Source organism: Thermobia domestica, chromosome 17 (genome assembly GCF_964235325.1).
Source record: "Thermobia domestica chromosome 17, izTheDome1.hap1.1, whole genome shotgun sequence".
NCBI classification, from domain to species: Eukaryota; Metazoa; Arthropoda; class Insecta; order Zygentoma; family Lepismatidae; genus Thermobia; species Thermobia domestica.
In genome coordinates this window covers 54,289,907-54,361,995 of record NC_137470.1, presented here as the reverse complement: position 1 = coordinate 54,361,995, position 72,089 = coordinate 54,289,907, and the positions used below count along the sequence as shown (strand labels likewise).

The window sequence follows — 72,089 nt, the reverse complement described above, 5'->3', positions numbered from 1 at the left end:
ATATGTATAACAGAAACATTCTGTAAAACCTTCAAAGAAGTATTCAAATGCCCTTTCAAAAAAGGTTCGGTGTAAGGTTTTCCACCAAAAATGGGTTCTAGGAGCCAAAGTAGGCTATGTTTGTCATTATTAAATTTGATCAGTTGCTAGATTCGCTTATGAAATGTTGGTGTTACTTGTTCTTCCTGAAATAGATGCAAAGAAAAATGATTTTAGATCTTTTGACCTAAACTCCTGCATGTGGAAGTAAAATAATTAGCTATAAGCAAATCGTGAAACAGAAGCTGGTTCTTCAAACCACTCCCTGGTCTTGATGTTAGTTTAGTCAGTTTGTAATGACAATCTTATAACAACAGTACGTCAAACTTGTGTTGAATTCTTCAACATTTAAAATTCTTAACATATTTGAGATAATATCAAGAAATACATTCAAGATGTATATTTCAAGGTGAAGTATCCCTATCTATTCAAGAAACTTGTTTAAACTTACAAGGGCTAATATTTTTGCTAACTTTCAATATTTTGCACTTGATTACAGTTTATTTTATCGTTAATCATTGCTTAATTTATTACATAATTTCTTATAATGTTTGTAACATTATCTATGACATTTTCAGGCATAAATGTATTCATTTTTTTTTTTCATTTATTTATGTAACGGCATAAGACATTTCGGTCTATGTTCTCTCTTTTGTTTAGAACTAAAGGTGAGTATTTTATATCTAAAGATAAACAAAATATTTTAGTTATATTAAGCTCAAGAAATAAAAATGATGGAAAGAAATGAAGGAAATGTACTGACAACACACGAAATAACTCAAATCCATCTCTTTGATTTTAGTTGTTTATTGACTGCAATTGAAGAGGGTTCAATTTAGTTTTCAGACGTAAACTACTTATGGTTATTAATAGTAAAATCTAGAACGGTTTTATGCTTGTAATATTCTACTGAGTCTTCTTCGCTTGACAATAATAGATAAATAGGAGCATCGTAGAATGTCGAATCGCAGCTACTTCGTTTGTCCTACTTGATGAATGAAAAAAAATCACACACTAAACAAGGGGCGACGAAGATTCGACTTATAGTGTGGGTAAGAGTACTGTATGGGTACAATAATCTACGTAATAACATAGTAGAAGTAATGTACTATGTAAATATGTGGATAGTAGTCGTGCGTGTGCATAAACGTAGTTTCTCTTCATTTTATTAAGTTTTACGAGATTGCTATACTGTGTTGTGTGAACTGCAAACAGAAAGATAATACATTTATCGATTTAGTTAGAGATGTGGCCTATAAAACATTTAATTAAATCTCGAGGTGGTAGAAAGGTACGCATACCAATTTCATTCTCATAGTAAGAGACAAAATACAGTATCTCGCGAAAAACATGAATTTTCTTTTGTGATTGATAATGCTGCTTACAATAGAATAATAAAATCAAAGATAGAATCTGTTCCATGAACTCTAATCCATATCACAAAGCCATTACTGTCTCTTATTGTTTTTGCACCATACCGATAAAAGGTTGAAACCGAAAATATCTTATATTAACCAATTCTGGTTTGAACAGAGGCTACAGAATTAAATAACGGTATGAAGACGTGTATAACACCTATTTTAGAGACACTGAGACGATAACAAGAAACTGCTTCTTGATATTTTTACCGTGTTTGTGCTATAGCGATGAACCTTGACACCAGAAATAGTTAATTTTTGCCACTTCCGGTTTGACTAGAGAGTCAGTGGATGAGAAAATATATTCTTGGAAGGCGGAACCGTTTAAAAGATATTTCTATCTGTTAAGGTTTTTGTTCTATGGCAATAAAAGTTGATACCTGAAGTGACTAATTTGAACCACTTACACTTTGAATAGAAGGTTAACGAAGTAGATGGAATCTATACTTCGGACGCTGAATCGATTGCATCATGCAGCATGCTAATCACATTGCTCGTTTATCCTCTACGGAAATCAGTATTGAAATCAGAAGTAATCGTAAAATTGAATCACCTACATACTTCGTAGTTTTGTGGATGATCAAATATATTGTCTTGATACCCTGAAAAGTTTGCAAGAAATTGTTTGTCGCTATGTGTTACAGTTTTTGTCCTTTGCCGATAAACGTTGAAAGTGGAAATGATTAATTTGAACTACTTCCAGTTTGAATAGAGAATTAACACAGGGAATGAAACATGTCCTTGTGACTCTGTATCGAACGCACCAAACTCATCTGGATAGCACTTACCATTTTTGCTCTGATAGTTTGCTAGTGTAATGATTTCCAGTTAAACTGCTTATTGCCTTATGCAAGTACACATTAACCTTTAGATGCATTTTTGGGATCAACTTGAGCCCCAGGTATTCCTTTTTTTTATTTTGAGTGCATGCCTTTTTTTTTGAAAATCTTACTTGTTCTTTCTGACATCTTTCAGTAGAGTATTCTGTATTATTATTTTATATTTACTTAGTTATTTTGTTTATAATAACGATGTAGGAATGTAATTATTACTTGTATTACGTATTTTCATATAGGGTGTTAATTTTACCATGTCTTCAATTTTGTTCTTCTTTGGTGGAATTTTGTACAAGATGTCATATTTAAGTTGCGATAGTTACTACACCGTATTTTATAAGCACACGAAGAAGAAAAAGTGAAAGAAAAAGAGGAGGAAGAAGAAGAAGTCTAAGAAGAAGGCCTGATGATCATCTAATTGCTGGGAGATTCTTATTATGTCAGATAACTGATGTCTAGGGAATGCGTCTAATCTGATACGTTATTGTTAAGTATTCGAAATTGTCTGGTGAAAGATGATTGGCCTCGGAAGTGTAGAAATTTTGCACGAACTTATTTTAGAGGAAAACAGAAATAATATTGTACGCGAATATGGGTGACAACTTTGAAACCCTTGTACACAAAAGATAAAGTGTTCACCTATTGCATAAGTTTTGCAATGTATATCAAAGTTCGCCAAAATAGGAATTTATTATGAAAACTTGATAATCCTAACTATATATAAAACTACATGAGCTGACATAAATTATTGAGCACTTCCTGTAGGGCTACAATGATTAAATTTGGCATGACTATAGCTTTCCGGAACTAACCCACAGGAAAATTGTCAAAAGTGAATATGTTTAATTTTTAGAGGGTTTAAAGAGGGGATGAAGAATTTCCCCATGTTATTTAAATGAGACTTTTTCTGGACCTAATCTCATGTTTTAGGTACTTAGAAATGGAATAAAAACTTCAAATTCGGTATGCTTGTACGTTTTCGTTAGCTTTACCTAATTGAATCATCAGAAATGAAAATTTCTAAACGTGAAGTGGTTTTAGGGGGAACTGAAAAATCTTTCCAATGTTATTTATATGGGACGTCTTCTATACCCCAAAATGTTTAGGCACTTCCGGCAAGATTTGAATGATGAAATTTGGCATGATTGTAGCCTTCCAGGACTAACCGACAGAAAAATTGCCAAAAGTAAAAAATTCCAACTTTAGAGTGGTTTTATAGGGAACTGAAAAATCTTTCCCATGTTATTTGTATGGGACACCTTTTACACCCTCAAATTATTGAGCACTTCCTGCAGGGCTACAATGATTAAATTTGACATGATTATAGCATTTCGGGACAAACCCACAGTAAAATTGCCAAAAGTGAATATTTTTAATTTTTAGGGGGTAATAAAGAGGGGATGAAGAATTTCCCCATGTTATTTAAATGAGACTTTTTCCGGACCTATAATCTCATGTTTTAGGTACTTAGAAATGGAATAAAAACTTCAAATTCGGTATACTTGTACGTGTTTGTTAGCTTTACCTAAGTGAATCATCAGAAATGAAAATTTCTAACCGTAAAGTGGTTTCATGGGGAACTGAAAAATCTTTCAAATGTTATTTATATGGGACGTCTTCTATACCCCAAAACTTGATAATCTATATTATAAAATTGAAAGTGACTATGTTTGTGACTTTTACTCTCTTGAACCACCCGACAGATCTCGATCAAATTTTCAACGTAGATGCGGTTCTGGCCTGGAAGTGTTTCTAGCTACTTACTTTGACGGTACAGCTTAGGGGAGGGCGAGGAGGGGGGCTTAGAAAAAGTAAATTAACTTAATAGCTCTTGAACCATTCGACCGATCTTGATCAAATTTCCAATGTAAATGAGGTTCGGGACTGGGATGATTTTTTGTCATTTCACTTTGCCGGATCAACGTCGGGGAAGGGTTGGAGGGGGAGATATACAAAAATCAATAAATATAAAAATAAAAGTGACTATGTTCGAGAATTAATTATTTTTGAACCATCCGATCGATCTCAACCAAATTTTCAACGTACAAGAAGTTCAAATTGGGAAGATTTTTTATCATTTCATTTTGAGAGTATATCTTAGGGGAGGGAGAGGGTAGGAGGGGAAGTGTATGAAAATGAATAAAACTTAATAACTCTTTAACCACCCGACCGATCTCGATCAAACTTTCAACATAGGTAAGGTTCGGGCTGGCATGTTTCCTTTATTTCACTTTTACAGTACAACGAAGGGGAGGGGGAGGGGTATATGTCAACAAGTAAAAATAAAGGTGACTGTCTTTGTGACTTCATCTCGTTTAAACTACCCGACCGGTCTTAACCAAATTTTCAACATGGATGGGGTTCAGATATAAGATGGGTTTTATCATATCAATTTAACTGTAGAACTTAGGGGAAGGGGAGAGGAGGGGAGAAATCTATAAAAAAATAAATAAAACTTAATAACTCTTGAACCACTCAACCGATCTCGATCAAACTTTCAACATAGGTAAGGTTTGTGCTTGGAATGTTTCCTTCATTTCACTTTTACAGTGCAACGAAGAACAGAGGGAGGGGGAGATATATGTCAAAAAAGTAAAACATAGAAGTTACTGTCCTTGTGACTTCATCACGCTTAAACCACCCGACCGATCTTAACCAAATTTTCAACATAAATGAAGTTCGGATATGAGGTGGTTTTTATCATACCACTTTAACCGTTGAACTTAGGCTGGGAGAGGGAGGGGAGAAATCTATAAAAATTACTCTTTAACCACGCGACCGATCTCGATCAAACTTTCAACATAGATAATGTTTGGGCTTGGGATGTTTTCTTCGTTTCACTTTTACAGTGCAACGAAGGGGAGGGGGAAATATGTATAAAAGTAAAAATAAAAGTGACTGTCTTTGTGACTTCATCACGTTTAAACCACCCGACCGATCTTTGAAAAAAAATCAACATAGATGAGGTTCGGACCTGAGATGTTTTTTATCGTATCATTTTGACGGTAGAACTAAGGGGAGGGTAGAAATCTATAAAAATAGATAAAAGTTTCAACATAGATAAGGTTCGAGCTTGGGATGTTTTCGTTATTTCACTTACTGTGTAACCTAGGGAAAGGGGAGGGGGAGATATATGTAAAAAGAATAAAAATAAAAGTCTGTGATTTCATCACGCTTTAACCACAGGACCGATTTTAAGCATATTTTCAATAAGGATGAAGCTCGGACCTGGGTTGGTTATTTTTATATCACTTTGACGGTACACCTTATGGAAGGGTAAGGGAGGGGACAGATATATAAAAATAAATAAAACTAAATAACTCTTGAACCACCCAACCGAACTCGATCAAATTGTCAACGTAAATGACATTCGGTCTTGGGATAATGTTTATTATTTAACTTTGACGGTGCAATGTAGGGGAGGGGGACGAGGAAATATATGTAAAAAATAAAAATAAAAGTGGCTGTCTACGTGACTTCATTCTTGAATAACTTGACCGACCTCGATCAAATTTTCAACATAGCTGAGGTTCGGGCCTGGGATGCTACTAATCTATGCACTTTTACGATAGAACTTAGATGAGGAAGTAGGAGGGGGAGATATATATAAAAATTAATAAAACTTAATAACTCTTGAACCACCGAACCGATCTCGATCTAATTTTCAATGCAGATGAAGTTCGAACATAAGATGATTTCTGTCATGTCACTTTGACGATGTAACTTAAAGGAGGGGAAAGACATTTACAAATGATCGAAAATGGCCGATATTAGTGTCGATTCTATCATTTTTGAGGTCGCTGAGAGGAACATTCAATCGTTTTTGAGGTCGCTGAGAGGAACAGTGATGCTTCTGATGCCGTGGCTCGCAACATGGTGGAGAGAGGATATATAAAATAATCGAAATGACCAATATGAAGGAGCGCTTTAGTAATAGTAAAAAGTGACTGACTAACGAAACATATCACTATTTTTGTTCTTAATTTAACAAAGCGATGCGGGTAATTGATGCTAGTAAAGTTATATTTCTTGAAAGCGTAAGTGAGATTTAATGTTTATGAAATTTATGTACAGCACTCACTTGTTGTTAATACAAAGATGGAGCCCTTGTCCGGGTGTACCTAAATGGAAATAATTTAGAAAATATAACTTGAAAATATTAATTACTGTCCTAGCAGTACGTTTCAAGAAAGAATTGCAGAACAACTTTCGAAGAAACCAGAAAAAAGTCAAGGGGTTAAAATGACCCCTAAATGTAATAATGTAGAAAAAGTCCGAAATGAATCTAATGGATAAGGGTACAGGAATAACAAAATCTTTGTCCCATTTCTTAAAAGGTAGACCAAACCAAATTTATAGAATTTGAAATTTGATAATATAGTGCGTAAGCTAAAATCAAAATACTCAAACATATGGCGATATAACTAATGAAATATCTAATACCTTCATTTTATCCGTAATATATTAATAGATTGTGTGAAGTAAATCAATTTGAGTTGGAAATATTAGAAAAGTAATTAATAGTGGACATTCTTAAGAAAATTGAGCATGGCAACAAAATGTTTTATACAATATTTATTGGCAATTTTCTATTTTTAGACTTAGTTACTTTTGTATCAATAATAATAATAATAATAATAATAATAATAATAATAATAATAATAATAATAATAATAAAGTAGTACCGATGTTACGATCAACAGAGAACATAGGGACGTTGCGAAAAAAAAGAAAAAACTACATTGGTGAATCCCAGAACAAATCAACCAGGAACATGCAGGTAGGGAAACGACATTTTAGTGAAAGAAATTACTATATTTGAACTCAGAAAAAGGAATGCAAGGCCACATAGTAAATACAAAACGCTACAAAAAAACAACTCATCCTAAAACATTGCAATTCAAGATGGCAAGTGCAGAATATGTCATACATACCAAGAAACAATATAGTGAATGCTCAATAATAACACAAAGCGGAAACAAGGAAAGGCACCATAAAGTGCCAAAAATAATACATCAATAGATAGCAATAATATACGAAGTGATGTCAGAAGAACTACCGCATTATAAACGCTAACGGAAGCCATATTAGAAACAGAAAATCGAAAACTTTACAGGAACAGAACAATACCAACTGATAAAGAAGCACATCGCACTGAGAAAAATCCGTTCTCTGGACAGCGGTATATTGTACAAATATACGATATCTTCCTGCTTACTACAGAAATCAGTACGAAGCATCCTTTATCCGTATGCTACATAGTCACTACCCTTAGGTGTTACATCATGCCGTTGCAGGATGTCTGACACCTAACAGTTTTCCGTATATCACATGCGTATACTTATGTTACATACCTCACCTATATGTTATGTACGTCCATTTGTATGTGATATCCTGACCGCCTATATTGTTTCATACGGAAAGTATGTATAGATGGAACACTTATACGGAAAGTATTATAAAACATGCGTTTTCAGTTATACGTCAGTGATCAACTCATTGCCTTTTAAATTATTTCTTATTGTTATCCATCAGGCAGACTTAGTTTCTTTATTATTTGTTCTTAATGTGTTTTTACTTACATCTTAAGCTCGAAAGGGCAGAAGCAAATAAACCCACAAACTAGAATTTTATACTTGATCGTTGCAGGGGTGTATACCTACTTTTCGGCCACTTTGTATAAAAGAACATTGAAATACTAAAAATGGGAAAATAATGCCAGTAAGAATATACCTGAATTGTTCAGAAGACGTTGAAAATTGCACTTGAAGCAATTGAAATTGAAGAAAGATTCATTAAAAAATTCAGAGGTACATGATATGTGGGCGCATGCTGAATTATAATAAATTCCTTAAAAACCTCAGAGTTAAGGAAAAACAGAGAAAAAAAGTAATATACTTGGGTGACCCGTTTACAATATATGTACTGTATTATACAGACTGTCCCATAATTCGTGTGTAAACTTTAATTTCATAGTACTCAGAACTGGTAAAAGCTAGAACTGTGAAATTTGCAGGCAATTTAGAGGAAGGTCAGAAGATTTGTTTGATAGCAAAACGAGATCGCGGGTGTTATTGTTTGCGGAGTTACAGGGTCAAAGGTCAAAATGCGATTTTTTCCTTATGGGATTTCAATGTTAAATAGTAGTCTCACATGTCATTTTTTTGAATATCCATCTCCGGTAGCAAAAATTGGTATATCGACATAAATTCTGATCCAAAACAATGTGATAACGAGAAATGTGGGCAATCATAACCCGGTGACCTCTAACAGGTCATCTGTGACCCTTGAAGAAAAAGCTCCCTTTTCAACAGCTTATTGTACACAACTAATTCAGTTGAAGATAATGTTAAAAAAGCATATGCACAAAGGATCTACCGAACATCCTTTTTAGCAAAACGAAGAGGTCAGCAATATCATCAGAGGTCAAAGGTCACGTAGTTCAAATGTCATATTTGATGTGTTAACAAACAAGAAACTGTAACATTGGAAATAATGCTTTGAAGTGCCATAGAACACATGCATAAAGATTCTTCCAACGAGTGTGTATGGGCATAGGGAAAAGGTCAACAATGTCATAAAAGGTCAAAGGTCACGCAGTTAAAATGTCATGTTTTTAAGTGTTAAAAAGTATGAAACTGCGATGTTGGAAATAAGGATTTGAGCTGCCACTGGACATGCAGAAAGGATCTTCCAATTGGTGTGTGTGTGTGGTCAACAATATCGTAAGGGGTCAAAGGTCACCCAGGTAAAATTTCATGTTTGATGTGTTAGTAAGTATGAAACTGAGACTTTTTAAAATGATTTGAGCTACTACAGAACACATGCATAAATTTCTTTCCAATTGGTGTGTATCTGAATAGGAAAAATGTCAACAAGGTCATAAAAGGTCAAAGGTCACGCAGCTAAAACTTCATGTTTGATATGTTAGCAAGTATAAAACTGTGACGTTTTAATTACGGATTTGAGCTTGCATAGAGCACATGCAGAAAGGTCCTTCCAAGGGGTGCACATGACCACAATGAAAAGGTCAATATTGCCATAAGGTGAAAAAGCCTAATTTTGTAATTCAGATCCTGCAGGCAACGGTAGGTATCTTTCTGTGATGTTTAAAACAATGAATTGAACATAGTATGAGTCGCACCTTTTGTTAATTATTCAGCTTTGCAAAACTACATTCAAAATGTTTTTTTTCTTCTTCTATCTTATTGAAACATATTAATAGTACTTCGCAATTTACTGCACGTGATCTCCGTGATGTGCTAAACTTAAGTCCACTCTATGTATAAGAGTCTTTGTGAAGATTTTTTCAAGAGTGTCTGGAGTTATCTGTTCAACGGCACGCTGTATCGATCGTCGAAGTTTAAGTGTTATTGAAGGAGTTTCATAAACTTGTTGCTTAAGAAAGCCCCATAGAAAGAAGTCGCATGGGGTTAGATCAGGACTTCTAGCTGGCCACTCAACATCAGAAACTATACTTATTAAACGGTTTCCAAACCTTCCTCTTAAAATTTGTAATGTTGCCCTAGTACGATGTGCTGGAGCACCATCCTGTTCAAACCACATATCATTGTGTGGATCAAGATTTAAGCGACCAAGTTCAGGGAAAAGAAATTGTCGCAAAATATTTTGGTATATAAGTTGATTAACGTTTCCTTCCAAGAAAAACGGCCCTATTACACCAGTTGCTGTTAGTTCCATCCACACCATAATACCCCTTTGATCTGCACAGCGTTCAATTCATTCCGCCGGTGGACTGGGTCCCAAGAATCGTTCACGTGACGAAAACATCGTTCCATTAAAAAAAGCTTCATCTGACATTATAAGTTGAAATAAAAACATGGGATTTTCATTTAATCTGTCTATCAACCAGTTACAGAATAAAATTCTGGCACCGAAATCATCATCATATTATTTATATACAATCTTCATACTGTACGTCTTACGCGTTAACCTCAAGCACACGCAATATCCTACTCAGTGAACTTTTTTTAACGCTGAGTGCAACGCTTCGGCGACGGGTTGATTTACTTGTTGAACTAAGCACAGAACGAACCACTTTACGTTTAGTATTCTCGGTAGAGATCCTTACAGGTGGTCCTGCATTTCGTTGTCGCTGAGAAGGATGTTCCTTGCTAAAACAGTTGTTCCGGAACTGTTTGTAAAGATGAAGAATTTGGGTATTGCTTATTTTCACACCCCGCCGTGCAAACGCCTTTCTCCGCCTTTTTGTAACCTACTTCCTACTAAGAACTGTAGGCAAATCGGCACGTTGTTCCTTTGTTAGAGTATAAAGTGTGACTTACACAATTACACACGCACACACCCACATACTTCCAAACGCGTAGGTCTATGAGTATAGGGAAAATAAGAAATGCAACAGTTTTTATTTTCTTACACACTCAGAAGACACACAAGATTCACAACACACTCACAAAACACACATTCATTTAATTCACATTTCACAAACTCATTTAATTCTAAGCTCAACTCCACACTCCACTGCCTCACTGTCTCTGTCCGACCAGATTATCATTCGACTAAGACCAAACCATCTTTGTGAACGTAACAGACTAATAATTTGACGTGAGTCCAAAACATAAACAGATCGCGTTTATGCTTCATTCACGAAAGGGTATAAATAAACGATAAGAGTGCGTCTCTTCCTATATATGGGGAAGCAATTTATTTCCAGTGGAATTATTTTTATTTTTTCTTCTCAATTTCCTAGGTAAGCATCTAGGCAATATTAAAGCTTCCATATTTATTTTCATGAGAATACGGGACATCTTTTTCTCCCCTCAAATTTCACAACACAATGCATTGCTTGGAAACAGTTTATTTTCAATGCATTATCCTATTTGATATGGATTCAAAGAAATAACGAACAATCTGTAGTACAGTCTGTTCTCAGGATTTTTTTTTTTTTTTTTGGAGAACTCCTGAGTGATTTGCATTTAAATGTGATATTTTCATTGGAAAATGCTACTCAAATAATATGTTTTTTAGAATCTATTAGACGAAATAATATCGTGCACCCACTATGATCTAGAATGTCCTGCACACAATAGTGCGCATTCTATAATGACTCTAAAATTAAGTATTTTGTTATTTAAAAGAAAAGATTTCCGAGAGCCCAAATAAACATTCTTAATTTTATATACCATACCAACCAAATTAGTTCTAAAACATTGCCGTCTCATACTTGCCAATATACGAACTATAAACTTCTTATTTCCTGACCTTTGACCTTTTATGACATTGTTGACCATTAATTTTGTATGTATTCCATGACCACCGTTTTGCATGTATTCTATGGCAGGTCAAATCACTTTTCAAACATCACACTTTCATATCTGCTAACACTTAAAAACATGACATTTTAACTGCGTGACCTTTGACCTTTTATGACATTGTTGACCTTTTTCCTATGCCCATACACACCAATTGGAAAGACCTTTATGCATATTTTCGATGGCAGCTCAAATCCTTATTTAAAACATTACAGTTTCATACTTGCTAATACATCAAACATGAAATTTTAACTGCGTGACCTTTGATCTTGAAGGACATTCTTGATCTTTTTCCTGTGCCCATACAAATCCGTTGGAAGGACCTTTCTGTATGTATTCTATGGCACGTCAAATCATTTTTCAAACGTCGCCGTTCCATATTTTATAACACATCAAATGTGATATTTTAACTACGTGACCTTTGAACTTTTATGACATTGTTGACCTTTTTGCTATGCCCATACACACCAATTCGAAGCACCTTTATGCATGTGTTCCATGGTAGCTCAAATCATTTTTCAAACGTCACAGTTTAATAGTTGCTAACACATCAAACATGAAATTTTAAAAGCGTGACCTTTGACCTTTTATGACATTGTTGACCTTTTCCCTATGCCCATACACACTCGTTGGAAGGATCTTAATGTATGTGTTCTATGGTACTTCAAAGCATTATTTCCAATGTTACAGTTTCTTGTTTGTTAACACATCAAATATGACATTTGAACTACGTGACCTTTGACCTCTGATGATATTGCTGACCTCTTCGTTTTGCTAAAAAGGATGTTCGGTAGATCCTTTGTGCATATGCTTTTTTAACATTATCTTCAACTGAATTAGTTGTGTACAATAAGCTGTTGAAAAGGGAGCTTTTTCTTCAAGGGTCACAGATGACCTGTTAGAGGTCACCGGGTTATGATTGCCCACATTTCTCGTTATCACATTGTTTTGGATCAGAATTTATGTCGATATACCAATTTTTGCTACCGGAGATGGATATTCAAAAAAATGACATGTGAGACTACTATTTAGCATTGAAATCCCATAAGGAAAAAATCGCATTTTGACCTTTGACCCTGTAACTCCGCAAACAATAACACCTGCGATCTCGTTTTGCAATAAAACAAATCTTCTGACCTTCCTCTAAATTGCCTGCAAATTTCACAGTTCTAGCTTTTACCAGTTCTGAGTACTATGAAATTAAAGTTTACACACGAATTATGGGACAGTATGTATATCTGCTTAGATAAGAAGTCGAGAAAATACATAATAATAATAATAATAATAATAATAATAATATTATGCTGGAGGTGAAAACTCCGAGAAAGGTCAGGTACACTATGTTATACAACAAAAACCGTAACAGCCTAGGATGAATCATCGGCTATTTCGTGTTTAGCTATTAAGGAAGAATTAGCTGTCTCGAGGTTATATGGTTAACGTATGCGCCTTTTGTGCAGGAGGCCCGGGTTCGATTCCTGAATATAACCCATGTTATTTGGCTGTAGGTTCAGTTCTCATATAGCCTCGGTGCTGAAGTTGACACTGAAATTCAACGAACAAAGACCTTACCGGAGAACTTGATTTCGATTCTTACTTTATAAACGTATTTGGTGGAGATCTCAACCAGGTCTATGTTTTATAAATACATTAGTTTTCATAGCAGGTATGTGCTTGTTCTTACTATGCAATCCAGTATTCCTTTTATGGACTTTGTAAGTCCCGCCATGCGAATACGGGAAGAGTACCTGCAATACCTATTCCACTTCTCTTACCCTTTAAAATGATTGTTTATTATTCCAGCGTAAATAGAATCGTACTCTGTGTCTGAAGTTCATTCAATAAAGTAAAAAAATACCACTCTTATGAATAAGTGAATACGAACAAAGAAATACACTTACTGAGAAGCCTGAATCACCACAAATTCTACGCTTCTTAAAGGCGGGAGGAAAATCTTTGATCAGATCCGAATTCAAGTAAAGAGACAGTAAAATGAAATGAAAACGTGAAGAAATGTGAATACGTGTGTATAGTCACGAACATTAATAAATGGAGGTTGGATCCATAAAAAATAATGGCTTCAGCCTCCATATATTAATGTTCGTGACTGTACATTTTCTGATGGGATTGATATAATCGTTGGAAAAGCCTCACTTAGAGTAACAGGTAGAGAGATTCGAACCAAAGGTATGGAGATTCCTCAGAAATATTACAAAACCTTTATTATCACAGGTGACCGTCGTCCCTTGTATGCTAGAAAAGCTTCCAAACTTTATGGAAGCAATCGTATTTGGTTGATACGAGTATGGCTTTCGTTTCCATAGCCGAGGTTATAAGAAACGTTGAGCTGTATCTTTTAAAATAACATCCGAACCACCCTAATGCATTCAAATTTCAAGCCCAGGAATCGAATCCGAAATTTTGTCCATCAAAATGTATCCAAGGGTGAAACTAAATTATAGATATTTTTTAACCTTCACTACTGTAAAGAAAATAGACAAAAGTTTATCTCCAAGAACGTGACCAAGTAGCGACTTTAGAGAATTTCAAGCTCAAACTTATTATTTAAAATGTGGCCCTCATTAAATAATTTCTAATAATTTATATCATGCATTGTTTTTTCAAAATATTGTTCCTTACACAAATGAACCTACATTACCAAAAATATGAATAAATAAATACATACATACACAAATTAATAAATTGAACATTGAAAATTGATTTATAATTGAATGACAAAACACCAAATGAAATTTTAAAAAATAGTAACACGCTTTCCATTTTTGGGGAATTTCGTGTTATCATCACATGCATTTAAGTTTGCCCTAAGAGTAAGTGCATCCATGCATTTACAAACTAATATAACCCATCTTAGTGGATTTTCTAAAATTGAAACCATGCTATTCATAAGAATGGGAAAACTTTCTGCTCTCGTCTGTCTGTAGAAATGCAGTTGATGGAAAACACTGGAAACAAACAAGTGGTCTTCTGAAATTGATTTAGCATCCCACGAATAGGATCATTTTCTCCCTTATATGTATCTCTATGAATATTATTACTACTTCCGAATTCGATAACAAGAAACTTTCAAAAATAGCAAGAAATGTTTATGTATATACCTATTAGTCTATTTATCTATCTATGGGGTGGATCGTTTATCTTCATATGCAAATGTAGCCTTTAAACTAATGAACAAAAAACAATCAAATGTTGTACTATGCAAATATCTAAAGAATGACAGTTTTGTTGCCATACTCCGTAACGCAACAAAGTTAACAGTGATGCCAACCTAACATAATGTTATATATTTTTTAAAAGCGCTGAGTCTGTTTATTACATATTTTAAATCTACATTTAAAGAAAAACACATAATACCACACTTCTTATGCAGTGTTGCAATCTAAGGAGGCTACACTATCAGTCTTAGGAAGTAACGTAACGCAAGTAACGTGTTACTTTTTGAGTAACGTTTCCTAGTAACGCGTTACATTTTTTCCAAAGTAACTGTAAAGGTAACGCGTTACAAATTTTTAAGTAACGTACCTAGTTTGCGCTACTTTTTCTTGTTAGATTTTCGCGTTATTTTTTCTCGTTTCCTCCTTATGACCTCTAGCAATGAAATTAGCATGTAAAACCTGTTATCACTTTTCATCTTAATGCAAGGCGGAACGGGAAATCTCGATGTGCATTTTCCCGTTTCGCCTTACGAACTTTATGTTGGTAGGGTTGCAAATACATTCATAGATACAATTTGATTTGTTTATTTACATAACAAAATATAGTGCCACTTGCTACTTTTGGAAGATGAGGACAGCCTCAGGGAAATCACGGGTACTGATTGCAAGCATCTCGAAGATTTTGTTTTAGATTTTGACAGCTCCAAATCAACACATTCAGTGAGTGAACTACGAGTGCAATGGTACTGGCAGTCTATTTTACTTTGAATGGTGTTGTTTTTATAAAGATGGAGAACGAAAATATTTTATCGTTCGAACATTTGAAAGAATACTTTTTCTTAAAAGCAGAAGATGATGGTGAACAGCAGTGGCGTATTTAGGGGTCGGGCTTCCCGGATTAAGCCCCCCGAAACCTTACTTACTATAGTAAAGTATATAAAATATCTTGCATAATTTTCACATCTTCAGGCAAAGCCCCACCGAAACAAAATCGTAAGTACGCCACTGCTGAACAGAATTTAAAAGTAAAGTGGTGCCCCGGCGGGAAATATTTATCAACAATTAGGGTGCCATAATAAACGACATTCAGTAAGGGTTTAATATGAATAAACGGTGTTCACACACACACACACACACACACACACACACACAAACTAACTAACTAACTAACTCTATGGCCTATGGAATGCGGAGGTTCAATGCCGCCTTCACAAAAGCTCTCCACTGACTTCTATCCTTAGCTAACTGCATCCAGTTTCTACTTTGTATTCCAATCTCTGCAAGATCCATCTTAATATTGTCATCCCATCTGCGCCTAGGTCTCCCTAATGGTCGTTTTCCGATTGGTCTTCCTGTCAAGACTTTGAAAGCGTTTCTACTTTCTTCCATTCTAGCTACATGACCCGCCCACCTAAGCCTCCTAGACTTGACGACCCTAACAATGTTGGGTAAACCATATAAATTATGTAGTTCCTCGTTATGAAGTTTCCGCCATTCCCCATTCTCATTCCTCTTGGGTCCGAATATTCGTCTCAGGATCTTGTTCTCAAATACTTTCAGTCTATGTTCTTCCCTTAGAGTAAGCGACCATGTTTCGCAGCCATACAGAACGACAGGCATGATTATCGTTTTGTATATTTTAAGCTTCAAATTCCTCGACAGAATTCGCGACGACAAGAGATTTTGAACCGAATAGTAACACGAATTCCCTGCTTTTAGTCGACATTTAATTTCTTCGCGAATATGATTTTCCTCTGTTAATATTGATCCTAGATATTTGAAATTATCCACTTTATCAAAACTATTATTTAATATTTTAACGCATCTGTAATTTGATGTATTCCGGTCCCGACGCACTTCCGTGTGTTTAGTTTTCTCTGCATTTACTTCTAAGCCCATGTCCCTGCAAGCGTTTAATAAGATCTCTGCATTTCTTGCTATTGTTCTCCTATCATCCCCTATTAAATTTACATCATCAGCATATGACATAACGTGGTGAATACCGTTCAACTCTTGGCCCTGGTTGCTATCTTCGATTTTCCTTATAGCGTATGCCAAAACGAATTTAAATAATAATGGCGATTCAGCCCATTTTTGACGTGAAAGCTCGTGGACAAAAATTTTCCTACCCGGACTTTACTTTGGGATTCATTTAAACATACCTTAATTAATATAATTAGCTTTCTCGGTATTCCAAGTTCTGTAAGAACGTTGTATAATGTTCCTCTCCTAACCGAGTCGTACGCCTTTCTAAAATCAATAAATAGTTGATGTACCGGGATATTCTATTCCCACTTTTTTTTCGAGTATTTGGCGAATGGTAAATATTTGGTCGATAGTTGATCTATTTCGTCTAAATCCGCACTGATAATCTCCATTAATTTCATCTGCGTATGGGGTCAGTCTTGCTAATAGAATATTTGAAAGGATTTATTAGGATGGTGACCGAAGAGAAATGCCTCGATAATTATTGCAGTCAGTGTTGTCGCCTTTCTTGTGAATTGGAACAATGATTGATTCTTTCCACTCTTGTGACAATTTTTCCTTGTTCCAGATAAGGAGAATGAGTTTGTGTATCTTGTTCCACAATTTGTCGCCTCTAGCTAAAATTAACTCAGCCGGAATTTCATCTACACCCGGAGATTTGTGTTTCTTTAATTTATTTATAGCGGTTTCTACTTATATTCGGTTGGGTTCTGGAATATACAGTTCTGCGGTGTGTATCTCCTTTTCTCCACGCACACTAGTTTTTGTTTGCGTGTTAAGCAAATCGTCAAAGAAATCTTTCTATCTATTTAAGATGCTATCCGTGTCAGTGAAAACTGTACCGTCAGATTTCTTTAATATATAAGCACGAAGTAGATAGCCCTTTTAAAATTCATTGATTCCCTTATATATGTCGTGGATGTTTTTATTTTTACTATTATCTTCAAGTTCCTTAATTTTAGCTTTCAGAAAATCGCGTTTCTTTGTTCTAAAAGTTTTGGAAGTTTCCCGCCTGATATCTGCGAAATTTTGTGTAGTTATTTCATTCGGATTTTGTAGCCAGCGTAATTTTACCTGTTAACTCTTCTCTGCTAGTTTTATGCATTCCTGGTCGAACCGTGGTTTGTTCCTACGTATTTCCGCGTGTCTCAATTTTTCTTTTGCTGAAATTTTAATGCTATCTCTAATTTCAATCCAGGTATCCTCAACACTACTGCACTCCGAATCTTCTAGGCCGAAAATCTATTCGAAACTTCAATCTGGTATTTCTCTCTTACCTGGCTCTCTTCTAATTTCTTTAAATTGAATGTCTCCGTTTTCGGACAATGAATATTACCTTTATTCAAGGATAATGTCTCTCATATTATCGCTGTTACCAGGTAGTGGTCAGTGTCACAATCAGCCCCTCTAAACGACCGGACATCAATTATGCTAGATTGCCGTCTTCTATCTACTAAAACGTGATCAATTTGATTGTGTGTTTTCCCGTCTGGTGATGTCCAAGTGTATTTATGAACGTCGCGATGTGGGAATTTTGTACTCTTCACGATTAGGTTTTTGGATGTTGCAAAGTTCACGAGTCTAACACCGTTGTCATTACTTTCCTTTTGTAGACTTTCGTTCCCTATAATCGGTTTGAAAATATCCTCTCGTCGTATCTTCGCATTGAAATCCCCTAATAGAATTTTCATATGGTATCGCGGGAGTTGGTCAAATATCCGTTCCACTTCTTCGTAAAAACTGTCTTTTATATCGTCATCCTTATCTTCAGTTGAGGCATGTACATTTAAAACAATATTACCATACCACCGTCCCTTAAGAGTAATAAAAGAAAGTCTGTCAGTAACAAATTCAACCCGTTTGATTGCTGGTAATATACGTTTATAAACGAAAAACCCTGTTCCTAACTGGTGATATATATAGGCTGAGTCAAAATAAGTGTTACAACCCAAAATCTCGCGAACTATACATCAAATAGGAAAAGTATTAAGAGCCAATGTACAATACAAAGGGGCCTAAAAATGAGTCAAACACGAGGTTTACATGTCCTACATTTTGGGGGGAAGGGGTTATATGTAAAATTCTCAAATTGAAACATAGGTCGAGTGACACCTCGTTCGAAAGTGCTTGGAAAAGTGAACAATTTTTGTAGGAAACAATTTTTGATATGGGGCACCGTTTTCTAGATGGACCCTAAAAAATGGTCCTGTATCAGATAAAATGTCCAGTACTTATAAATCAGAAACGGCTGAGTACAAAACGGTGAAATAAAAAATGAAAAAGGAAAAAGCCATAGTCAACGTGGAATGATGTAGTCGCGGTGTCCCCAGGGCCCCCATCATGGGGCCCCGGGAAAAAACTTGAAAATGTCAAATGGGAATATAGGTCGATTGATACCGTGTTTGATACATCGTCGAAAACCAGAGAGCTTAGTACAAAATTTGTTTTGATTTTGGGGAAGAATGTTTCAAAATGTCCCCTGAAAATGGTTCCCCATTCAGACACAAAGCGCAGTGTTTAAACTGTTAGAAGCCAATATCCATCGAACTATCCATCAAATAAGAAATATGTTAAGTGTCAATTTACAATGCAGACAGGCCTGAAAATCGGTCAAACACGATATCCTAATTCTGTACTAAAGTGTTATTTCATGATCTATCAAAGAAGGTATAACTCGCCCTATGTTGTTGTTTGAAAATTCCATGTACACCCCTCCCTCTAAAATGGGGTGCGGGGGAACCTCGTGTTTAACCGATATTTTAGGCTGTCTGTATTGTACATTGACTCTTAACACTTTTCTTATTTGATGCATAGTTCGCGGGATATTGGCGTGTAACACTCAATTTGAACACTGCGCTTTGTCTCTGAATGTGGAACCATTTTCGGTGGCCATTTTGAAACAGGCTTGCCGGAAATCAAAACAAATTTTGTACTAAGCTGTTTGGCTTTTCACGATCTATCAAATAAAGTATCACTCGACCTATATTCCCATTTGAAATTTTCAGGTTGGTCCCGGGGCCCCATGATAGTGGCCGTGAGGACACCGCAACAATACCATTCCAAGTTGCCTATGACGTTTTCCTTTTTAATTACTGTATCACCGTTTTGTACTCAGCCGTTTCTGATTTATAAGTACTGGAAACTTTATCTGATACAGGACTATTTCGGGGGGTATCTTGAAAACGGTGTCCCATATCAAAAATTGTTTGCTACGAAAATTATTAAATTTTCCAAGCTCTTTCGAACGAGATATCATTCGACCTATGTTCCTATTTAAAAATTTCATGAAAACCCTCTACTCCCAAAATAGAGGGCGCGGGGAACCTCTTGTTTGACTCATTTTTAGGTCCCTTTGTATTGTACATTATTGTACATTGGCTCTTAACATTTTTCTTTTTAATGTATAGTTCGCGAGATATTTGCTTGCAACACTTATTTTGACTCAGCCTGTATATATATATATATATATATAGATAGATATAGATATAGATATAGATAGATAGATAGATAGATAGATAGATAGATAGATAGATAGATAGATAGATAGATAGATAGATAACACTAGGATTTCGAATCAACATACAACCAAAATGCCAACGGCAACAATTTAAACGGAAACAAATCACGTGTAAAAGGCAGTATAGAGTGGCGTATTTACGATTTTGTTTCCGGTGGGCTTTGCTAACTTTAGTCTTGGAAATGTGAAAATTCTGCAAGATATTTCATTTTCTTTAATATAGTAAATGAAATTTTGAGGGGGCTTAAGCCAGAGAGCCCCTTTAAATACGCCACTGGCAGTATATATTAAAAACTCTCAGTCTTACTTCCCACGGTTTTGTCCGCTAGGTTAAAGGAGACGGGAAGTATATATTATTGGAGAAAATAATGAAACTCAAAATTCAGATTGTTAAATTTCTGATTTTAAAAGAAAGTGTACTAGAGACTAGTAGGTTACTTCTTAGGTATAAGCTGTTTTATTTTAAGGTTACAAAAACGAAAACAGTGTTGTGATAAGTGACATATTCTAGAAAGTGGTAGAATCAATGAAGAGGAGATAACTACATAAATCTAGAATAATCAAATTAAAGAAGAAAATAACGAAATGTGAAGAGTACGTAAGGCAGCGATATTACGTATACAAGAGCAAATTATTTTAAAATAATTACGAAATACTCCGTAAAATTCTTTCATAGAACGTTATAAACTTAAATGTGATAAAATAATCAATACTTACGTTTAAGAAAGCCTTTCACTTTGAAGAACGATGGTATATGCCACTCCTATAAACAGAAAGAAACACTATTGTATAGATATATTTTGCCAACACATACTTCCTGGCATGATTAAATGATATAGAGCCACATTCCTCAATACCATCTATTGGAGTTATGCAGCCATATACCTCTAGACATGACTAAACGATACACTGCCACATTCACTGACGCATTCCATTCAACGTTGCTGCTTGCGTTGCCTTTGAACCACGTTACTTACTGCATGCATTCTGTCTTTTCCTACCTCAGTAGCTCTTGGGGATGTGACACAAATAGGCCCTAAAAGTTCGAATTTTATCACTACAATATAATGGAAGAGAGTTTACCTAATTACTAATTTTTGTCTACAGATTTTTTAAGTTTTCTAAAGCTTTCTTCCCTTACATTGTAGCGATAACATTTAAACTTTTAGCTGTGATTTTACTGAAGAGACGTGTCTGACGTACCTCTTAGCATTCATTAAAACATAATGCTATAGAACAGAATACAAACTGATAAACCTTATCTAAATTATAATAGAAACAATATACTGGTTATTATACCAGAAGAAATAAGATAATTTTAAGAAGCACCCGTAATGTTGATAAAGAAAGGCGATTATAGCCGTGAAATTTAGAAACAATTTAAATATTGATTAAAAGTTTATAATATTGCACTTTTAATTGGCAATTGTATGCTTTAGTTTCTTCAAGCAATGCTATCTTTATTTGCAGTGGCAATGTCTTTCTAGTTGAAGGAGATATGCATTTTTCAAGGATCGAATCAGGAAATTAATGCACATAAGTGCTAATAATAATCAATTGTCGATTTTGAACAAATAAAATTGTCAATTGCTGACACCGACTAGAAACCATAAAATAATTGTCCTAAATGTGAATGTGCTGGTCACGCAACAACCGTGTTAAACGTGCACTGTGCTCTGGTATGCCATAGCCTCTCGTAAGCTGTGGTGGTTGGGATTGCAGATTAATGAGGCATTTTACTCTTTTTCTTGAAAGGCACTTCCTTAATTCAATTTATGAGCGTTTGTATTATTTACACTTCCTACACAAATTTTAAATAAAGATGAAACATTAAAAATAAAATTTTTCTTCACCTACGTCGTCAGAAAAAAAAATGTAACATTTTTTTAACATAGTGGAGTTACATTTTTTTGAGGAATACAGATATAGTACAAAAGAGCTAAACATCATTAGAAACGCTGTGATTTCAAATTATGAAGCAGCTGCAGTTTTGTTCGTTCAGTAAAGTTTCACAAATGGAATCAAAGAACCTTTCAAATAATTTTGATGTGTACAATAAAAATATTTTCAGGAACAACATAATAGTGGAACTGTCTGGAAATGACACGAACTTGTGCAAAAAGCAAACGAATGTAAGTTCTCAATTCAACCTGATTGGAATGCTTTGTCTACCTCGGTACGAAAGTCAAACTCTCTAGCGTCTTCCAAAAGAGAAGTTTACAATTTATTGTTATCAAAGCAGGGTTGAATGAACACAGAGACAGAAGAGCCAATAGAGAAGCTCTTCCTAAGGATATAAAACTTAACATTTATTATACACTGTAACAGGTATGTATTCTTGTGTAGTAGTATAATATTTGTGTTGTGTGTATGTGTGTAACTGAGCGTCTGTTTCTAGTATTTTTTTTTTTTACTTTCTAGCGTTTTTGGTATTGTAAACTATAGTCTTTAAATTTTGTATCATGTTTAGGTGGTAGATAGGACTGCATATAGCCTTAACCTCAACATGTAAAACAGGTCGAGATAAATAAAGAAAATAAGGTTTCTTACAACCTGGGTACATATGGATCAGAGAGATCGAGATTAATGAATGTCATAGTTCAAATGATTGATTTGGTGTAGTTTCACGTCGCTTTTCGACTATGAAGAAGTGAAAATGAAATTAAATATTTCAGTTTAACTTCCCAAGGTTATGCCCTTTACGCTAAGTGAAACGGATTATTAAGGCAAGTGAATGACGATGGAAAAATTGGTGGAATGAAAATGTGAGAGAAACCGGCAGTACCATGAGAAAATCCACGGACACAATGTTATTAACCACAAACTTATTTTGCTGAAAACTGAGCTAGAACCACATGCACCAGAAGTAATCGTTCTAGCACTGAGCCACCGCGTCCCTATCTTTCGACTATGATAGCAAGTCCCAAAGTTAGACGAGATCGAAACAAACATTGGATTTGTGTCCAACGCAACGGGGATCGAACTCAGGACAACATACGGAAAATACATATTAGCTACTTGGCTGTAAGGAGGAATCTGAAAAATAATAAAGAACACCTTTAATGATGCCGGCGTGAAATAACTTTTTTTTTGTAATCTAGAAGCCCTATATGCCGAATTTATGTATCTTCTTAGGAATTCTGTAAAGTAAAGATTCCAAAAATGTATTAAACGTAACTAGTTGCTCGTTTCAGGAGATATATGACGGTGTAATCAAGTGAGTTTCGGTTTTAGACGTGAAACTATGATAGATTTGCAAACTATGAAAATTTGATACCAAAACGTGGCGTAGTAGATCTATATTCTATGATTGCAACAGAGCAGTAGTCCCCAAGCTGGCGTAGTGCTTCCTGGGGTTTGCGAGGAGCGACCAAGAGGGACACAAGCTACTCATAGAAAAAAAAAACCCGAGAGGTTATTAATAGTGCAACATTTCTAATAACCTTTACAGTTTAGCTTTTGCATACTTCTGGGACGAGAGGTGTTTGACATTTTGCCTGTCCAGTAGCTATCCTGTTGCTTAATTAGAAACGAATGAATACAAACTGATTGTAATATATTTAATATTATTGTTGTATATTATTATTATTATTATTAAGAATTCAGTGGCGCATCGAAAACTGCAGATGCGGTCTCTGTTAACGGGCAAGAACAAGGAGAGTGAATTATGAAAGAAGTGTTCGGAAAACAGGTTAAGCTGCCACTGTGATAGAGCAATAATATAAAAAATAAAACCTGTTCTCCGGACAATGGGCTAGTATCAAAAACAGCTTTTCTTTATTTAGTATTACAATTATTAGCAAAGTAGAAAAATAACAACTGAGTAGCAAATTAAAAATACTATTTATCCTTTATCTACAAAAAACTTCGTATTGTGAAAATGTAATATTTATGAAATTGTTTGAATTGTAATTCACAACAGACATTTTATACTGAAACATTGCAGATATTAGGTTTATAAGGATTTTTCCAGTACACGGAGAGAAAAATTAGCTGCATTTAGAAGGAAAATACGTAGACTCCGGTTACAGGCGGCTTTCTTGTACCTGCTCCTGCCGATGCAGTAGCAGCGAAAACTAGACGCTTGTACAGATTTTCAGTAATGTGAAGGATGGTGCAAGGCCATGCCAGCCTAGATGGTGCACATATACGCCGTACAGATTTTCTAGATGGTGCTACGTCCAGGTACGTAGGATACATACAGATTTTCTCAATGAATTCCACGTTGCCCAGGAATATTCTAGGTGCTTGTACTGATGGCTTGGATGATACTTCTGCTTGTCAGGACACTGCACAAGATTTTCTTGAGGGAACTCAAGAAAATTTTGACCGTTAAAAATGGCGCAATTTTTACTCCAGATTTTAAGGATGGTAGTCTTGATTGTTTGGGTGCTGGTCTAGAATTTCAGGTATATACAATTGGTATCCTAAACGCTGATCTAGATTTTCTAGGTTATGCTACTGATTTTCTAGACCACTGCTTGCTAATGCCTGGACACGAGTCTAGATTTTCTAGACCGTGCTACATATTTTCTAGATGCTGGTGCAGATTTTCTAGACCACTGCTTGCTAATGCCTGGACACGAGTCTAGATTTTCTAGACCGTGCTACATATTCTCTAGATGCTGGTCTAGATTTTCTAGACCACTGCTTGCTAATGCCTGGTCACTAGTTTGGTTTTTCTAGACTGTGCTACATATTTGTTAGATGCCGGTCTAGATTTTCTAGACCACTGGTTTTGAATGCCTGGACTATTGTCTAGATTTTCTAGACTGTGCTACATATTTGTTAGATGCCGGTCTAGATTTTCTAGACCACTGGTTTTGAATGCCTGGACTATTGTCTAGATTTTCTAGAGTGTGCTACATGTTGTGTGGATGGTAGTCCAGATTTTCTGCATGGTGTCACAGCTGTCCTAGACGACATTACTGCTCCTTCCGAATGTAACTTACATACATCTTCATGCATATATACAAGCAGTTATTCATAAATATGGAATCACAGCAACATCATGATAAAAAGGCGAATCTGAAAATCGTTCTTTCTGATGTAGAAGTGATTCCTCATTTATGAATTATCCCGTATATGTGTATGCAAGTATATGTATGTTTCATCCAGAAAGAACAGTACCGTCGTCTCAAATCTGTGATATCATGTAGAAATTGTAGACTACCGTCCACAATTTGTACCGAATCTGTAGCGAAATGTATAACATATGGAACTTCAAACAAAAATCCACACCGTCATAGCAGAACCTGGAAAGAAGATTGCATTTGTGTTCCGAGTGCTACAGGGTAGTTACAAACTACTGCGCGATTTCTGAAGGCTGTATTTCCACTAGTATAGAAAATGAATACATGATATTATTGTTACTGTAAAAAGCGAAATAATTCTCTTTCTAATGACACTAAAATTATGCACGTATGTTCAGTAATAGTGGAAATATAGTCTTCTGAAATCGCCCAATAATTTAAAACCAGTGGAGCAGAAATTCATGCAAAATCTTAACACTTCCTTCTCATGCCACAAGAGGCTAATCACATTTCAATTGTCTCCTAGTATAATCTATTTTGCCATGGGTGTTCCAGTTACCCCTCGAAAATTTAAGAGCCAGCAGGATTCTGGAGCAGAATGCCGCCCCAGGTCAAGGCGAAGACTAATGAATAGAACAGACCAAGAGGGTGTTAAGATTTTGCCTAAACTATATTAAAGGAATACATTATGTATTAATCTATGTTACCAAACGAACATAAGCACGAAAACGAATAACATCAAAAAGAAACATCTTGAATAGTAGTCTGAAACTGGAGAATACAAGATCTAGGAACACCGATATTAGCATAGTATGCTGTAATTACCATTTTCCTAATAAGTTTCACTTCTACTTATAAACACATACGTAAGGTTTATATATAATTACGAATATAATATATATAATTACGAATTGAGTGGTTAACATTAAAAGCAAGATATTCTGACATTATCACTTACATTTATTTCAAAGTAAACTTGTACAAAGTTGAAATAAATACATGACAAAAGAAAAAGTTACATTGTGTATTGTGTGGAGACTTGTGTAGTTAATGAATACTTTCTATTCTTAAGAAATAATGTAACATTACTTTTTTTTTTTTTTTTTTTTGCATTAAACTCATACAGCAGTGAAACAGATACATTAAAAAACAAAAATTATGCTACACAAAAACTTAGTATACATTTACGAAACATTTTTGGATGGAAAAGGAATGCGGACAAGTTAAAGAATGGAAAAATCAAGACTTACTTTTAAACTGTTTTGTAAGCCTATATACAAGAGTGGCCCAAAAGTAGGTATACAGTCCTGTATGTTTTATATATGTGGGTCTGTATACCTACTTTTGGGCCACTCTGTGTATGTTTAAAAACCTTCATTAGATATTCTTTCTTCTGTGGCATATAGTAGGGAACTGTAGTGAAATTACACTAAATGAAACACCCTATATGTAGAAAAATAGATGCAATGTTTCAATGACCCCTTGTCTTCCTCATGCGTTTTTTTTATTATTATTATTTTAATTACGACCTAGATGCTATGTTTCAATGATTCGTTTTTTTTTTTTTTTTTTTAATATAGAACTACATATTTTGATCGAATAAATTTAAAGTTCGTTGAATTAGCATTATAGAGTTCTTTAACGATAATCACTCCTTACTCTTCTAAAGGTTATGCTGGAGCATCTGAACGACGTGTCCCCGTGCTAAAAAAAATTGTGTTATTTTCCGACGTTTCCAATCTCTGTTGATTTGAATAAATCAGTCACTGAACCGTGATACAAAAATTTCTCTAAAACCTAGTTTAAAATTAGCTCTTAAGTCTCCAGTAATTTTTGAGTGACCACTTAAAAAACACACGCATGAAGATGATGACAAGGGTTCACTGAAATGTACATTATTTGTTTACAATTGGGTACTTAATTTAATATAATTTCAATGAAGTATTCGTATATATCCTGTTATATCATTAAGTATTTATGTCCTTAGGGCGCTTAACTCATTACATGTTAACCTGCCTTAGGCACAATGATGTCTGAAAATTCGGAGCTACAATTTATTATGGAATTTGTAACAGACAAAACAAACTTAACTTTATGGAAATATAAAATTCCACTTCTTACATATAAAAAACGTGAAATAACATTATATGAAAATCCTTCAGCTGCCCAGGAATGACTGCTTAAACTTTATTCACATGAAATCTAATCTAAAGGCATTCGAAGTGTAACGTATAATATACCATCATTGTGAATAGTTAACGTATTGGGAATGAGTGTCAGAAGTTTTTCAGTTCGTAGCCAAAACGATTCACTCGTTTTGCGAACCTCAAACGCAAAAAAGTGAACATCAAAATCAATAGTTTCAAAAATGGAACAGAAAAGAAACACCTGCTCATCATTAGATACTACTATTTCTAGAATCTGCGCGAACACAGGTAGAAAAGTTGTGATATCGAGATCAACTGTCACAACAGACTTAATCATCAATTTAGCACCCTGTAACTTTACCCATCGTACAGAAAATAAGTCTGTAACTGTGCCATTCAAACTAAACTGATCTTGAATGATCTGGGTAGTTCTCTCTTTAACCGTTACTTTCTTTCCATAGGTAACGTGAGGTACGCGTGAGGTACTATTTGAAAAAAGAAAATCGTTTACCATTAGCTGATTTTTTATGGCAATAGTTTTGCATATGTTTATTCTGCTGCAAGACGTTCTAGCTGCAATTTTTGAGATTCTGTGCTTTGCCTCGAAACGCATCGTCCAAACTTGAGTGAGGGGCCCATACTTTAAAAGCATTTCTGGATAGTGAACAAGGAAATGAAATTTTGGTTTCAATGAAGTTTTCGTTAGATTGTGGTACAACTCATTCAATTCTGCTATGAAGAATTTCAATTGCGAAATAGTTTCGGTGCTAACTCTCTGATTCAGTAACCTGTCCAAGACTCTACGAAGAGCTACATATAACTGCCATATGTTATGTTCTCTAGGTATATAGTACCCAGCAATTAAAACAAAGTATCTCACGAACGTCAGCATTTCCGATGCAGAGGCTTTAAGTTTGATCGTGCTACCTTCATGTGATAATATATTTGAAGGCTTTGAACCAGAATCAGGGCCATAGTCAAATGTAGATATTGTAGCGAGCAAAATATGTATGTCAACAAGTTTGGACTCTTGTACGATTTTATGTATAATGTAAGTCATTACGTAAGTACAACATCCTTCTAAATAATCGTGAACGATGTCAACTGAAACATGTTCAAAGGGGTTGAACCCATGTAACCCAAAGAAAGCACATCTCTCTTTTATACCACTCTCTGATGGATCATTTAACAAGACAGATGTCTCATAATTATCCAAATTCCTCAACAAAGTCATGTCTTCGAAGTACATTTGCTGTGTCAATTGTCTATTAGCCATACATATTCTACAATAATGATTCGCGTTAAAATTTTCTACAAAACCTAGAATTCCATTCAAACCGAGATTGTCACCAGTTAAACATACTACATGGAACTTTATAACTCCTGTGAATACATTAGTTGTTACAGAAATACCAGTATAATGCAAATCATTCAGTTCATCAAAGACTTTCTGAAATACAACTTTATTACCAAATGTTATTCTATCAGATGAATGGAATAGCGCTAGTAAGAAAATATTATTCAAGCGTGAGACATAGTGGTTAGGCAAAAAAGGCAGGGATACATAAATTGCCCCTAATTTGTGAATCGTAGCGTGACTGCCCAGTGGGTTGCTAACTTCAAAATCATCAAAAAAAACTACTATTGGGAGATTCAAATGACTCCCAGCATTTTGAGAAACAATATTTTGCCAGATCTTTCCTTGGATGATGTTTTCTACACTATTACCAATATTATTCAAATAATGGAGGTGTTCAAACATATCCTTTACTATATCGTTCACTGACATGACCTTTTCCAGCACAGCCCGGATTGGAATGATTTGCATGGTGCAAGGAACTGGCACTAACGTCCCACCAATATGTGAACCTCTTGAATCCATCCGTTGACCAATAGTGACTTCTACCGGAGGTATGTATGTTCCATTATTTTCAAAAAACTTCATTCGTTTATATTCAGATTTGACTACTGATAAACTGTCAGCATAGTCAGATAAAACTTTATTTACGCCATCCTCTACATTGGGTGAATTATGGTCTCTACGAATTACTTCATGCAAATTGGACTGCAACATGTTTTTTGAAATAACCAAAAATTTATCAAGTTGTTCTATCACAAACTGCACCGTGTTACGCGGTATAGTCGGATTAGCATACAGTGAAGATACAAAAGATGCTACATGGTGTTGAAGTTCACTCTCGGCACAAGTAGTAACTCGGTCCACCGACTTTTCAACTGAACTGCAAGCGGTGTCACTTTGAAACTGATTTGGGTTCGAAGAGGAACAAACAGAATGAGAGGTGGAAGCCTCGGCTGAATGCATTCTATTCAAATGTTTTCTAAGAGCAGCTATCGTTGTAAAATGTCGACAGCATGTCTCTTCACCACAGTGAAATTCACTGGAAGTAGCTAATTTCGGGCATGCATTTCGAATGTGTTTTATCAGCATGGAAACTGTTGCAAATGTCAGTGAACAACCGTAGCACCTGTACATGTTGCCTTGTATGAATGAAACATGAAATATTTTCCTCTAAATGATCTATCGCAATGTATAACAAATAGATATACATATAATATGTAACATATAAAACCTTTCTAAATATTACTTAACACACTAAACGATCATAATGGAAAAGAAATAATAGGACATATGAAAAAAAAAAAAAAAAACTTCACTCGAGGAATTAACTTAAAACCCCGATATCAGCAAGTAAGTTTTTTACGGACTGATTCGGCCGATCATGAGGCGTTACAATTTGGTAGAGTGCTCTCTGCACAACTAACCATACGTGATTCGCTTCATAGCTGTAACTAGCTCCTGTTGCTTGGAAAATCTTGAACGTAATGTCCACGGCCTCTAGTAATGTTCCTACCTTGTAGTATATACTGTTTACGCAGCAAAATGCACACACTGGTGATACTGGTGATTCTCCAACTACGATGACTTGCGGTTGAAATGTCCTTCCCAACTGCTCTAACTTTTTCTTTCTTGCTAGTATAGCTGGCTGTACTTGTGATTCTGCAAACACGTGAAGAATAAACGCTTCTTTTATTTCACTTCTTGAAGGTTTCCACAGCGGCTTCCCATGACACTTTCTAGCCGGAGGAACAGTAAGCACATATGGTAAGAGAAGAAGTGCTACTGAGTAGCTGGTGCCAGGATCATCTTCTGAAAATAATAATAATAAAAAAAATCTATAGCTTCTCCATTGTATTAACTGTTTGAAAATCACGTATAAAAGGAACAGTTGATACATTTGAAATACATCATCACACGTCAGTGTATCATTCTTAGAAATGTTTCAAAAAGCGGTGGGAATATCCTAATAAATGTCACACGCTGCAAAATATGATCAAATAAGCAATATGGGTGTGTAATAGGAGTGGGGAAAAGTTCTAAGGACAAAACATTATGCTTGAGATTGTGCAGAGCGTAGAGAAAATGATGTAAACAGCAGTATTAAGGTAGCATTTTTTGAAATGGGTGCTGTCGGTCACATGTTGCGATTTTTTCCTTTTGTGTGTATGTGCGTGTGTTTATTTATCACCTGGCCTCAGTTGATTCGTACTTTCTTGGTATTTTGTTGGTGAGTGAACATGTGTGACCTCTCCGACTCAAAAAGATGGCAGGTTGTTAGTGCCCACCTAGCTACCTAATCTCTTGGAATTCCCTTGGTCCCATTGTTGCTGTATATGAAATTGATTAGCAGGTGTATGCAAGTATACCTAGTGGTCCAGACATCGTTTTCTACACGAGATGACATTTTTCACGACGACATGGCGCCGTGTTACACACCTAGAAATGTGAAAGCGTAGTTCCCAACTTCACGTGCCACACTAGGGACCACAGTGGGTTAGTGGTACAGCGCTCATTTCTTGCCCATAGGGTTCCTACTCTATTCTTATTAAATAATTTTAATTTATAAACAAATTTGTAACGAAAATCGACGGATTTTACTCCTCAGACCTGATGGGGCAGTCCACGTTGTAAAAAAGTGGAGAAAGAGAGATTTAAAAAACAAACTCATATATTAAAATAAATTGAAATTTTTGAGTTTTACGTCCCACGAGTATGCCAGCTAGGCTCAAGGAGACAGTGATGATGAGGAATGAATGAAATGGTGGGATGAAAAAAGTGAGAGGAAACGGGAGAACCCCGAGGAAACCCACGCACACGATGTTTGTCCACCACAAAGTTCACTTGGCGGGAGCAGGGTTTGAACCCGGGACCTCATGCAGCAGAGGTGAACGCTCTACCACTGAGCCACCGCGGCCCCTCATATATCATATTAGTCATATATGAAAGATATATGAATTACTATAATTTAGAACTGTTAATTTTTTCACTCTCCCCTAGTAAATTATTAGCGGACGGAAATTTCCTTCCAAATTTTTTATGTGGAGGTGTTTCTGCCAATCTTCTCAGGATTTCTCACCGTGGTCCAAGCTATGAGCCCAGTTGGGCAGAGCTAATAAACTTCAGTTGTTTGGACTGAAGTAAGCAATTTCGATATCATTCTGGTGCACCTTACAACAGGGTGTCTATTGGAGTTGACTCAGTGCCACATACAACTACATACTACGATATTAATTAAAAGAATGCAAAAACACCAGTGGGTGAAAATCGAAAGAAAAAAGTGTTTGTTTTCTGGATGTTATCCCTTCTAGAATGCCTGTCGTAATTCACGTATGGTATGTTGCTGTTAGTTCCCATGCTTTCAATTAAAGACATAAGGGGTATATATATGTTCAACATTGCACATTCAAATTTGTTTCAGAATTTTTGCTCGGTCTTACCTTTAATCAAATGTATGTACGACTCAATTTCCCTCTTGAACTGATCATCTCTCGACGCCCTACTCTTCCCAACTGCTAGTTGAATAATGTTGCTATGAAGCTGGGCAATACCTGAGAAGAGGCAATTATCCTTTCCAGGATACAAGAAACCGAAATCTTGAAGCAACTAAAATAAAGGAAGGAAAGAACATTATGCAAAACATACGAATATAATATTAAGAATCAGACTTAAAAATACAAAATTTAAAAAAAAAGTAAACATTACATATATATGCGCAGTGAGACAGTTGCAATATACAAACTCTACTTAAATGTCTAATGTCGTGGTCAAAATGAATGTACAGATGATTATGCAGTTACTTCCACCAGTGTGGGGAAAATGCCCTCATTTATGCTGCATGTATGTACTGATTTAGCAAGTATGATATATAGTCACGTTTACCCTAATTTGATCCCACATTCCTTGAAGAAGAAAAACCTAGGACTACAACTAAATTGTGGTGATTCAACTATTCAAAAGTAATCGAACTTGAGTACGTTTCTCCTCTAAGTGAATTGATTCAAATCACTTTTACACACTATTTTCAATATTTTTACAGTAGTAAGGGAATGTCTCTCTAATAGGAATGAAAACAAGAGCAAACTTCGCATTTGTAAAGAGATTTCCATTACGTTTTTAAAGAAGACCAGTAACAGCACAAAAAACTCACGAATATTTCGGTCACTGTTTTTACATTATTTCTTATTTACTGATACAAAGAAGTTGTGTAACCTTTCCCAGGAATATACTCGTATAAGCCCGGATGTTCCTAATTTAGCAAAGACCGACTTAAACCACAATCAACATACTGTCTATACTAATATACGTACAAACGTACATTTAGGATCTTATGCATAATTATTTTGCAGGCTACTTACGGGCTACGTTCGGGACACTTGATAATTTGCGTTGAAGAGTTCTAACGCAGGGTTAAATAAGCCCGCAACCTTCCCGGAAGAGAGTAGATGACTGGGGGTGCTTCAACGCGTCATTTGCTAGCCCACAGCAGTTTCTGTTGTATAAAATGCGTATGCTTCGTGCAAACCAAATATTTCAATATATTAATAAGTTTATCGAATTTGTTATGCTTATTAAGCGATAATGAATTACATATTTTGTGGTAAGCAATTTAAAAATATATCCCGATTCTTGAAATAAGATTGCAAGATATTTTGCTTCTGCTAGTACAAATATTGAACACAATATCAAAGAATGGACTAATAAATTCTACCTGAAGTAAAATAAGCTAGTGATACTTGGTGTTGGAACATTGGTTAGATTATATTTTAGATTAGCTTGAGAATAACGGGGACCAATGGTAATTTCAGGGGTCGGCCGGGAGGAGTTTCTTCTCGAGAGCCATGAAATTCCCTCGGAACCATATATCCTATTACGCTCAATGTGGATTTCCAGTATTACTAATACATTTCATCTCCAGTATAAGAAAGTTTCACACCACCAGGAAAAAAAAAAGTTTGGAATCATCACTGATGGGAAAAATTGAATCTGCAATTATACATATTTCATCGTGAAAATGTTATTTTAATGTCTGTTACATCCTTTTCCCTGTTAGCGTTTGTCTACATTTCCCAGTTAGGACAGGTAAAGTTGAGGGGCGCTATCATCCATTTTTTTCACTCATGATCATCGAACGTCTTCTGCATTCTTAGTTTCTAATATGTCCACCAGCTGCGTACATTTATAATATGCTTGTAACTTATGTTATAAATAATAAGTGAGAAAACCACGCACGAATCTGTGCTAAGTGGCCAACAAAAGCTACGTTTGCATTCATTCCGATTCCAAGAACGGCACAATTTAAGGGACCGCGCGTGATTTTGTCCGCGGAAGTTAGGCACGTTAGCTATGGTGGTGTGTGCATAAAGAAAGACAAGTATGGAAAACAGTATGGAATATCCTTCTGTTTTGCACTGCAATTGCTCAAAATACATTCGTTACTCATATAAGTAATCTGTAATTATAGAAACAGTTTAAAAGTATGGTTCATAATTATGTAACTATAATGAAAGACTAGCTTGTAGTGACCACGTACTGCAGATTGGTGCATATTTTTCGTACTTATTCGCTTACACGTATATCCACCATCACAAATTCGCCTGTTCCCTGTGGATGCACCTCGACTATAGCCCTCCAGCTTCACCTTGGCATAAACCGTCATAGATGCAAAAATAACATGCATTAAGCACCTTGCAAAGTTTGGTGCATGGCTTTTAGACTTGTGGCTTTCACTATATATATTATAAAATTGTATGCAACTTGATAACACTAGGCACAAGTAGATAATAAGTTTCACGCTCTTTGCATGACATTTTGCTAGCAAAAGCCGTATTTATAAACATACATTTTATGCCCTCCTAAGGTTAACCTTTACTGGAAAATTGTTTAGAGAATATATTCTCGAAAATACTATAAGCTGATTTTGTCAAGAAGGCACAATATGTATAATTTATTTCTAGTGGGATCTCTATTGTAAAGCTACAGCTTCACAGGTTTGCTAGTTATTTTTTTCTGATAGTTAACAGACTTTACCTGAAAATTAAAAAAGAGCCTTATTCCTAATATACACCATTTATTTTTCCGCTACGATTTTATATTTCAAAAACAAAGTTCCGAACATTTATTTAAGTTTTTATATATATATATATAATATATACGTTATCTATGCAGTTGGTGCTTGCAATGTTAATGCTTTTTTTTTTTTTAAACAAAAGTTTAGCTTCGCCCGAGGTGTGGCTAGACCAACAAGCCTTCAGTGTTAACTGTACCTGATTGATCATTTTGGAAGCTTTCTGCATTGCACAATTAAGAAGGTTGAGGTATCCCACAGTTTGTCTAGGGGACCCCTACATGGTAGACTATGCATATGACCCTTAAGTTGATTTAGGTTTACGGAGCTGATGTAAATTTTCAAAAACTGCAGCACAAACGAAAATGCAGGTTGGTAGAAACCATCTTCTTTAAAGATACGCCTTGGGTTTAACCCGGTTCTTTTAAAATATATTTCTTCATTTAGATTACATATAGGTAGGAAAAAAATGATCTACCTTAACGTTCTTATGTAACAGCGAGGTTATAAAGGGCGGAATCTACTGCTTACAGTAACATACGAACTGCTACTCAGTTTGCACCGTAGATAAATTTCGTGACCCCACCGCGAATCGGTCATGGGACCCCTTAAGTACAGGGTTGAAAGTAGATACAATTAACCGAGATAGATTGAGTTATACGCAAAAGTTACAATGAAGTTCACACGATTTGTAGCATGGCATTTATCTTTTTTTTTTTTTAACCAATTAGTTCTTTTCTTTTAACGAAAACAATTGGTTTAAATCAACCAACAATGGTAAAATGCCTCTTTCTTACAAGTTAATAAGATTGTCAATTATAGCTTTACATACCAGTCTAAATCCTTCTGGTTGCTGCAATGCTGGAAATCGTGTGAGATAATCATTAATGGTACACTCACTATCTTCTATATCTTGCATTCGTTTCTTAACGGTTTCATTCCAGTGTAGTTCGACCAGTGTCCACGGCTGAACGTTGGTCTCCAACCATCGCAGTTTTTCCAGTATAACCTCGTCAACTGAAAATAAAGACAGATGTACATATAATCTGTGTACACTACAAACCAACATACAAGCAGCTAGAAAGATGTTAACGACCACTACGAATTGACGCTCAAACTTTTATGTCGATATATTACTATGTTTGGGAAAATGGAGGGGGTGATATTAAAATAAGGAGATAGGTAGAACGAAAAAGAGTAAGGATTCGAATGAAATTCAGGCGTACTTAGTTAATTAAGAGTAAACGAAAACTGCGAGTCTTTTTTTTTTTTTTTTTTTTTTTTTTAAATCTTTGCAACTGTTTTAAACGCCAACCCCTATTCCAAAATATCGCTAGCATAAGTTTTAGGGTATGAAGAAGCAGAAATGGACATTGTTAGTTCCCCATGCTAACAAAAACAAGCGTTTAAACATTCGCTGAATATCCAAACTACTTCATAAACTCTGAAAGAATACCGCCAACAAACATCGGGCGGATTGAAATGTCCCGATATGACCGCTGGAATTGCTGTGTCCTAGCATGGAATACAAAGAGAAAACGCCCTCGGCGCCACCTTTAGGTTCCCTGCGCCCTAGTCGTTGTAATCTGCTAGATACGCCCATGTCGGTTACGGCCGATTACATCGGAGGAGTAGTTTGTCTGCTTAATTTTGAAATATTCTAAAAACAAAATAAAATTCGTGGTAGTTTTAAATGTCCGTAGAAGACAGAAAAATAGTAAGGAACTGACTCCAATCCAAACAATTAACAAAAATAAATAAATAGATAAATTCAAAATTGAGGCCTATTCCGGAAGAAGGGCACATAGGCCTATGCCCTTTTTCCGGAAATCATTTAAAACGAACCGCCATGTTATACTGTAGGTGCTGTGAAAATTTCATCTCGATATCATTATTTTTGGCCGCCTGGCAATATTGTTTTTGTAAGCCTTTGCACCACAGTTTTGGCGCACAGCTTACATTCAGGCTCTAGCAGCGGTTATTACTGTGCTCCTTGCTATATTATTAACCTAGAAATGTGGCAGTAATTTAAAATGGATACTGAAAGTAAACCTGTGTATAAGACGCGTGTAGTTTATAGTAACATGAATTTGAAACGTGAAGAATCAAAGAAGCGTATCTAAGAAGTGATAGAGAGTCACCTGCAGTTATTTCCAAGTGATTACAGTCATTATTGTGGACATAAATCAAAACTGAAATATTTTGAAAACTCACAGCTTAACAATACGGCATTGTACACAATGTTTCAAGGATACTATAAGGATAAAACCGATGAAGCATTGACACTATCGTATGTGAAGTACTTTAAAATGTTTAAGCAGCCGTTTAGATATGGATTTTTGAAATCTAAAACTGACAAGTGTGACTTTTGTGCTGAATGTGACGAAAAACAGATTAGCTATCCTAGTGACTCATGTAAAGTTCATTATCAAGTTCACAAAAGGAAAGATGATAGACGCAAAACTTTGAAGGACGAGTTTATTTCCAAATCACAGGCAACTAATAGTGAAGGTAAACTAAGTCCATCTCCTTTAGTGTTGGAGTTTGACTGGGGTCAGAACTATCGATGCCATGGTTAAAAGCCATCATTACCTTTCGAAGAATCCATCTCCTTTTGAACTGACAACGGATAAAAATTTTATTAAGGATTTTGAGACAGCTCTTGCTCCTTCCTTTCGTTCCAACCCAACACCAAAAACTCCAACGTATACCACTATGCAGTATGTACGGTAATGATGAAGTACACTCTATCAGGCGTTCTGCTGTATTCTAACACGTACATGCCAACATGTATCCCATTTTATTATCTTTCAAAAAGTACCCTTTCGTTGGAGTGAGCGAACATAAACAGAAAGATGTTCGGCCCTTAATGAAGTTTTTGTCAGCTGAAGACAGCGACCTGATTCAATGCATATTGAATGAGCACGAACAGGACTAAATCCATAACACATTTATTACCATGTGTAATAGCTTATGTGATTTATTTTAGAATAAAGTAATTAATGTGATGCATTAATAGTATGCTGTTTCTTCAACCAACCAGGATTTTCGAAAAAAAGGGCACATAACATTTTATACAAATACGTTTATAAATATGTAAAATAGTATATATTTTTCATTTAATACAGCCTATTTATTAGTCAAATAGGTCTTCCTTATTAAAAAACCTGTTATAGGTATTTGCAAGCGTATGTTATTGTTATATACTCTGATAAAATCTTTAAGGCTCTTTTTCTCCATTCACGGAAACGGTCTATGTGCCCTTCTTCGGGAATAGGCCTCAATTCCGACATTCTGAAAAAAAAAACTGCCAAAATCCCAAAATGAGCTCACAAAGACATGCTCACCACAGATATGCGCCGCGTTTCTAGAACGTAAGAGGAAATATATGTAAAGGGAGAGGCGTGTTATCTTATAGTAGTGGGAAGTCAATAATAAAAGTTTGAACATCGTCTCTATTGATTTTCTCCTTGCACTTAACAGATTCCGAAAGTGCGGAAACGAAATCGCAGAAAACAACAAATATTGCATCCTCCCAAATCAACACATACACAGACACACACTCATACATACAACACGTTGTCTACTACACACCAGACACACACAACGCAAGTCACCCACTTGAAATAATTGTTGGACTTAAGGGGTAAAAGATTTCCTTGCCGTTCGGCAGTAAGAAATACTTAAGTGTAAGTTATATCTTTCATGAAACAGTTTTAGTTGAAATACTATCCGCATCAGTGAAATGCTATCATTCAGTTGTGCATGAAGAACGTAGTAGAGTAAAAAAAAAAAAAAAAAAAAAAAAAAAAAAATCCATGTACATGCAGGTATATACTGATGAGAAATTACTTTAACACTACATCTGAATAATAAGCAGTTGTTCCCATTACTAACGTTCACTAATGCTGTTGGTTTCTATCTAAAGACTACCTTTCCTTCACTGCCACTTGTAACAAAAATGAACCAAATAACTTTTCGCTCTCAACACGTACCGATTTGTTCAATTTCGTCAGCAGCAAATACAGTTATCGCAAGACGTCGAAATCTCACACGCACTCATCATTACACATGTACTTACATTAACCGTAGCCTATACTGAAATAAAATAACATTGGGCTATTTATCATTGGTGTTGGGTCACGACATTTTAATGTCTAAAAACTCTTACTCGTCGATAAATTATTTGTATTTATATTTATTTATTATCATTATAGTACGTTATAGCCACAACACAGTCAAACACAATTTAACTTTATTCATTTTTACACATGTGGATCCCCTTGCAAAAAATTTCCGCCACGAAAACTGCACTGTTATTTTTCTAAAATAAATATGTAAGTGAGTAAATGTTAGCCAGGTAAATGACATGGTTAGCATTTACAACACGAAAACACACACTCACTTTTCTGCAATCTCGAAATCACTGGATTTGCTAGCACTCCTTTCTTAAATTTAGTAACGCATTTATACCTTTTCTACACTCACTTCCCTTTTACTAACACACTCCCAACACGTTAAGATTAAATCCCTACATCAAATCAACAATAGCATAATACACGAAAATGAAAAACTTCGTAGCTCGAAGTAACCAAAGACCTTTATATATATATATATATATATATATATATATATATATATATATATATAAAGCGTATAACAACTGCATATCATCAGCTATTTATCATGCTCTCCGCATAAGTTTGATGAAAATGGTTCTATTAAAGACAAAACAATAACATTGAGCGAAGGCTAACAGATGGCACCCGTGTCGGAACAGTAGACAACGATCATACATACCTTGTACCCAACAATAAATTTTGCACTTGCACACTTATATTATAGTTTCACTAAATGGATGCCACGGGCTACATTGAATTTACATAATTATTAAAAACACTCGCGGCATAAATATTTCAATCTCTAAGTTGCACACATTAAAAGAAATGAGGTTAAAAAAAAAAAGCTCTAATAAATACGACATATCATTGACCTGACCTTGACCTTGTGGTGGACAAACCGTGCGCGTGGGCTTTCTCGTAGTTTTCCAGTTTTCTCCCACTTTCTTCATTCCATCATTTCATTCATTTCTCATTATCACAGCCTCCGTTAGCCTCGTTGCATAATCGTGGGACGTTAAACTAATTATTTAATTTCATTTCATTTCAAAACCAAATGAAAGAATAAAAAGAAGAACTAGTTTGTTACACAACAATTTCCAGTACAATTTCATTATTTCAAGTATTAATACAAATTTCCAGTAGATTTCTAGTGTTTCAAACACTTCTAGTATCAGTAAACACCCTGATCAGCATAAATTATTTACTTCAAATGAAACGTCAAATTTCCAGAGCATATTAGCATTGAAACGTATATTTAATAATCCAAACTAGCTGAACCTACATTCTAATATGAGAATGAACTTGCTTGTCAATTCCTTACTATATCTATTCATGTCCCTTTGCACATATCTGTCAGATGCAAGTGAAGGACAGATGACTCGCAAAAGGAATGAACTGCTATAGATACTGAATTTTAGTATTTACAATTATAACATTGTCGCTAGAGCCTACTTTCCATTCTATTTCGTTTCTGATAACACGAATAATCGATATTACAACGAAAAAAGTCAAAATTAAAAAGTAAAAGAGAGTATAAAAAGCAAGAGAGTAAATAACTATATATTACTTACCTACGTCATTTTCGCATACTGTGCTCGATGTACAGGGAAGTAAAGATGGACTCGAACGATCCTTTGGGCACTTGACTTCTGTTTCTCTCAATTTTCTACGACGAGTTACGTAGGCTTCATATAATAATCCGCTCGCATTCCTCTTTTTTTGGTGTTGTGTCGCTGGCAATGAAGGAGTAAAATATAACGACGGGCTCTCCTTGGGAAAGATTATGGAAATCTGAGAAGCTAGTTCGGCAAACTCTGCACTCACAATTTTCTTCTCTGGGTGAACAGTAAGTATGTGTAAGATAATAAGTCTTGTTAAAAGTCGTCTGTCAGCCAATTCAAGGAGACCTCCCTTTTTTTCACCTACTTTCAGAATACCTCTACCATCGATTGATCCTAGAAGAATACTTGACACCTATATGAAATAAAAGAAGTTACTGAATGTCAACGTAAGTAATAATAAGCATGAAAACGGCAGTTCAAGTAATATAAATTCCACTTGAAGCAACTGTTCTCCAAAAAGAAGCACTACGCATGTACGAAGAAGGTAATCGTGGTTCCGAAATGTTTAATACAAATAAATGGTCACGTCCTTCAGTTTTCGTATTTGTATTTCCATACCAACTTTCTAAATAAATAAGCTTTTAAGCATAATTAAGAAAATACTAGTGTAAGAATAGTTTATTGAAGTTTAGACCTACCGCTATTAAAGAATAATATACATTGTGTGTGTGTGTGTGTGTGTGTGTGTGTTCTGCTATAATGCATTTGCACAATATGAGAGAAAGATCCGAGTAAGGGATACAAAGTACATCGACTGGAAACCAACTTCCATATTGTCGAACTGCCTTACAGGAAAACTCAACGAGATGCAATTAAACTATCTTCCTACTACTAACATATCAGCTCTTTTCAAAAGAAACGTTCCATCAAATGGATCCATCTATTTGTCGATCTGTGCTTTTGGTGAAGGAACACGGGATTCTCACATAGCCTCTCAAATAATGTTCATGAAAATGTATTATAATGTTTGAGGATTGCTTGACTTGGTTAGAGAGGACGCTACTCTTAACCCTACGTGTGTCACGTAACACCGTAAAACGAGGGAGGGTTAGAAATCTCTGAACTATTTTATGGATCATGAACAAATTTTACAAAATGGTAGAGACAAAAGTTAGAACACTCTATTCAAACCGGAAGTGAAGTTAGCCATTTTCAGTTTACCATTGATCACCACAAAGCAAAAACTATAAAAGATAGCGAGCAACTGGTTTCTGCAATCAATCAAGCATTTCAAAAACATATTTCACCTTATGTAGAGTCGTTTAGACGTATGATTAGCGTCATTCTAAAGATCTGACTACTGCTGGAAACAAATGTTAGTCGAACTCTTTAGTATGGCAGTAATCACGCGTCAGAACGACTCTGCATAAGGGCCATTACCTCCATCCTCAATATTCAACTACAACTGAAAATGGTTCAAATCCAATACAACTCCCGGTTTCAATGTTAATTGATCAAATATCATACCATAAAAACTAAACTCCTTTACGTGGTGTACCACTTGCTATTTCCTATTCTCACAATATACTTTAACATTAGGGAAATGCTATTAAAATATTTCCCGAATTACAATTATAATGTTATGGTACTACAGATATAAATTTATTTTATTGTTCCAAGCTACAGAGTAAGCATTTTGTCTTATTTTACTTTTCAAAAGTCATTATTGGTTAGTCTGAATCAAATAATCTTGTTTTTGCGTTGGTTTTTCCATGTAGTATAGTGACAGTTTATACCAAGGGAGGGTACTTTGTGTCTACGACGAAACCTTTTGCATAAACTGTGGGTTATTTTTCTGGAAAATAAAATATTGAGATACAAAATAAACTTTTTATTACTTTTGACACAAAATCTGAGTTATGACATGATACTAAAGAAACATCATTATGTGTTTTTCTTAACAGTTGAGATTTTGAAACCCAACTTGGCACATATAGGGTTAATCTCGACTTTAAAAAGAGTGGTTCCCGTTAAAGAATCCATGTAGCGATGATTCAAGGAACTTTTAATATTTATACAGCAGAAGAAACTGATCAGATATGTAGTTCTATATAGAGCGCAATAAAAAAATGCATAAATATGAAAAAGGGCCAGTGAAACGTAGCGTACATTTTTGTATCTTTGAGTGCTGAACTCAGTATAATCTCAAGCTCAACTTACGTAATTTTTGTCGAAGAGGTTGTTACTAATGGATGTACAACAATCCAAAGGCCCATGGGTTTTTAGCAAAGCAGTGCGTCCTTTTTCATCTCCATTTCTTGATTCTTTCGTTTCATATGTAAGTGACACCTCATTCGACTCAGGTGAACTAATTTCGATTGATTCACGTGAAGTTGCTTCTTCTTCTGTTGCTGTCGCAAGTAGTTCAGCAATGTCTGCATCACTATTGCTCTCGAAAATATATGAAGACTTCTTGAAAAGAAATAATAAAAGATTAATCAAAGAGGAAACTACAGACTGACTTGAGAAAATTACAGCACTGAGGCAATGTTTCTTAATTTCAAATAATCACCTGATAAGAAATACATATTTCTTTTGCTTATCATTTTATCATTGTGCTTCATAGATATGTAAGTCGAATTCATAAGTATAAAGGGTTTGCAAAAATCGTGTTCTTTAACCCGTTTCTGCATGATTTTTTTTTCTTTTAGCGAAAAAAAATAATCAGTATTGGAAATCCTCATATGGGAACTTGAAAAATGAATTAAAACTTGAATTTGAGATTTTGCACTTAATTCCGAAGAGAAATAAGTAAGTGCCATATGATACACTTACAACTCACAAAGAACAGGCCAGATGACACCAAAATCTCTTCTTCATACACGTCAATATCTCACGCAGCAAACAAAACAGTCATTTGATGCCTTTCATAAATCACAGAAAATCTAGTGAAAAAAGGGTATATGCCATATATGGCACGGCATGCGGTAAGGGGTTAATGAAGTAATGTATACAAGATACGAGTTTTGCTTGCTGTTTCTTCGTTGTTTTTCTCTCTCAGTTTTTAATTTCATTAAATTCAACCTTATTTTTACTTTTATTAGTAATTTTCTCATTTAGGCTAACAAGATGCCCAATGTAAATTGTATTCAAATTAAAAGTCCTCCGAAGAGATTTTCAGTATTTGTATTTTCTAATTATTGTTGTGGAATGTACAGTGGAGTTGTAAATCGGAAATAATGGTCCAAGATAGTTACTACACTACCCAGCACAAGTACAGTATGAAATCAAGACAATACTGGATGTTAAAATCGACAATACTACTTGAATAATTTGTTTACGTACAAATTCAGGAAGAGGGTATTATGCCTTCATGTTCTTCTTAATGAATGTAGGTTTATTCACTGTATCTCCCCCGCTTATTAAATATTGATAGTGAAACGCTCATTAACTTCTTTGAACAAATTGAATCGTCATTTGGAATAAGAAAATAAGTCTACAACTTAATTTTCTTCAGGAATTTATTTAAAAAAAATATCTGCGTAGCATCCTTCTAATGTGTTTAATAAAACTAAGGACACGAGAATGCCTAGCGAATCTTTGCATACGTTTTAAGGGGAAATAAAAAATCAATATGTCGCTGAGAAGACAACTTTACAAGTGTGTTTCTTGTTACTTCACGAAATGAAAACTTTTTAAGTTTTACGTCCCACTCTTATGCCGGTTACGCTAAAGGAGACAGTGATGATGAGAAATGAATGAAATGGTGGAATAAAGAAAGTGGGAGGCAACGGGAGAACCCTGAGAAAATCCACGAGCGCGGTGTTTGTCCACCACAAAGTATACAAGGCGCGAGCTGGGATCGAAACAGAGACCCCAAGCACCGGAGGTGAACGCTCTACCACTGAGCCCCCTTGTTACTTCATGATGTAATAAGGTGAATATTAATACATACTTTTAAATTATACTGATTAAAGCACCCAAATGTTGGATAATTAACACTACGTTTCAAGGACCTTTTGTCACCTTCTTCACTTTTTTCTTCTTTCTTAATTACGTTCCTTGTAGAACTGTATATCTGATCACTTGCTTCCACTGTAGAAATAATTTAAAAGTTTCTTGAATAATCACCGAACATCATTATTTATTAACACGAAGATACGTCGTTTGTGTTCTGAAAAAAAAAAAAATACTCAGGAGGAAGGAGTGGTTTTCGTTAAACAATTTTTATAGCAGTGATTCAAGGGAGTTCTAAATTAATTTACTTCTGTAGTGAAATGAATAATCACATATACAATTCTGTGCTTTATAAAAATGATGAAGATGAGAAGGTCACTGAAACGTACTGTCAATTTTTATAGATATTCGTGCTTTAATCAGCATAATTTTAAGTAGACGTGTTTTTTTTTTTTTTTTTTTTTTTTGTGCATAGCATTTGAACATTTTTCCCCAATACCTCAGTATTTTCTTTGTCGATTATATGATCTGCTTATGTATGGTGTTTCAAACATAGTAACAAATTACTAAACACATTGTAATTTCCACAACAATCACGAAATACAAATGCTAAAAATATCTTTGAAGAAAATATACGTTGGACAAATTGTAGTTGCACGAAAAGTACTTTTGGACTGAGTGGCCAATGGACAAAATCGTTGTTTACGGTGAAATAAAAAAAAAATACATTAAAAGTTTAATTATTTTACGTAAATTCTACCTACTAAATCTTATGTCTCTATCTTTAAGGGATCGCGAGATAGAACACCTTATTATAATAATTGAAATCCCCATGCCTGTCTCGTTTCCGCTTGTAATTGAAACATGACACAATAAAGCAACAGTGGCCCCGTGTGGCGTAGTCGCAAACGCTCTCTCCTTTAGTGTGAACGGTCGCGGGTACGATTCCCGGTGAGGCCACTAAGTCGAAAAAGTGTAAAAGGCTTTTTCAGGCCAACCATCCTGAATGGAGTTTTCCTCACTCTTACCAGGCAAATGCCGGGATAGTACCTACCATACAGGTCCTTGCTTCCCCAATCTTTTCTTCCTTACCTTTCCCCGGATAGTGTGCTCGCCAAGGGATATCATTCCTTATACGTGACGAGCTAAATGGCCGTAGATGCCGAAAGCCCAGAAATATAATTCCTAATACTAAAACGAAGAAACAGTGCCAACTTATTTTTATATATAAAGTCTAAATAGAAAATTCCATGTCACTTAAATAAACCTGAGATAGAGTATCCTATTTTCATAATTGATATCTCCTCTCCTCTTTTGTTCCCATATCTAAATAAAAACTAAAAAAAAAACCTAAAACACAGGTCAAATTATTTTAAAAGAGAAGTCCAAAAACAAAATTTTAAGTCTTATTCTCACGGGAATCGGTGACATAGATAATAATAAAATTACTGAAATGAAGTGCTTAGTTTAACGTTCCATGTTTATGCACCAAAGTTAAGGGAGACCGTGGTGATGAGAAATGAAATAAATGTTGGAACAAGAAAGTGGGAGGAATTGGAAAAAGCTCGAGAAAACCCACGCACGCAGTGTTTGTCCACCACAAAACTCACTTCACGGCAGCTGGGATCGAACCAGGGACGCCACGAAATAAAGGTAAACTAACTATCACTGAGCCACCGCCGCCCTCATATTAAAATGATTGTTACCTGTATTTCAACTCCTTCGCCGTCGAATTTCCAAAATTCCTTCCTCGTAAGTTTAAGACATTATACGTGGAAAATGCATATATTCATACGCTGGATTCCCTGACTCTTTTAGATAAGTCAGAAGCCGTGCAATCAAGGAGATGTTGCAATTCAAAAAATAATTTTCATTTCCAGAAAATATTACACCAAATGATTTGTAACAATAAACGACCAACAAAGACGTAATAACAATACACATCATAATAAAATAAATCTTACAATACTGGAAGGTACCTCGTCATTCATAGAAGACAACCACTCGTTCCATTTTGCTCTGAATATCGCTCTTAATCCAACTTTTGGAATTAATTGTTGAAGATCAGAATCTGTTAGCACTTTTAATGCTTCCACATCGACATCATTTTCTATAAAAGAGCATGCAAATATGAAATGAATATTCGTTCTTCATATATATTGCAGTAATGTGATATGAACAGACTAAAAAATATGATACCGGACACTCGATGCAATTCAAGATCTTCAGCTTACAAACTAACCTACTGCTTCAAATTCTCCTGTAAGTTTACGAAATTCTAACTACTTCCGGTCCACAAAGGGAGGTTACTAACTTTAAGAATTAGTACATAATGTAATATTTTCCTTTAAGATTATAGCGAAGAAATGATAATCCTCACCGATACCGACTTCCCTCATGAGCCACCACTGCAACTGAGTATAACTCCTAGTTCACTGAATAGTGGATAAGGGAATCTTAATATTAAATCGACTGCAGATTACTACCTCTTATAGCAGTCTGGTGATATGAGGCATGTGTCTACAGCCAGGGTTGCCTTTTTCAACCGGCTTTTTTTTTTTTACGTTAGTTTAAAGCGGAGTAACCGTAACCTCTATTTTTTTCTTAATGAATAAAGATAATTTGAGGGTGCTGATTCAATTGAGCTCGGTCTCGACCTCGAGAAGTGACCGCAGCTCGGTCAAATTCGAGGTCGTATAGACCTACCAGTTCCACAAATGACTTACCAGTAGAACACGAATTATTTATAGTCTGCCCATTCAGCATTCCTCAGGCTTGATCTAAACCAAATGATGCAGCGCCTCTGAACATGGGACCGTGAGTTATGGAAATTAATATATGAGATTTTGATATTTTCAATTTAGTATAAATAGTCAAATATTCAGATTGATTTTGTAGGTGATTGTTCCCACAAAATTAAACCTACTTTACATTTGTAATATGAGGTAAAAATCGTAAACGTCTTAAAGGTTATCTGGTTTACATAGCTACAGTTAAGAGTAGATAACCGCCAGCGCCTGCATACTTTTGAAATGAAAGTCATCGAATGTGCGGAAAAAGAGCTAGTTTAACCTCGACCTCAAGTGGTACTAAGTTGTGGTCAGTTATCGAGGTCGAGACCGAACTCCACATTAACCTAAATTACTTTATTTACTTAGAAGGCATATGGAAAGAAATAATTTTGTTTGGTCTTAGTATTCTTATGCAACAGTGGGATGATGAAGAATAGAATCTACAGCTTCTGATCCACTATTCCGTTTGCATCTGAGCCACAGGGCTCTAGCTTTCTACTTCCAACAATCGGTTCAAGTTACTTAGCGACCCAAAGTTAAATTTTGCCCATTTTTATTATATGCGAATTACCCGAGTTGAGTTGATTATAAGTTTAATGTCCTGTTAAGCAGCGAGGCTATATGAGACGTGGACCTACTTATTAACGTGGTATCCGAACCACATGAGCTCCCAGCGGGAATCGAATCCGAGGCCTTTACCTCCAAAGGTGCGTACACTAACTGCTTAGTAAAAAGGAGCTCCACGAATTCCTGTAGGTTCTAGAACGCTGCCCCCTCCCCCCATATAGGTTAGTAGTCAGGTCGGTTCCTTTCTGTACCAAAGCTCAATACCCAATTCACACAGTATTGCCAAGCGAGTGATAGCGAGGTAGTAGCCCAACAGGGCACATTGTTTTCTATATTTATTATAACTCAGTGGAGAGCGGGGTCAGTGTTCTAGACCTCTGCCGAATTACTGTACATGTTTGGCGAACTTCTGACACTATTTCACTTTATTCACCCATTCCCTCAAGATATCGCACTCTGTTGTGCAGACCTTTTTTGTCTGTTTTATAAATACAATTGATACTGTTTCATGAATACAAGAATGTTGCTGGCGTAGTGTTAGCGTAGCATATTTTCGAAGATTTATAGGTAAAATGGAATACTTTGTATAAAAGTACATATTTATAAAAAACAAATTTCTGCAGACGACAGAATTAAATACACAGCAATACAGCTGAATTGTAGGTTAACATGTCTAGGGTTACCAGTGTAAAATCATTACAAGTGCTTTACGGCGGATAAAATAAGTGAGTGTGTATGAAAGATGACCCTATTAAATGCTATTTTCAACCTGCGGTTTGTTTCTGCACAATGTACAGAACTGTATTTTATGTTAATAAGTGGAACGTTACTAACATGAACCCATGACAAGTGCTACTGAAACTCATACCATTGCCAAAACTCAACTTTTTAATTTTTACTGCATTTGCTTATGGGTATACCTACCATCGCTGTCGCGCCTGCTCCCTTCGGATACACACCCGCCCATGTCCACCAGCTTCGCCCTGTCCTGAATCGGTTAGATTGCATTAGTACTTTCTAGTGGCCACCTAGTACAGGTTGGTTTGAGTTTTTGGTAACACGTTGCTAGAAATTAGGAGGGGGAGTGGGAAATTAGATAAAAACAGGATGATTTGCAGGACACGTTAGTTGATATTGCTGTTTCGATGTTCAGTTACTCAAGAATATATCCTACACAATTTTCTGATGGCAGTACTGTAAAGATAAGTAGAAGTAACTTATGTGGAAAAAGAAAGGGCCTATGTTTAGCAGAAGGGGTCCAGCTCTTTCCTCTAAAAAATGTTATAATTTTGGTAATTTCTGTTCACATTAGGCTAGAATAGGGTAGGTTAGGTTAGTCTACGTAAGGTTCGATTAGTTTGTTAGGTTAGTTTATGTTATAATAGTGTATGGGTCCAGCATAATTTTCCAAAAAATGATAGAATTTCGCTTATTGCTACTAATATTAGGTTAGTGTAGGTTAGCTTAGGTTACTTTAGGTTAGATTTGGTTACATTCCGTTACGTCTAAGTACTTGCATCATTCATTTCTCCTGTAAATTTTGTGCTTTTTACGTGCTTCTGGACCCCTTGTACTAAACATATTGCAAAGAAAGTAAACTATTAGTAACAAAGATAGAAAACAAAGTAGGGGAGAGGGGGGTACATTTGAACATCTGTTTTCGAATATTCGTTTTTGCTTCCAAACACACAGTAAATTTCCTCCTAGAACTGTAGTAAAAACTAAATATAATATACATTATATTTGCCATAAAATAGAGTACTTTGTTTGATCTTGTCATTCTGTGCAAGGGCGCAGGGGGTGTCGTTCAAATGTACCCCCTTGGGGGGTAGATTTAAACAAGCATGGGGTAGATTTGAACATACGTGGGGCAGTTTTGAACAAACCATTATTTTACTAGAATAATCGTTATTTTCAGGATGAATTCGTTTACGAACAACAAAGCTAATGTAACAAAGCACCATTAACGGTTTAAGGCACAAGAATTAACCAATCGCATATGGCAGGATAATAATAACAGTAATAATTGCTGAAACATATATGCAGGCCCGTATTTGTATATTGTGCGCCTCTGTGCTCTAAATAATTTGCCTCCCCTTCGGAAACACATCTGAATTGAGTTGAATTCATAGTTTTTGGGGTCACTGAGATGAATAGTGACAGTTTTAATCCAATTCAACTTCAAGGTCATACTCAACTCCCGAGTGAGGCGGGCGAGAGTTTAAAAGTAATCGAAAAAGACAGATATTAGTGTTGAATTCATTGTTTTCGAGGTCGCTGAGTTTAAGGGTATCAGTTTTCATGATGTTCAAGTTCATCCTCACCCCTTAGAGTGGGAGTAGGAGAGAATGACTTTTTAAAAAAATAATCAGATAAGCTAGCTAATTAATAACTATTGTAATTAGAACGAATTAAACATTTTCTCGCTTTTGCGCGGGACTCTGAGTGTGATAGTATTAAATATAACTTTATTGTGAATCTTTTTTTTTTTTAAAAAAAATCCAAAATTTTGTCGCCCCCTAAATTGTGACGTCCTGTGTTCGAGCACAGAATAGTAGTTAGTTAAATACGGGCCTGCATATATGCTGTACGTTATACATTACACACACACACAAAAGGATATGTGGACAACATATCTATAGGCGTAGGTGTGATCTGAAGAAAAATTTAAAAGAATACGATCATCGTAGCATATCTGTGAAAATATGATTATGATTCACTTTTTAATTTAGCTCGTCATACCTGATAGGCTTAATGGAAAACCTATTACTACTAGCAATCTAAGAGATCTAAGAAATTACATTTTTTTCACCACTAACCGGGTACTGGACACAAAATTTATTCTACCCTAAAATTCTGCAAATCAATATGAAATGTCAGAATTTTTGCAGTACGCTTTGTCTCTCCAGAAGTTGTGGGATTAGAAAGTCTACAGACAATATCAGCAGTTGGCACTGAACATTTGTCTTCCTTGTCTGAGAACACAAACATGTTGGTGGTACTTATAAGTTTCAGAAAAGTAGAGGTAGAACAATGTTCAAATGTACCCCCTAATTTTTGTTCAAAACTGCCCCAACCGGCATGACCAAGCGGAATTTGGTAATACCCAGGTAGTACAAACTATTTTGAAATACAAAGGGCAACATTAGATAAGTAAATTAATGTACTTGCTTCTGCAATGAATGGCAGATAATATCAAAACACAGGCTTCTGTCAAAAATCTTACAAAACTTCACAAAAATTCCAACTTTCCACCCCACAAATGTAAGAAAATACTGCTGTTCATCAACAGTTACAGTAAAATGGCAGATAACAGTTGACCGTCACGTAACGCAGTTTTGCCAAACTAAAAATTTTGAAACCACCAGATATGCTATTATTTCTAGCCTGTTATCTTAAATGTTCAAAGGTACCCCCTGTTCAAATGTACCCCCCTCTCCCCTACCCTGCGGGGTTCTAAGCCATCTCCACTCGCTGACGCTCGTCCGGCAATACTGTGTGAATTAAATATTGGTAACCTAACCTAATTTAACGTATCGAATCATAAAATGACCAAATGTGAGAACATCGCAAAAAGGTAGGTGAAAAAGCTGGCTTCCTATCGCGAAACAAAGGTCGACTTTTTTGCAATATAGTGTTTATGCCATACATTCGGAAGCCGTATTTATACGCAAATCATAAAAGAAATGTAATTTTTCAATAATTACTTCTGGTGGCCTTCTTAAATTTTATATATGCTAAGTGACAAATTTTCATGTCGCCCGCCGCTGATGTTCTAGGGGACAATAAGGAAATTAGCGGAACGATTTTACTTTTTCAACAATAATATCGAGTGGTGCGCTAAAAGTGAAAACTGTTTTACACTGAATGTCACATGCTAGATTGACTGTAATAGTATAGGCTATTTCTACTCATTGGTATCTTTTAGTCAGTATTCTTTATAACAAAACGTACGTTTGTACAGTACCAAGCGAAAACAATAAAGCTGATGTAGATAAAACATACCTGCAAATATGGGAATAAGGTGGTCGAAGTTCCACTTACGTAGAATTTCGTCAACAGCCATACTTAACTTTCACAATGTTACTAATTTTGCCAGTGTTCAATCTTCTTTTATAAAATTACTCAAGGTAAAATTAACGAGACGAAAACTGTTTGTTACACGTCCGCCATTTGCATTTTTCCTGTAGAAGGAAAATCTGGAGCATTATGGGACATGCCTGTGACTGTGAAATGTCTTGACAAAACTAGACTCTTGTTCTTGTGTACACACATTACTTTCTGTATCCTGCACGTCCGGACGGGGAACGTACATGATTTACGTCTATTGGCGGCCGTACAGATTGGTCGTGGCTAAGCAACAAACCAATACGTACCTAGGTGCAGAAAATCATTTGTGTGATACAGAATCCTTCTAAAATTCCTCAATCCAGATATTCTAGACTAAAATTCAGCAATTTTTCTCTCAGTGTACTTTTAATGGCATTGTGTGGATTGACTATTCTTGTTCTATTCTGCAAAAAAGCAATGGAAAGACTGAATATTCAATTTATATAAAATTATTTACTTTATATCTACTCTTGGCACATATTTAAATAAATGTTTAGGTATATTACAATTTGTAATGAAATATGAGAAATTAGGTTTGTACTTGTTGTGTAGAATAACAAACTCAATAATTTAGAATATTATGTGAATCTCTCAGTTGTATTTTTTGTTCTATTTCTATTATTAAGGGAAAATAGACAGTTTTGTCACTTGAAGGCAATTGTCTAAATTATCAAAATCGTTGAATATGATGCAGTTTAATCACATGTGCTTATTTTCATTAAAAATAATCTACTTTTTTTTGTAACTGCAAAATACAAGCAAGTAACTTGTTACAATTGTTCCAAGAGTAGATGCGACCTTACTCATCGTCGCCCAGGGGATAACACTACAGGTAGAAACGAGGAATTAGGACGGAGGATTCTTTTTTGTCACGAAAGCACATACACTTGTTGGTTTTTGGAATACCTATCTTAACGGTGGTGAAAGGGGGATGATCTTTATATTTTTGTTTAATAACATATATTTCACAAAGTTTTACATTTTTGTTTAATATATCTCAGGAATTCCTCAAGTTAGAGAGATAAAATCCAAATATAAACTCTTTGTTAAGAGTAAAGGCACACACTTCTAAACATTTTAGAAAATTCTGTTCCTAAACGGAAGAAGGGGGCATTTCTGAAACACTTATATTTCCCTTTGTTCAATCAGAAAGTTGCAAAAGTGAGGACTTTTTAAAATCAGGAAACATAAATCTAGTAAATGTTAAATTCACGTCCTTCAGAGTTTTAGACGATACCGCTTCTAACGTGAAAAACGGGAAAATTTCAATAATAATGAAACTTGTCTCTTAGTGGCATCACACCCTTACCTCGTAAGTGTAAAACCAAAGTAATAATACAAGCATATAACCCCATAACCGACCATGATGACAATGGAGTAGAAATACTGTACGATGGGATTAGCGACATATTACACCAGGAGGGAGGAGGTAAGGCCAGAGCTATAGTAATCGGGGACTTCAACAGCGTGGTAAGAGAAGGAGCAGTAAATAAGTTAGTGGGACCATTTGGACTAGATAGAAAAAACGAACGGGGCCAAATGCTTATCGACTTCTGTGGGCAACATGATATGGTGGTGACGATCATGTGGTTTAAAAAAAGTGTGCACATGGGAAAGTCCAGGAAGTAAGAAACCTTAGCAAATCGAATACATTCTTGTAAACCAGCGTTTCAGGAATAATGCACGAGATGTGAAGACACTACCGGAAGCCGATCTCAATTCTGATCACAACCTCTTAGCGTCGGAAGTTCAAACCTGGAGAAAGAGAGTCAAGAAAAAATTGGGGGGGGGGGGGAGAGGATCGAAAATGGAACTGAGAGCAACTAATAAGTATTTGCAGTGATGTGAAAGAAAAGATTGAAGAAAAATCCTGCGTAATTGGCGATATAGTAGACAATATAGAAAATAGTTGGGGAAAAGTTAGATTCTACTGGACACACCATTCAATAACACTGGCAAGATGTAAAGATCACCTAGAAAAAACATGGATAACTGGAGCGATGCTTAAGAAGATGGAGGAATGCAGAAGAGCAAAAGCCACATAGATCAAATAATACATAAGGCTGAATAATGAGTTGAGAAGAGGGACAGACAAAGTCAAAGAAAAGTACGTGGAACAGATATGTGAAGAAATAATAGAATTTCAGTTATTCAGCAGGTATGATCTCATGTATCAGAAAACACAAGTATTAGGAGGGAAAGCTAGCAAATGTATACGCACGCTTGAAATTGAAAATCAACCAGGTCATGTGGCCACTGACAATCAAGGAACCCTTAAAATTAGGGAGGGGTACATAAAGGATCTGTATGGCCAGAAGAATCACCCCAAAAATATTGCAATGGAAGCTGAGGAAGAGCTTGATGATGAAGAAAATGGACCCAGTATTTTGAAAATTGAAGTAATGCAAGCAATCAAAGACATACGAAGGAGAAGGGCCACTGGAGACGACGGCACACCAGTTGATTTCCTCAAGGAATTAGGACACAATGGAATAAAAGTACTGACTTCACTTATTAACAAGGTCTATCTGAGTTTGGGAATGGCCAAAGTATTTTCTTGATGTTACAATACATAAGAAAAAAGGAAGGAAAGAAGTGCAGAGATAACAGGATCATTAGCCTTATTTTCCAGACTGGAAAGATAATTGCTCACATACTGAGTAGACGCCTGGAAAGTAAGATAGAAAATATGTTGGATGAAGATCAATTTGGATTCGTGAAAGGAAAAGCACGAGAGATGTCATTGGTTTGATGAGAATTATCTCCGAACGAATTGTTGACATAAAGGAAGAGTTGTGTTTGTTCTTCATAGACAGGCAAAAGATTTCAACAGGCTTAACTGAACGAAACTACTGCAAATACTTAAAGAAAGTGGGGTCAATTTGAGAGACCGACGACTCATTTGCAACTTTTATATAGGCCAACGAATCAAGTTGCGCTTGAATGAAGGAGAAACCAATATTGTGGATATTGGAAGAGCTGTATGACAGGATGTAATATGTCGCCCCAATTATTCAATATTTACAGTGAATGTTAAATGAAGGAGACATTAATGGGAATTGGAGATTTCAAGATTCGAGGTCAAATTATTAACAACATCAGGTATGCAAATGATATGGTCATTATATCTAGAACCGAAAAAAGACTACAGGAGCTGATTGACAATATGGTTGACAACGGGAAACTATATGGAATGGACACTATATGGAATATCCCCTTGGAAATGCGCCCTTACGTATCACAGTGGAACAAAAAGAACTTAAGAGATCGATCATTCCAAATATCTGAGATGTATTCTGACGAGAGAGGCGTACTACATCAAAGAGACCAGGACCAGAGAGCATTGTCATAGCCAAAGAAGTATTCAACAAGAAAATGTCACTCTTAACTATCAGCATTAATATTTGACTTAGGAAGAAATTGTTCAAGTGCTACATATAGAGAATAGGACTTTATGGTTGAGACTTGGACATTACAGAAGTTAGAGAATAATTATTTAGAGAGCTTCGGGATGTGGTGTTGAAGTAAGATAATGAAGATAAAATAGACAGAGATCGTAACAAACGAAGACGTTTTAAAACGAATAATAGAGAAGAGGATTCTGAGGTTGATTCCCGCTTAGTTAAATAAAGAAAATTTTATAATTTGCAATATTAATACTTTCCATGTGTAATGACAAAAAATATTAAATTTCTCTCCGCCATAGGGCTGAGACAACGCTCTTGATTCCGCACGCTATAGAAAGCAGAAATTCCAACATTTGTCTACAATATTACTTAGATTTATCAACCTTGGTTCGTACTGTCTGAGGACGCAACGTGTTTAACAAACAATTGATGAATACATAATGCACATCTTTAGTAACGGTGAAAATATAACTGTCAAAAACAAACATTATTGTTTCCTAGCAATTGTATAATTGTCCATTATGTTCTGTTTATTCCTTCTCTTTACTATATCCGTATGCATATTTCCTTTAAAAATATAAAAAAAAACGCATAAGTAAAATATCGTCTACGAGCTGCCATCTTCTTCTTGTCATCTCCTCCTCTTCAGAGGCTAATCCCTTTAAATTATATCTTAAAAATCAATTCATCCTTAGACAGTATCGTAACCAATTTCATTTCCGTTTTGCTATTAACTTCAATATTCTTACTTCTTCATTCATTCCTCTCAAAATTTCTCTATTTCTTATTTTCTCTTTCCAGCTGATTTTTGCGTCTTCTCCCATATCTACGTCCCGAACCTTACTATATTTACATTATATATCATTAGTGATGATAATTCCGTTTGCAATAGAAAATAACACGTTTGCTGAGCGACATGTTTCTTCTATTAGTTTTCACATTGCCCCGATTCAAGCTATTTCAAAACAGTACTGCCTGGCTCGTATGTAATACAATAATTACAACTCACTAAAAAGTTACTTTTATTGTTCCGATGTTAAAACATAACCATCCCAGGCAAGTAATGTTTCTATTCAATATGAATGTTCATTAGAATGGTTTAATAATTTTTATGTCTCACTTAGTTATATTAAGTTCTTCAGTCTCTTCTATCTCTCTTCAAGACAGGATAAGTGAAACTTGACAATCTGAATGTAATAGACCTAGGATATTTTTTCTGGCTGCTGTTAGTTTCGAAAAAGAGAGAAGCTTTTAATTATTAATTGAATGTCGGATGATCTGTTTATATTATTAGTTTTTTATCATATTATTATATCATGATCAAACTATTCATTAACACGCTGCACCACAGTAGACAGACATCTGTTGATTTTTACTTGTGGAAATTAATTACCCCTTTAAATGGCACATCACTAAATATTTTAAAAATTCATATCGGATGATTATTTACGGAAAGGATATGGAAATTCTTTGCAAAGCAAGAAGTACAACTCTTCGTTTGCAATATATATATATATATATATATATATATATATATATATATATATATATATATATATATATATATATATATATATATATATATATATATATATCTGTGATAGTAATGAAAATGAACTTAGCTGTATTGCAGTGAGAATACTTTGTCTAAACCTAGCATAATATCCGTTCTTCGCACGGAGGGAATGCGTTCCATTTTGGACACTAAATTGCACCAAAACTGTCACCAATCAACTTAGAGACCCCAAGTGCAATGAGTTGGAAACTAATGTCGGTCACTTTCAATTATTTTTAAAAATAATATCACCCCTTAGTAGTATTAATGTTGGCTGAATTCGGATTGAACCAGCATTGGAAGTGTCACTGTTCATCTTAGCGATCCAGAAAACTGTGGATTCGACACTGATATCGGCAATTTTTGATCGTTTTTAAAACATCTCTTCCTCCTCCACGTTTTGGAGCTAAATTTGGATTTAAACAGCGTTGTAAGTGTCACTGTTCTTATCTTCGATCCCAAAAACTGTGAATTCGACACTAATATCGATCGTTTTCTATTTTTCATATCCCCAACTTGCAGGACTGGAATTGGATTTAAACGACATCTGAATTGTCACTGTTTATCTCAGCGAACCCGAAAACTATGTATTCAATACTAATACTGGGCATTTTCGATATTTTTTATATAAATAACTCATCCTATCCCTCCCCTAAGTTACATTATCAAAGTGAAATGATACAAACCATATCATGCCCAAACCTCATCTATGTTGGAAATTTGATCACGACCGGTTGGGTGGTTCAAGAATTATTAACTAACAAACGTAGTCGCTTCATTTTTATTTATATTTTAGATATGTATATCCCACCTCACCCTCACCCAAATTGTAGGGCTAATTTTGGATTTGAATGAGATCAGAAATTTTAGGGCTCATCTCAGCAACCCCAAAAATTATGGGTTCGACACTATCGGTCATTTTCGATCATTTTTATATATCTCCTCTAGTTCCACTTTCCCTCTAAGTTACAGCATCAAATGAAAACAAAAGAAATATCCTAGATCCGAACGTCATAAAATTAGTTTGGCGTATAAATTTTTAACTGCATACTTCTTTGTATTTATTTAAGTCTAATTTCATAGTCATCTTAGTGAGTATCCTAGAGATTTTAAACCGATAAATCTTACAAATATTTCGTTTGGATCTAAAAGTAAAAAGATAAAGACAAAAAATGTAATATAGCAACAAACAAATATTTTAACACTAAAACATTATCTATGCAATTTACACAGGTAATGAATATCACATTTTTAGCTATTTCATCATATTTTCATGTTAAAAAAAAATAAATAAAATACACCTGAGACCAAGTTTCGAACCCTCCATCTTCAAACTTCCTAAGTTATATACGAAGACTCAGTGTCTCACTAACCTCAGCTACAGCATGGGTAGAGTTAGGAATTGTGTCCCTGGGGGCAGAACTTTTGTCTGCTGGGGAGACACAGCAAATACAAATGAGAATTGAAGGATCTTATAGGTGTCATTTTTATTTTTTTTTGTCAAAAAGTTTGGGCAATGCCCCCTATGCCCCCATAGCTCCATCTATTAGCTACCGTGGACACAACTACCTTTTGAAGCTAATATCTCTATAAGGAGCGAAACAAAATGCTATTACTCTGTACATATATGTGGGAATTGAGATTTATCTTCATATATCCGGAATTCAATTATACACTACTATAACACTATGACGCAAAATTGATTTTAGTTTCTTTAGATGTAACTGGGCATGAATGTGAGCATATGCAAAATAAATTGGACAAAGTATTGCTTCTCTTACACATGTTACCCACCCCGGCCGACATCTTGGATCCGACAAATTGGGTTCAACTTTTACTTTCTCAAATGGGAATAGATGCAAGTGACATATAAAATTCATGTACAATTTTCTCCGAAATTCACTGATGTAGTGAATTTTACCGTGAATTGTATCGTTTGGAAGGTATTGCATGTTAAATCCCTCCAGGTCCTACGTGAGTAGACCTTGCAGAGTGATATTAGTGACGCTTCCGTTTTTGATGTTAACAAATCAAAACAATTTATAACTGGAAAAATAATGTAGGTATACAAAACTCTTTACAACATTGGTGTTATAGTCTTATTATATTTCTGTGAGTGACTGTTATAGCTTGCGTCTTATACTATAACAAGGAAGTATTGTATTAGGGTCAAAATATCTAATGTAAACCCAGGTACGACCAGATTTGGATGAAGATCTACTATTTCCGTATTGACGTCTGTGTATCTGTACGTTCAGAGAATATTTCGTCAACGATAAATCTTGTAAAAGATTACATATATACACGGGGCCCTGCACAACTTTCTATTTGGTTCATTATTCGTGAAGTGCCTGACATTTAACATGCAATACCTTGCAAACGGTACAAGCTCCGGGTAAACATCCTTCACAAATAAATTTCTGAAAAAAAATGTACAGGAATTTGATGCATCACTTGCAAATATTCCTATTTGAAAAAAAACGAAAGTTGATTCCAACATGGCGGATACAAGATGGCAGCCGGGGTGGATAATATGTGTAAGAGTAGCAGTAGTTGATTCAATTTGTTCCTCGTATGCCCGCATTCATATCCAGTTACATCTAAATAAAGTGAAATCAATTTTATGTCCAAGTGTTATAGTACGGTATGATTGAATTCCAGATATACGAAGGTCCATAAATATATTCAAATTACCGGTATGGGACGCGAAAATTAGTAGAATTCACATTGGATCATGGAAAACTTGCATTTGAATCAATTTTACACGAATCCGGGGGACACTTCGCGAATGTACCTTGTTAGTCTCTGAAAGTGTTTCCACGTTTTTCTGAACAGAAGTGTACTTGCTAATGACCCCCTTGTATAATTAATGTATAACAACGTAAACTTTTCCAATATCAATATAGATATATTGAACCAATATAACACAATGTATGAAAAAACAATTGTCATAGCACTACTTAGCAAAAGTTGCTTTGCTAATTTAGCCGAGTAGATGACAAAATACCTTTTGACAAAACACCAACTAAAAGAGACTAAAAGCTTTACGTCTCAATTTTCTTGGCTAAAGTAAGCGAGTAAGATTATTATTATTATTATTATTATTATTATTATTATTATTATTATTATTATTATTATTATTATTATTATTATTATTATGATTATTATTTGCCAACTTTCTCGGTCACTACCATCACTGAAATAGGTTACTAGAGCAAGGTATGATTTATCTGACATTAGTTTCGAAAAGGTTGTCTTAACCGAGACTTAGCTACTTTCACCTTCATTCGGAAAGCGAAACATGTCTATGTATATTTCTGTTTATATATATATATATATATATATATATATATATATATATATATATATATATATATATATATATATATATATATATGTATTCAAACATTTTTGATCTTTTTTCTCTCCGGCCTTCATTTCATGAAGGCAACTATCAAGTTAGGAGACTTCGCTGGGAGTGTAAGAATAATTGATGTGTTATAGGCTATGGTCTACGGATCCCAAGGTCTCCAGTTCAAATACACCCTACTGCAAACTAACACTTTTACATTTAGTTTGTTCTTACACGGTCAATAATAAATTCTTTGCTCAAAGTTCTCCATATAGAGATGAGATGCAGTAGTGTTGCACATATCAACCAAGATAAAGGGTAGTGGAGATCAATCTTATTAAAACAATATCAGAAACAACAATCCATATTCATATTAGAATATGTTTTAGGTCATATTTGTTTATTCTTCTTTACTAAACTACAGCTCTCGGAAACTTAGATATAGCAATGATATTGAATGATACCGGTACGTTACTGAAAATCGGGGAGCGAAACAGGTCCTTAATCCTCGAAAGACCAGGTATACGGCTAGACTAGAGACACGTAATTTATTACGAAGTGCTTCAGCACAACCAAACACTCAATGTAGAACTCTGCGTTCAACAACCTCACCTACTTAAAATAAATTAAAAACAGAGACCGAATAAAAAAATGTCATATTTCTGCAACACGACAACTCCAGACTTCACATCGACAATATACACAGACCCATATTCAAGAACTCTAATGGAAAGTGTTATCGTTCCTTCATAATCTGCCGATTAACATCGTCAGATTTTCGTATTTTCTATCATTTTCGAACGCTTTGCGCCGTAAATCCTTCAATTCTGACATGAAATTCAAGAGTTCCTTGGATGGATTCTTTGATATAAGAGTGGAACATTTTGTAGTGTTAGGGCCTCAAAACATATTGAACGGTAGGAGGAAGAAGAGTGTGATATTGATTAAACTGTTCTAGTTTCTTTCTTCAAAATAACATCTTAAACACACGATTTCCTCAAAGACTAAACAGTATTAAATAGCAAAAATAAGTCAATAATAAAATAAATTATATTAAAGAGTACAAAGTAATTGTTTCAGGGAATTTATTTTTTAATGAATTTATTTATATTTACCTAGATATACATGACCATAAAGAAAAGCATCAGGAGCCATCTGCTATACAAACAATTTATGATACGAACTGTAAGAATCCGTTGTTGCCTGAAGAATTCAAATGCTGCATAAAAACATAGGAAGAAGAATGTCCCAAAGGAATGGCCCAAAAATCATTTCACTGCTCGGGTATGTATACTCTTCCTTTATGTAAGCTTGCATTCTAAATTTGCATTGTTGGTTGCATACATTTAAGACAATTAGAGGCACACTTAGAGGCAACCACAAACGTGGCTACTTTTCGACCCCCGCCCCCACAATTCCTCTCCGAGCACAAAGTCGCAAAAGTGTTTTCGTATGTGTTTGCATTTGGCGAATAGATATCTGCGCACAAAATGTGTTAGCTCATAGCTACTCGTATGTTTAAAGGATCAGTTCGAGTTAAAAACAAGTTTGGTGCAATAGAAAGAGAAACAAAAAATAAGAGACCCGTATTTTTTATATCTTGATAGGCCGTCTCGTTCAGCTTCTTCAGGCATTTGTTTTTGATGAATCGTAAATGGTGACGTCATGGGTGGGATACGCGAGAAACTCAATGTGAGTCAGCAACCACTCCCTTGTACGCAGCTGATAAACCTTTAATAGTGCATTGGATTTAATAGATTGTGTTTTGGATTTGTTAGCAGACTTGCTCTGTGTTTAATTCTTGAGGGACGTTTTTGTTAGTTGTTTTTCCTACAGCATTACTATAAAAACGAGTCGAGAGAGAACAGTAGTTACATTTGTTGTGCGAAACAGTGTTTCTTCCAGACATGTTTTTAGGGTGGCACTGTCTCCCGGAGCTCTGAGGATCTCCCCCGGAAGAGACCAAAATAATACGTCTATAATGTAATAAATATAATAGTACTTACTGTGTAAAAATAATGTGCCTCTTCGAATACTAAGTGTCCCTTCCCAACCTCCCCGGTAGTGTTGCCACGAGACGAGACGAGACGAGACTTCAGGCTGTCTCGTCTCGTCTCGTGCAAAGCATGTCTCGTCTCGTGTCTCGTCTCGAAAAACTGTGCTCGTCCCGTCTCGTGTCTCGTCTCGTGGGGTTCTGTCCCGTCTCGTCTCGTATGTCTCGTTTTGTCTCGTCTCGTAAAAATATAGCAGCATACCATGGGAACGAAAGTAAAATGTAGCAGGCTGCACAATGCTAATCAAGATACAACTAACAAGGGAAGAGATGGAGATTATATATCGAAGTGGAAGATGGTTTATATACCAATCGAAAGCACTAATGACGCCTATTACAAAACTGTAATAAAAATTTTCCGAATGCATATACTGTGCGAGTTATATGAATACACAGGGTGTCCAGAAAATCCATTTCCACCCCTTGAAATCGCAAACGATGAGACAGATGCCAAAACAGGAAAACACGTTTTTGATCATTACAAAAGTACAATGTATCAAAGCAAACATTGTTGTCCCAGGGCCACCTGCAGAGTCCCAGGCGGGATCCAACTCAAAAATTACAAAAGGTAAGGGGATCGTTCGAATCTTCTCTGAAATGAAAGAAGACGAAAAAAACCAACTCTCTAAAATTACCCTGTGCAAAATGGCGGCCGGTCAAACTGTCAGCAAAAACGTCATTGTAGAGTCTATGGCCACCCTCCAAAGAAAGAAAAAAAAACTGAAACGGTAAGACAGATGTCAAAAAAGAAAAAGATGTGTGTCATCTTTTCAAAAGTACAATGATTGAAAGTAAAAATGTTTGTCCCAGGGTCCTCCACAAGGTTCCAGACGTGGTCCTACTCAAAATTTTCAAATGGCAAATATGGTCAAATAAAGCTGTTGAGAAATAAAAGAACACGGAACAAGTCTCGATCCTCTAAAATTACCCTGTGTAAAATGGCGGCCGGTCAAAATGTACATCTTCATTTCGATTTTCTGAGCACGTTCACTTTCCATTTTGCAATCGGTACTTGTTTTCATTCTGAGACATTTGTACGTATTTACTCTTCCTGGTGCAAGGAATTCTTTCGTTTGAATCATTATATAATTGATAAACCAGATAACGAGCAAAAGTACCACTGTTGTGCAGTCATAAACGTAAATAAGTAGAGGTAAGAGTCTTTACTTCTGATGGCTCCAACCTCTACTTATTTATGTTCGTGGAAGAACATTATATGTTAACTAGTCAGTTCTATACTCAAAGATGTCAAATGTTGTCGTTTCTTTTCTTTATGTCTTAATTTGCTTTTATTTTATTATTTTTTTTCTTTATTTAGATATTATTGGGCTATTATATAGATATAGCTTATATTATTTAGATATTAAGAGCAGAATCTCACAGTAGGGGCATTTCCTTTCTTTCCGTTGAGTACAAGAATTAAAGTGAAAATAAACTAAAACCCGGTTACGGAAACAACAACTAAAATGCAAGATGTTTGCACAGTATTATCGTAGAGCGTCCATACTTGTTCTATCTGCTTTCATTTAATAACAGCTTTAAACGATGTGCTACTTGACCTCCCTTGCCATTTGAACAATTTGAACATGACCCCGCCTGGGACATTGTGGAGGACCCTGAGACAAATATTTTTACTTCCAATTATTGTACTTTTGAAATGATGACACACTAGAGACCTGTACGGGCCGGGCTTGGGCGGGCCGACTCTGTTATTTCTCTGGGCCGGGCCGGGCTTGGGCGGGCCGACACTGTTATTTCTTTGGGCCGGGCCGGGCTTGGGCGGGCCGACACTGATTTCTTTTCAGGTCGAGCCGGGCTGGGGCCGATCAATTGCGATTCTTTAATAATTATTGACTTTCGTTAAACGATAATTGGAATAAAGAAAAACGTTGAAGAAGGGTGTTCGTGAAAAATGTCACAAAGAATGCAATAGCTATTTACAGTTTGTGTCGCTTAGCGGCTCCACTTTCACTATAGAGGATTGCAGGCATTATGCGGTAAATTGAGCTCTGACCTTGACCTTCACTGAACCCAAAATATGACAAGAAGGGGTGGGAATGTTTTGCCTGTAGCTAAACAATATTGCCATCTTCAGTTTATGCTAAAAATCAATTAAGTTAAATTTTTGTTACAGGGAATGGAGTTTTTGTTCCCTCGATGACAGGCAAAGTTCTAGCAGGCAATGGTACCATTCGGAAGGCAAGCATCAAGTTGTGAACCAAAGTTTAGAAAATGTTTCTGAGGGTTAAGTCAAATTTAGTACTAAATTTTGAGAAAGATTCGGGCTCGAGCTATTTTTTTTTAATTTATCGGGCCGGGGTCGGGCCAAAAACTTTTAAAATTTATCGGACCCGGGCCGGGCTTGGGTCAGGAATTTTGAAAAAACTTATCAGGTTGGGCCGGGCTCGGGCCGAAAATCTCCAAAACTTTTCGGGCCCGCGCTGGGCCGGGCCTAGTTACGTTCGGGCTGGATTGGGCTCGGGCCGAAACATTCGGCCCGTGCAGGTCTCTATGACACACATGTTTTCCTGTTTTGACATCTGCCTTGCCGTTTCAGGATTTTTTTGAGGGTGGCCATCGACTTTACAATGATGTTTTTGCTGACAGTGTGACCGGCCGCCATTTTGCACAAGGTAATTTTAGAGTATTGAGACTTGTTCCGTCTTCTTTCATTTCCCAAGAAGTTTCGAAAGATATGCTACTTGACCCCCTTACTTTTTGTAATTTTTGAGTTGGTCCCCGCCCAGTACACTGCGGGTGGCCTTGTGACAAGAATTTTTGCTTTGATACGTTGTACTTTTAAAATGATCAAACACGTGTTTTCCAGTTTTGGCATCTGTCTTATCGCCATGCATTGCGATTTCAAGGGGTGGAAACGGATTATCTGGACACTCTATATATTCATATAACTCGCATAGTCGTGCGTAATGCGAAATTAAAATTTTCCTACACCCTGTTTGAGAACAAGAATCCCTCCCATCTTTGGAGAAATTTGAAGCTACTTGGCATTCGTAGCAGCAAAAGAGTCCAGCCGGATGTAGCTGCTCCTTTCTCTGCTGATTATCTTAACAATTATTTCTGTAGAATTGATAGTTCTAGCTCACAGATAAATGCAAGATCTGATAATACAGGACAAATCCCTAATTTTGAAGAAAATGTTTTCTCTTTCACTTGTGTCACCCCACATGATGTAATGAAAGCGATTAAGAGGATAAAATCCACTGCTATAGGTGCTGATGAAATAAGCATAACATTGATCAAGAAAATATTACCCTTCGTCCTCTCCCCAATTACCAATTTATTTAATCTTTCCCTTACTACCGGAACATTCCCAGTCTTGTGGAAGACAGCACGAGTCCTGCCTCTCCCTAAGACTAAGGATGTCCGATCTGCAGAAGACTTAAGGCCTATTTCAATATTACCTGCCCTATCTAAAGCTCTTGAATATATTGTAAGTGATCAAATATGTGAGCACCTTCGAACTTATAACCTTTTAGACACTTTTCAATCCGGGTTTCGTAAACATTGCAGCACTTCTACAGCCCTTACTAGTATTACTGATGATATACGTTCTGCTTTGGACAAGAGAGAGATAACCATACTTACCTTACTGGATTATAGCAAAGCATTCCAGTCAGTAAACCATGACATTTTGCTACAGAAACTTGTACAAAAATTTAGTTTCTCTACTTCAGCTGCTAAGTGGGTCCAAAACTACTTATGCGACCGAAAACAGTATGTGGTGGTTGCCAACTTAGTTTCTGGTCAGCGTAACCTTCCTTGTGGGGTTCCTCAAGGTAGTGTTTTAGGGCCTCTTCTTTTCTGCCTTTATATTAATGACTTAGCACAATCTCTAAAACACTGTAAGTATCACATGTATGCGGACGATGTTCAATTGTATCTATCTTCTTCACCAAAGCAAATAGATACTTGTATAACAAAGATGAACGAAGACTTGAGTAATTTGGCTAAATGGTCAGCAAATAATTGTTTGATTATAAATCCAGTCAAATCAAAGTCAATTTTAATTACTTCCAAACGTGCAACGACGTTAATAGATGCTTCACTTGTTCCCAATATAACTTTAGAAGGCATAAATATTCCCTTCTCTTCCTCTGTGAAAAATCTTGGCGTCATACTTAACAAATATTTAACTTGGTCCGATCAAATTAACGCATCATGCAAGAAGGCTTTTGGAATTCTTCATTCTCTCAGCAAATTAAAAAACTTTTTACCAACACAGTTGAAAAAAACTCTTGTTCAAACCCTAGTGGTACCACATTTGGAGTACTGTGACACCGCCTTAACTGACGCTGATATACATTTACAAAAGCGTTTGCAGCGAGTACAAAATGCTTGTATACGTTTTATTTTTAACTTAAAATTCTCAAATCATGTTACGCCATTCTTTGAAAAGCTGCAATGGCTGAAGATGCAGCAACGGCGAAAATTGCACTCGTTGGTACTGCTGTATAAAACACTTACTTTTACAGAACCTTCCTATCTTCTAAAACATCTTAATTTTTTAAGCGATTTCCATGAGAGGGACACAAGATCACGTTTTAATAGCCAACTTGCAATTCCTATTCATAGATCAACTTATTCCTCCAAATCATTTATAATTTCAACGTGTCGTGATTGGAATATTTTGCCAACCTCGGTACGTGAGTCAAAATCTTTAGCATCTTTTAAAAGAGCAGTTTATAATTTATTGTTATCGAAGCAGGGTTGAATGGACACAGAGACAGAAGAGCCAATAGAGAAGCTTGTTATAAAGATATGAAACCCAACACTTATTACATATTATAACATGTATGTACTTTCGTGTAGCAGTATATTTGTGTGTGTGTTTGTGTGTGTGTGTGTGTGTGTGTTCAAGTGACAGTCTGTTTCTTGTGTTTTTTTTTACTTTCTAACTTTTTTTTTCTTTTGCTATTCTTAGCTATATCCTTTGATTTTTCAATTTTGTGTCATGTTTAGGTGGTAGATAAGGCTACATATAGCCTTAACCTCGACATGTAAAATAAGTCAAAATAAATAAATAAATAAAAATAGTATATGCATTCGGAAAATTTTTATTACAGTTTTGTAATAGGCGTCATTAGTGCTTCCCATTGGTATATAAACCATCTTCCACTTCGATATATAATCTCCCTCTCTTCCCTTGTAAGTTACAAGTATTACCCAGAACACACAAGACAAGAAATGTCACGGTAGCTACACCGTGAAGCCTTCACCTCTGGTGTATGTGGTAGTCGGTTCGATCTCGGTTAGTGCCATGTGAGCTTTGTGGTGGACAAACATTGAATGTGTGTGGGAACCGCGGTGGCTCAGTGGTAGAGCGTTCACCTCTGTTGCTTGGGGTCTCGGGTTCGATCCCAGCCCCGCCAAGTGAACTTTGTGGTGGACAAACACCGAGTGCGTGGGTTTTCTCGTGGTTCTCCCGTTTCCTCCCACTTTCTTCATTCCACCATTTCATTCATTACTCATCATCACTGTCTCCTTTAGCCTAACCGGCATAACCGTGGGACGTAAAACTCAAAGATTTCATTTCATTTCATTTCATTTTTCGAATGTGTGTGTTTTCCCGAAGTTGTCTAGTATCCTACCACTTTCTTCATTCCACTAATTTTCCCATCATCATCCATTCGGCCAAAGTTGCCTAAAGATCTTAAAAATAAATTCAAATAAGCTCACAAGGCAAGGACAAATAGTTTACAAGATAATATATCTCTGCTGTTAGTTGTCTGATGCTTCTCGACCCTGGCTTCTTTTTTTACATTCTAAAACATTGAAATTTGTTTCACCAGTTTCAGTACACGAATATACAGTAAATTGATCATAGGTACGTCGAAGACGAAGACACTAATGTTAAATAATGTTTACACGACAAGCAAAGTTCGATGTAAAGGTGTCATCATCCCCGTCACTATCGTATACTATCAACCCACTTGCTTTATAGTGTCTGTATATATATATACAGAGAGAGAGAGAGAGAGAGAGAGAGAGAGAGATGGAAAGATATATAGATAAATAGAGAGATAGATATGTGTGTACGCTTTGATTTCATATATTCCAGCCTTTAGGTTTCACAGTGTTAACCCATAACAATCCAAAAACTACTTTCCATTTTAGCATATTTAGATTTGTTGCAATTATTAAAAAAAAAAAAAAAAAAAGCTCGGAACCAAATAATTTTATTGAGTAATGGAAAGTGTTTGATTGAAATTTTATATGTTACTGCACACTAAGCTCTACTTAAAGTGCCATAGTAATGGGAACTGAACGACACATCGGACGAAAGAATGCTTGGGGCCAGTCTTCACCTCCATGGTTCAAATCTGTTCCCATAACCGCGGGGTGTGTGCTACTATGTAGTGCTTGTCCCGTTTGTGTAACAAACTCTTGACAGTACACCCAGATTAGCTAATGGCTAAAAAAAAAGTTGATTTTTGGGTGGCCATTTTGGATTAAAGTTCCTTATATTGTCGGGATCTATTCGCAATCATACAATGTACATCTTCATACCAAGCCGAGCGGTCTGCGGCGATAGACCATCGGCTTGAAGGCCCCGGGTTGAGTCCCGGAAGGGTCATGTGTATGGATTTTAACAACATTTGTTTTTTCGTACTGTGTCAGGGGGGGGGAAATCGTACGGGATAAAAGGATTTTAGTCTGAAAAAAATAGAGAGAATATCCTCCCCAGGATACTTTCATGGGAGTAAGGAATTAGTAAAAATATAGGATATACATTTTATAGCAGGTTTAAAAATATGGTTTGGGTATCCTATTTCTTTTCTGTTAATTATGTTCTTCAATGTTCGAATTTTGATCATTCTCATGATATTTTCTGCTTTCAACGGAGTTCCATGAATATTATATCAAATGTTCTTTATACTTATCAAGTTCGAGAGGTTTTATGCGCCTGTAAGAAACAATTTCTGAAGATAATTCAGGTCCTAATGAATATTATTCACTAGGAAAGGGAAGTATTCCTCTCCTCTCAACATGGAAGCAGAGGGCAATTTCGCACTGTCGTCAGATCAAACATTTCCGCGTAACAAAACGAAGGTCCCCCCGTAGAACTTCTTTACCTAAAGTGTTATTATTAGTATCATAAATTTGCTGAAAGCAAACAATTTGAAGGGTTCGTCGATAATATCTTTGCTTCCTTTGTCGTCCGCGAGTCTTCCAAACGAAGAGGTGAATTTTACAACATGACTGCTGTATAATAAGCGAGCGATTGGTAAAATGGTAAAAGTGTGTTTTTATGTGTGTGTGTGTGTGTGTGACAGAGAGAGAGAGAGAGAGAAGACAAAATTTTAGTTGCAAGATGACATACTTCAATTGCCGTTTTCGGTTCATATAGCAAAAAGAATACCGCCACCAGAGAATAAAGACAAGTGTAGACGTTACCCAGTTTTCAAATTGAATAGATGGTGGTGGTAGTTCGGTTTCTTGACCTTGTAAAAATCTTCCCTGTCTTTCATTTTGTTTGTCATCATTCCAGCCAGAAATAAAAAAAAATATGAGAATTCCTCAGTTTACAGCAAGGGGAATTGGGGACAAGACATTAAGGATGATATTCCTGGAAGCTCATGTATCACAATTGTTTCATTCAATAGACAGAGGACATTTTTCTATGAAGGCTTTTCAACATGTTTTCTCACAAAGGGGATTTTCCTTTTGCAATCTATATGACCACTGGCAATTTCAATCTTGGCCATTCCCGCCAGCGTTTTCATTTTTGAGACACGAGACGAGACGAGACATTTCACGAGACGTCCCGTCTCGTCTCGAGTCTTGTCTCGTTTTCGAGACGGGACAAGTAGTCTGTCTCGTCTCGTGTCTCGTCTAAGAGGGTTTTGTCCCGTCTCGTGACAACACTAAGCGCGAGCCTCCTCCCTTTGGATTACTAGGCACGTGCTTTTCCGACTTGGCCACGGAGGCGATGAAGAAAGAAGTCGCTTGTAGAGGCATAAATCCTTTCTTTATTTTAATCTGGCTAATCAGAGTGCTCCTGTAACCATGTATATTCGACGATAACATATTTGAGATCAGATAAAGTCTGTTCGCCATGTAATTTTATAACAAAATGATACGCGTCTATTTACTTTATAACATGATTCTATCTTATTCACTTTCAAACGATCGGCTACATTTGTTATCTAAATTCATACAATTATACGCACTCATCTCAAGATTTTTCATTTCATGATGTAGAGCCAGGGGTGATGTTGACCCCTCTAGCTCACTTTACGAACAATTCGTCAGGACAAAAGTAATATATAATAATAACCGCACGCATATGACTGGCGATATTTCGTGTTGGTCCCTTGGCGATTCTCCGCGTCAAATCGAAGATGTGCGGACCAAAATGAAGTCCAATAAAGAAAAAACAATAAATGCCAACCAGGATTCGAACCCGGATCACTATAATGGCAGTTCTCTGCTCTCACACTTTGCCATCAAATTCCTCAGACAAACATAAGGAAATAAACTAGTAGTTATGTTAGATAGCTATAGCACACGCTATTTCTACACGTGTTGATATAATTCAAAGAATGTGAAAATAATTTCTATCATCTTTTCTTCTTTGGAAACAAGAAGGTAAAGAAGAATTGTAGGGATGGTCACGAGCGAGTTCATGCGAGTTTTCACAAAAGTTCGACTCGACTCTACTCAAAACAGACATCTTTGAGCTCGACTCGAGAACTCGACTCGAAACTTTTCCTACAACTGGACTTATATTTGACTCGAGTTTCGATTCGAGTCGAGTCAGAACGAGGAAAATCGAGCCAAACGCTGTGTGTAGTTTCAAGTACTTTCTTCGAGAATCCTGCATAAACATATAATTATTATCAATGATGCTACTACTACTACTACTACTACTACTACTACTTCTTCTTCTACTTATTATTATTATTATTATTATTATTATTATTATTATTATTATTATTATAACAACACCATGTTTAAACATGAAAGATAGGTGCATCTGAATACTAAACACTAATTGACTGCTGACATCGGTAGTCGTGAAGTCAAGGACATCGTTCCCGAGGTTCTGGATTTGAGTTCCGGAGAAGCAAGCATCCGGACTCAAACCAAAAATCCTTACTAATTATAGAGCGCTGACCAAACTTGTTCAAAACTGCTTGACCCGGGATTGGGGTTCTCAACTTGTCGAATTGATCGGATCATAGCTCATTCCCTATCGAGTCGAGCCAGTAGCTCACCCTCTCAAGCCGGCTCGAGCCGAACCAAACCGAGCTGACGGCTTACCCCAATGAAGCTGGCTCGAGCCAATGGCTTACCTGAGCAAAGTAGGTGCCTCATGTCAACCGAGTCGGCTCGAGCTGTTCGCTCAGTTGAACCGATTCTGAGTCGGTTAACATCACTACCCAGGTTGAGCTGTTTCGGCTCAAATCTTCGACCGTGCAGGTCTTAGCCTTGGTGGTAAGAAATACTGTATATACTTATGTTAGTACTTACGACATTTGAGGCTCTCTTATAAAACTCCATTGTCGTCTTGTTAATCGAGACGAGACGAGATGCAAGGAATGTCCCATCTCATGAGCAACACTAAAAATATTCCACATTACTGTTTACATTTCTCATAGATTTCGCTTTCCAGTCTAATCAGGTAATCACTTCAAACCTAGTCAAAACGAGCTAAACGAGCGAGCCATTTATCAAACTCAACTCGACTGAAACTCAACCTCAGAACAGTGACTCGACTTG

The 72,089-nt window shown here is 35.9% G+C and overlaps 1 protein-coding gene across 3 annotated transcripts; it reads right to left on the bottom strand.

Annotated features, from left to right (window-relative positions):
• Positions 1–30,108: 30,108 nt before the first annotated feature.
• LOC145674579 (uncharacterized) lies at positions 30,109–52,338 on the bottom strand. Of its 3 annotated transcripts, none has more exons than XM_081744766.1 (7): positions 51,874–52,338; positions 46,474–46,619; positions 42,773–43,024; positions 40,562–40,964; positions 35,702–35,886; positions 32,243–32,408; positions 30,109–30,614 (listed from the first exon to the last, which is right to left on the bottom strand). In XM_081744766.1, the coding sequence occupies exons 1-7, from the start codon at positions 51,932–51,934 to the stop codon at positions 30,130–30,132; spliced, it is 1,698 nt and encodes a 565-aa protein (XP_081600892.1). In that variant the 5' UTR covers positions 51,935–52,338; the 3' UTR covers positions 30,109–30,129. The 3 variants fall into 3 exon arrangements, with proteins under 3 accessions (XP_081600892.1, XP_081600893.1, XP_081600894.1); XM_081744767.1 differs by having other exon boundaries at positions 46,489–46,619; XM_081744768.1 differs by lacking the exon at positions 42,773–43,024 and having other exon boundaries at positions 46,489–46,619.
• Between the last annotated feature and the right edge of the window lie 19,751 nt (positions 52,339–72,089).

Bases quoted from the DNA above. Each gene is read 5' to 3' on its own strand.
- LOC145674579 (XM_081744766.1), bottom strand. From the start codon at position 51,934: ATGGCTGTTGACGAAATTCTACGTAAGTGGAACTTCGACCACCTTATT. The intron at 40,965-42,772 runs GTAAGTTGAGCT...TATTTCATATAG, and splicing joins ACCTCTTCGACAAAAATTAC to GTGTCAAGTATTCTTCTAGG. The intron at 32,409-35,701 runs GTATGTAAAGCT...CCTTTATTTTAG, and splicing joins AACCAGAAGGATTTAGACTG to TTGCTTCAAGATTTCGGTTT.